Source organism: Paramormyrops kingsleyae, chromosome 1 (genome assembly GCF_048594095.1).
Source record: "Paramormyrops kingsleyae isolate MSU_618 chromosome 1, PKINGS_0.4, whole genome shotgun sequence".
NCBI classification, from domain to species: Eukaryota; Metazoa; Chordata; class Actinopteri; order Osteoglossiformes; family Mormyridae; genus Paramormyrops; species Paramormyrops kingsleyae.
This window is the reverse complement of record NC_132797.1, coordinates 45,762,550-45,834,638: the sequence shown is the minus strand read 5'-3', so window position 1 is coordinate 45,834,638 and position 72,089 is coordinate 45,762,550. Positions and strand designations below refer to the sequence as shown.

General features: G+C 42.0%; 2 long non-coding RNA genes and 1 pseudogene across 2 annotated transcripts; 2 read left to right on the top strand and 1 right to left on the bottom strand.

The window, feature by feature from the left end:
* Nucleotides 1-28,007: 28,007 nt before the first annotated feature.
* Nucleotides 28,008-61,285, top strand: LOC140591153 (uncharacterized; annotated as a pseudogene).
* LOC140578771 (uncharacterized) lies at nt 44,060-46,229 on the bottom strand. The gene is made up of 7 exons (XR_011983048.1): nt 46,060-46,229; nt 45,884-45,973; nt 45,730-45,804; nt 45,478-45,570; nt 44,839-44,967; nt 44,272-44,346; nt 44,060-44,185 (listed from the first exon to the last, which is right to left on the bottom strand). It is a non-coding gene; the product is annotated as an uncharacterized lncRNA (long non-coding RNA).
* LOC140592570 (uncharacterized) lies at nt 50,232-51,957 on the top strand. The gene is made up of 3 exons (XR_011992899.1): nt 50,232-50,441; nt 50,886-51,090; nt 51,679-51,957. It is a non-coding gene; the product is annotated as an uncharacterized lncRNA (long non-coding RNA).
* Nucleotides 61,286-72,089: the final 10,804 nt, after the last annotated feature.

Below are 72,089 nucleotides of genomic sequence, written 5' to 3'. Positions count from 1 at the left end.
ACTGACGGATATCACCGATGGTGAGCTTTACAAGAAGGTTAACAGAGATAGTGAAGGGCAATCTGAGCATTACGTCAATCTCACACTAACCTTTAGCTGTGACGGGGTACCTGTGTTTACAGTATTTGGCCACTTCTCTATACAGTCAATGAATTACCACCTGATTTGAGAGCAAAACAAGTCATGTTAGCCTCATGGTTTGGTTCATCAAAGCCAAACTGTAACACATACTTATCACAGTTTGTGAAAGAATGCAATCAATTGCTTACTCATGGGTTTGAGTGGATCAATGTAAATGGTATTCGTGGCCGGTCCAAAGTATTTCCTTTGGTTGCAGTATGTGATTCTGTTGCAAGACCGATGATTCAAAATTTTATGCAATTCAATGGAGAATTTGGATGTTCATACTGTTTACACAAAGGTACAGTGGTTGAGAAGGGTCAAGGTCATGCACAGGTCTACCCTTTCCAGTCTGATACTGAAAGCAGAAGTCATGGTAGCAGCCTAGATTTTGCTCAAGAGGCTATAAAAAATTGTACTGCTGTGAAAGTGTGAAAGGACCATATATTTTGTCCTTGATTCCATCATTTGACCTGATACAAGGTTGCGTACCTGACTACATGCACGCCTGTCTTCTTGGTGTTGCAAGGTCTATGACTTATATATGGGTTAGAAGTGAAAATCATGAAAACCCATGGTATGTGGGAAGGTGTATCCAAGTGATTGATCAAAAACTTCCTCTTATCCAACCACCCTCCTGTGTTTCCAGAGTGCCTAGATCACTGCAAGAGAGAAACTATTGGAAGGCGCATGAATGGTACATGTGGCTTTTCTACTATAGCATCCCTGTGCTTAAAGGGATCTTACCTGAGCGGTATCTAATGCACTGGGCACGATTTGTGAAGGCTTTGGCATTACTTTTAACTGAAAGTTAAAAGCAACAAATTCAGGAAGCTGATATACTGCTTAGGAGATTTGTGATTGAAATGGGCGATCTTTATGGTATACAGAACGTGTCCTATAATGTCCATCTCTCTCCTCACCCTGCACAAAGTGTGCGAAACTGGGGTCCTTTATGGGCTCATTCAGCTTTCATATTTTAGTCATATAATCACAACCTGCTCAAAATGATCAAGAGCACACAAGGGGTCCCTTTGCAGATTGCCAAAACATTTCAGTTACAGAATGGTCTGTCCTTGTATGCCAAAAAAGCACTGTCAAATGCATCCTCTGAATGCATTTCAGCTTTTGAGAACTTAATCAGTCCTACACACACCCAGAGTGCAATAAGGTGTGAAGAGGTCATTGCACTTGGAGGCAGACATGAGAAAGTAAGACTTGAGCAAGATGACTACCTGGCCCTCCACAATGTAGCTAATCACATAGACAGAGAACTTCTTGTCAGTTACCATGACAGGGCAATATGTAGGAATTATTAGCTCAGGTAATTTTTAATATCTCCACCAATATGTTTGAAATTAATTAAAGTTGGAGCCGACACCTTATCGTGGTGGAGGGGTTTGCGTGTTCCAGTGATCCCAGGAGCTAAGTTGCCCGGGGCTTTATGCCCCTGGTAGGGTCACCCAAGGCAAACAGGTCCTGGGTGAGGAACCAGACGAAGTGCGGCTCAAAAGACCCCTTATGATGAGAAAAATATTGGAAACACGTTTTCCCTTGCCCGGACGCGGGTCACCGCCCCCCCCCCCCCCCGGAGCCAGGCCTGGGGGTGGGGCTCGATGGCGAGCACCTGGTGGCCAGGCCTATACCCATGGGGCCTGGTCGGGCACAGAATAATAACGGAATGTAATTATGGAAATGCAATGACCGGATTTAAATGAGTAACCTTAAAAGGAAATACTGTTCTGCAAAGCAAGCCCCGTTTGTAGAAACACGACCCTAAAGTCATATAGCAGGTTAACAGAACAGCTTAGGTTGTTAGAATGAAAGGAAGTTGTTTTACTTGGTTGCAGAGTGGGGGGGGGGGGGTCTTTTGTAGTTGGTTGCAGAGGCTGATGAGCTGATGGGATGATGGCACTCAGGAAGGCGCGGCGTTTGGAGCAGTGGAGTGGAGCCCCTTGGATTCTCTCTCCTGGTGAAGCTTTGTCTTGGTTGCAGTTCTCTGTTCAGCTGGGCCTTCACCGGAGGGCTTCTTGTGGGCTTCTCTTCTCCTGGGCTGATGTTCTCTGTCTCTCTTCGGGCTGACGGGCTTTTCTCTGCTCCTGCATGATCTTTCTCCTCCTGATGATCGTTTCAGCTCTTTTGTTCTGAGGTGCCAGGTTTTTATGGTCTAAAGTTCATGAATAGGGATGACCAGGAATTTGACTCCTGGCCCAATGGCTGTCCATCCATTTGGCGGGCTTTCGGAAGGGGGTCCGTATCAGTCCTTTTGGGATTTATGACCCGACTGATTTTCCTTTTACTGATGATTTTCATTAAGCTAGTATAACTTTTGATGCATCCACTTTCATGGTTACCACTGACCAGATTTGGAATTGGGAGTGATTGTCCATCAGTTTGACACCAAACATGCCATACTAGCTTCACAGGTTCACAGCTCATACCATCTATATTAATTGATTAAACAATTAATTATTTTATGTATGTGGCTGATTCACATCACATCAGTTCAAGGCCAGTAAATCCAGAGGACTGGTGATCAAGAGAGGCAAGGTCACCAGCAAGTTTAGCCTCCGCATTCAAGGAGAGATTATTCCATCCATCTTGGACAACCCAGTGAAGTGCTTGGGGAAGTGGTACGATGCATCCCTGACCGACAGAACCAATATCTCCAATGCAGTGAAACAGAGTGAGGAATGGCTGAAGAAAATCGACAGGTCTGAACTACCTGGTAAATTCAAGACCTGGCTGTACCAACACGGACTTCTCCCCAGGTTGCTGTGGCTCTTTACAATCTATGAGTTCTCTATGACCGCTGTTGAAGGCATCAAGAGAAAAATCAATAAGCACCTGCGGAGATGGCTTGGAGTTCCACCTAGCTTTTCCTCAGTGGGTCTTTACATTCGGTCTGGGCAACTTCAGCTCCCACTGTCATCGGCTGTGGAGGAGTTTAAAGTGGCCAAATGCAGAGTTCAAATAAGCCTTAGCAATTCCTTTGATGACCTGGTGAGCCAAATAGGAGTCCAAACCAGATCTGGGCGTAAATGGGCAGCCAGAACAACGGTGGAGCAAGCAATCACCTCTTTGAAGCTGCGGGACATCATTGGTAACCAATGCTCCCAGAGGCAAGGCCTTGGCTCTGCGCACTTCCAGCAATAGGGGTAGCCAACGCAAGAACCAGGCGAGATATGGTCCAGGTAGAAGTTTGTACCCGAGAGGAAGAGAGGATGTCTAGAGCAATAGAACAAGGTTCCCAGGGCGCCTGGACAAAATGGGATCTGCCCAAGTGCAAGATCTCATGGACAGAGCTGTGGAGACTGGAGCCCTATGGCATTTCTTTCCTTTTGCGGTCTGTTTATGACACCCTTCCCACGCCATCTCACCTGCACACATGGGGGTTGAGAGAAGATCCGCTCTGTAAACTCTGTGGCCAGAGAGGGACGCTGGCGCACATACTATCTGGGTGTAAAACAGCTCTATCCCAAGGCCGGTATAGGTGGCACCACAATAAGGTTCTTTTGTCCCTCGCTGACATATTAGTGCGGGAAAGATACAAAAAGAGACCAGCTAGCACCACCATGAAGAGACCAATCCCTTTCATTAAGGAGGGTGCTAAGCCCTCCACAAGCAAGAAGACAAAGATCAGCCTGCTGCAATCCTCTAGTTCCTGGGAGATGGCGGTCGACGTGGGAAGCCGGCTGAAATTCCCAGCAGTGGTGGTTACGACGCTCCGGCCAGACCTTGTACTATGGTCAACTATAGACCAGAAGATGATCCTGGTCGAGTTAACAGTGCCATGGGAGGAAGGCTGTGAAGAGGTTCATGAGAGGAAGGCCCTATAGTATCAGTCCTTGGTCCAGGATTGTAGGGACAAGGGCTTGCAGGTGTGGCTCTACCCAGTTGAGGTTGGCTGCAGAGGTTTCCCGGCCAAGTCAGTGTGGCAGATGCTGTCAGCACTTGGCCTTAGCAGGAGCAGCAAGAAGCAAGCTGCACGCAGAATGGGGGAGGAGGCTGAGCGAGCATCCTGTTGGTTGTGGAGTAAAGGGAAGAGGAGAGCTGGAGACCAGGAGCAGATAGGCAGTGATCTGGCCAATCACAGCCGGCCCGCCAACAAGAGAGTGTAGTGGTTGAGGGCCGAAACACTCAATGAAAGTTGGACACCACCTGATGATATCTGCTCCTGGCCGAAAGCGATAGTTACCAATTTAGGTAACTGAAAAAGGCACTTAATGTACACTCACCTAAAGGATTATTAGGAACACGATACTAATACGGTGTTTGACCCCCTTTCGCCTTGAGAACTGCCTTAATTCTACGTGGCATTGATTCAACAAGGTGCTGAAAGCATTCTTTAGAAATGTTGGCCCATATTGATAGGATAGCATCTTGCAGTTGATGAAGATTTGTGGGATGCACATCCTGGGCACGAAGCTCCCATTCCACCACATCCCAAAGATGCCCTATTGGGTTGAGATCTGGTGACTGTGGGGGCCATTTTAGTACAGTGAACTCATTGTCATGTTCAAGAAACCAATTTGAAATGATTCGAGCTTTGTGACATTATCCTGCTGGAAGTAGCCATCAGAGGATGGGTACATGGTGGTCATAAAGGGATGGACATGGCCCAGGAGAAGAGAAGCCCACAAGAAGCCCTCCGGTGAAGGCCCAGCTGAACAGAGAAGGCCATGGCATTTAACCCTTTGGGGTCTAGGGGTAGGAAACACACTTTCACTAACTGGGGCATGATCACACATTTCTTCAAATATCATAAACTTAATTCATGGCAAATAAATTATTTCTTATATATTTGTTTTGCCATTACACTCATCTTTATTTTAATATATATTGTAAATATGTCAGATTTTTGTTAAGTTTGAAATTTGACATCAAAGTATAGACATTGCAAAATGCAGTTTGGAACACTTGCAGAAACATTATAAAAGTACATAGTAAGCAATGCTGGCAGTTTGTTTTGATCCCAGATATCTGATCACCAAAGTCTTGGCTACATGAAGATGACTAAATGGTGTAGATGCAACATTCATTTGGATAAATAAATAAGAAAAACCTAACTCATGTCACTATTTCTGGCTCCTTTCATTGAATATGTAGCAACTTTCATGTGTATGAATGAGCCATTAGAGAGGTTAGGTGGTACCTTGGGCGGGGCCTATTTTGTGGGCGGAGCTTAAAGCTCTGTCCCATCTGTGACGTCATAAGCGGGAGGTGGGCGTCTCCTCTCTTCTGATTGGTCGGGGGGAGGGGGTTTTGGCCAAATGGTATACATGCTTATGCCACGTGTTGCCGATAGGGGGTCGTATGGTTTGGGGGGTTGTTAAACTTTAATACAATAAAATACATTACATGTATTTTATTAATGTGTTATTTTTAACAACGTTTTTAAGGAATAATAAAACATATAGCAGGATGAACGTAAGCTAGGGCAAAACTTTAGTGATACATTTAAAAGAAAGAAAAGTAGGCGTATTTTAAACAAGTAGAGACATGCCCCAAGCGAAACACCGTATTTTTAAACAAACGACACGTCCCAAACTTTTAACTTTTAAACAAGCCCAAAAGAGCAAATGCGAAACAAGCACAAGCATTTTAAAACCCATTACATTTAACCAACGTATTTAAAGAAGAACAAGAAAACCTTTTAGCGATGTTTACCATTGTTAGGTTGAATAAAACATTTAACCAGCAAACATCTTAGCCCCACAGCTTGCCCGTGTGCGGCCGGCCAGTTCAAACTTCCGCGTCAAATGGCCGATCGCTGGGGGGAAGGGGAGGGGCGTAAACACACGTTCAAAATCGCCGGCGGAGGCGGGAATTGTAAACGCAAGCCCTTGTCCCTTAATTGTGTGAACACGCCACCATACTGACAGAATGCGCATTAACTCTATTTGTTAATCTGACTTATTTGTAAGCAGCATAAAATGATCTATTTCTAATTAAAATAAAAGTCGGACTCTAGCACCACAAGTCCCGACTGTTTAGCAACATTGAGCTAATTTCATCAACGGACGACTAATCACAAGGAATAATAGAATTATCCGCTCCCAGGCTATTAGACATATGGTGTAGTCATAAAAATCGCTGATGTTTACACGAATCCATGCATCAAACAAAGAATAATGGTTCGTAAGACAACCATTTCAAAATGGTAACAACAAACGGATCGAACGCTATTTCAAATATTTCAACGCACCTGTTGAAGCCTAGGTCGGAATAGACCGGTCATCCGTTCCCAGGCAATTATCCATTTGCCGTAATGTCATAAAACGTCGCTAATGTTTTTCCCGAAACCGCACAGCAAACAAAGAATATTGATTGGTAAACCAGATGCCAAGTATACCCCCACCAACCTGGGGGCTTATTAAGGGGGCGAGCACTAGGTTCACATTAACACTCACGTCAAGGACTCGAAGGAGAGAAAGAAGCGGACACTTCATTTTTCTGAGCTGCGACATATCAACGTTGGAAAATGGAACTCTCGAGGTAAGCTACATTTTCATTTAAATTTAGGCTATTTTACAATTGCTGATATAGATTTTTCTGCTGTGAAAACATATTATTGTTATTTTGACCAAGAATTTTCCATGCTGTAAAGATCCTGGCAACACGGTGATACAGAGGATTGGAATAGCGGTAAGTTTTCGAACATAACCATGGATTTTACTGATTAAATGTGACAAAAGACTGAAAGTGTTTTTGCTCACATTTTGCAGCTGACGACGACGACACTGAACTGCGTGAACTGCTATGCACGCCAACGGTTATTTTCAGAGATAATCGTGAAGGGTCCTGGCAAGTTAGCCATAAACGGAAAAGAGCGGATAGTTTTAACGGTACGTTGGCCTATATCGCTTACCCCGTATCATTGGTTTTTCTGTATGAAATGCTTAACAGTGGCTGTTCTTTAATAGACACGGCGGATGATGAATTGCTGGTCGCGGCGGCCGAAAAAATTGAAGCGGAGCTAGCAACGGAAAGCGGGCCGGGCCAGCCGCCTGGACAACTGGAATTTGAGCGACCTGGGGCTTCACAAAGTGCACCATCGGACCAAGGAGGATCTGCGTGCGGTGTTCCAGCATCCTCGCCCCGTGCGTTGCCGGAATCACCGCTGTGGTCGCAAGATACCTCACCCTTAACACCTTGGCAATTACCTGTTGTAAATTCCCCAGCCGGAGCAGATTTCCGGGAGGAGCGTTTGAAGGCGCTCAAGCTTGCGTTCTTCCTTTTTCAGGATCAGATGTGTGATTTTTTGGCGGATCTGTCTGACCAGATCTAAAGAATAAGCAGGGGAAATGTCTGAAAAACGGTGGATGTATAGTTTTGATGGGGCTGGGGGGTCTAGAAGGATGCATGTAAACGACGACGACGAAGACGGAGAAGCAACGATTAACCCTGATCTTCAACAGATGATTTATGAACTGAATCACGGACCCCAGGGTGAGGTTAACCCCCTTTTGCTTGCCATGATAAATGAATTAAACTCACCAAATGACCATGTGTCTATGGGTATGGAAATGGGGGACGGGGACGCGACCGAGCCTGGTGTTAGGTGCGACAACGGACTGGACACAGATATTGAAATGCCTGATGTAGATGACGGTTTGGCCATGCACTCTCAACTGCATCAGATGCTAACAGAGTTGAATGGCGAGAACCCGGGTGAATTTAACTTCATCTTGCAAAACTTATTAAATGACTTAAATGATGATGGGGCAGAGGAAGTGGATCCAGAAAATATGGATGTTGATAATGGGGTACAACAACAAGGTGGGGGTGTAGCTAATGGTGATGCAAATGTTAATGTGATACGCAGGCCGCAGTTTAACAACACTGAAATAAGGCAGCGTTTTCATTTTGATGGAATCCATCATGATGATATAGTAGACGTTTACAGGGCTGTGATACAGACATTCCAGAATTTGGTGGACAGAGTGAACAATTTAGCAGGGGATGGGGATATAATACAGGTGGAACTGCAAGGGGCGTCAGTAACCAATAACACAGCTATACATGTTCGAGGCGAGATTGATCTAAATGATCTGCTATCGATGATAGACAATCTTTCACAGAGCAACGCCGAGGTTTTCAGCGATGATACGCTGGAATTGGTCGTACAAATTATTCATAATCGAAATGGTGGTGCAGCCAAACGGCAGAAATTAACAAAGCTTTTAAAGTCTGACATTCTGCAAAAGAAGCTCAGATGGCTTATCGTTTCTGAAAACTCTGGCAATAATCTATGCTTTGCTTACTGTGTAGTCCGCCTGTTAAACCCCGACATGTCACATCAGGTTGCTGAGATCGAAGCTAAGCGTTTGCAGGAAGCAATAGGTCTAACTGAGGCAGACATGGTGTCATTCTCAAACATAGCAGAGTTTGAGCAAATGCTTGGGGTCAAAATTGTTGTGTGGTACCGCTGTGACAAGTCTGACATTTTTAAGAAATTTCAGACAAACCCCGAGCCTTGTGATAAAACAATCTTTCTGTACCTTCAAGATCAACATTTCGCAGTCGTACGTCTGTGATTATTGCTACGCTGCATTCAGTGTCAAAGCGCATCACAAATGCAAGTATTACTGTAACGTATGTCTGAGTCCCGAGTGCCATAAGCATACCACAACGCACATCCATTGTGAGGACTGTGGCTCTTTCTGTCGCTATGAGCAGCACAAAATCTCAAAGCAACAGCCAGACGGCAGTTTTTATATTTTGTGTGATTCGGTCAAGTATTGTGACAAGTGTTGCCGACGGTACGTCGTCACTAAAAAAAAAAACCCAAAGGCTCATAAATGTACACCTAATACAAGATGTGTTTTTTGTAAAGAGGACTTGACGCATGGGTGTGAACATCAGTGTTTTATCAAGCCAGTAGCACCTGAGAACCTCTCAGAGCGCTATGTGTTTTATGATTTTGAATGCAGACAAGATGTGGGGGTTCACATTGCAAATTACATCTGCTGCATTGACTATGCAGGCAATTGCTGGTCCGCTAAAGGGGACGGGTGTGTTGCGGCATTTTTTAAGAAGTACCGCAACTGTAAATACAAGGGGTATACATTCATAGCGCACAACTCTAAAGGCTATGACAGTTACCTGCTTATGAAATATTTAGTTGAAAATGGCGTCACCCCACACATTATCACGCAGGGCAGCAAACTGCCATGTGTGACAGACGAGGACTTTAACCAAAGATACATTGACTCACTTTGCTTTCTGCCCATGAAGCTGAGTGCATTCCCTGCAGCTCTGGGTTTTGAGAGCGAAAAGAAAGGCTATTTCCCTCATTTTTGGAACACTGTAGAAAATCAAAATTACATCGGACCCTACCCGCCACCTGAGGCATATGGTGTGCAAACCATGATGGAAAAGGAAAAGAGAGAGTTTATGGTTTGGTACGACACTGTTGTTGGGGGTGTGTTTGATTTTAGGAAAGAAATGGCAGAGTACTGTAAAAATGATGTTGTCATCTTAAGAGAGGGCTGTCTCAGATTCAGGGGTGAGATCATCAACAGTTGTAATCTAGACCCTTTTCAATGTGTGACCATAGCCTCAGTGTGCATGAAACAGTTTTGCATGAGCTTTCTGCCTGAAAATACGGTCGCGCTAACCACTCCGGACAATTATATCAAGCGCCAAAAGGCATACTCCACGCCATCTATTCAATGGCTGGAATACATAGCCCATCGCGAACAAATAGAGATTCAGCACGCGCTGTGTAGAGGGGAGGTGAAAATGGGTCCCTACTACCTCGATGGCTATGCCGAAACCGGTGGGGTTCGTACGGTGTACGAATTTGCTGGTTGTTTTTTTCACGGGTGCCCAGAATGCTTTGATTCACACGAAGTGAATCCTGTAACAAAACTGCGTTTTGGGGACATGCATCAACAGTTTCAGGACAAAATCTTTGCCCTTAAAAACACATACAACCTCAATGTATATGTTATTTGGGAGCACCAGTGGAATAAATTGAAGGCTGAAAAGGCTGATGTGCAGGCATTCTTGAGAGAATTTGACTTTCCAGACCGCATCGATCCTCGGGATGCTCTGTTTGGTGGCAGAACTAACGCTCTACAACTGCACTATAAAGCGCAGAGTGATGAGCGCATAGATTACTACGACTTTACTAGCCTTTACCCCTCAGTCAACAAGTTTAAGGAGTACCCTGTAGGCCACCCTGTAATCATTTACAATGATTTTGACAGCATTGAAAACTATTTTGGGGTGATCAAAGCCAAAGTTTACCCACCGAGAGGACTTTACCTACCGGTTCTGCCTTACAGATGCGGTGGTAAACTCATGTTCACACTTTGCAGAACATGCTGTGAAGCCGAGAGGCAGGGGGTCTGTAATCATTCAGATGAACAGAGAGCTCTGATCGGTACGTGGTGCAGTGTCGAAATCAACAAGGCTGTTGAAAAGGGCTACAAAGTCGTAAAGGTTTTTGAGGTCTGGCATTTCCCCGACCGGACAGACACACTTTTTGCTGGCTATATTAATAATCATTTAAAGGGAAAACAGGAGGCTTCCGGCTATCCCTCTTGGGCAAAGACTGCTGAGGATAAAGAGAGATACATTCAGACTTACTTTGAGAAGGAGGGCATCCGTTTGAACCCTGAGAACATCGGGGTTAACAAAGTGAAACGCCAAATTTCCAAATTGTTTCTAAACAGTCTTTGGGGAAAGTTTGGTCAGAGAATAAATCAGGCGAGCACGACTCTCATCAAAGATCCCGATGAGTTTCTCACCTTCCTTTTTTCAAAGCTGGTCAATGTGTCTCACTTTTCCTTCCTGAATGACAATGTGGCCATGGTCCAATGGCGTCACATAAAGATGGCCACTAGCATGCCGCGGCACATCAATGTTTTTATTGCCGCTTTCACTACAGCTTATGCCAGGCTTGAGCTGTACAATCTCATGGACCGCTTGGGACGGCGCACGCTGTATCATGATACAGACTCTGTCATTTTTGTCAGCAAACCGGGTGACTGGACGCCCCCTCTGGGCGATTTTCTCGGTGAACTAACAAGCGAGCTGGACCCAGATGATCACATTGTGGAATTTGTCTCAGGGGGACCCAAAACTTATGGGTACAGAACGGCAAAGGGCAAAACGAGCATGAAAGTGAAGGGGATCACGTTGCATAACACCAATTCAAAAGTTGTCAATATTGCATCTCTGACAGGATTGGTTCAGGACTATGTGAGTAACCCACGTGACACCCCTAGAGAGATCAGGACATCCACGCAGCAGATTGTGCGGGATAAAAGGGGTTTCCATTTAAAAAATAAGACAGTCAGCAAGTGTTTCAAGGTCGTGTACACTAAGCGGCAACTTCAGTCTGACTACACGACCTTACCTTATGGCTACTAGTGAAGGGTTCGACAATAGACTTCAGCATCCGTTCTCTTGTATTATATCGGGACCGAGTAACTCTGGCAAGTCATATTTCATTAAAAGACTTTTGGAAAATGTGGATTGTACATTATCCAGAGTTCCTGAAAATGTTGTATGGTGCTATTCTTGCTGGCAGCCGCTGTATGATGAATTGCTGTGCAAAATAAAGAACATTAAATTTGTGGAAGGAATTCCGGAGTCTCTGTGTGACGATGAACTTTTGCCTCCAAATAAAATCAACCTAATCATCATTGACGATCTAATGGAAAAAGCCTGCAACAATAACGAAGTCGAAAAAGCTTTCACCAAGTATACGCATCACAGAAATCTGAGTGTTATTTATCTGGTGCAGAATCTCTTCTTCCAAGGTAAGAAAAGTCGGACAATCAATCTGAACGCCAATTACATCGTATTATTTAAAAACCCCAGAGATAAATTACAGACGAGCGTACTTGCATGTCAGATGTACCCGCGGCATTCAAAGTTTTTTCTAGAAGCTTTCGAAGACGCCACAAAAGCCCCTTACGGGCACCTGCTCGTGGATTTAAAAGCTGTGACACCCGAGGACTACAGACTCAGATCTGGTTTACTTCGACCGGAGACGCCTGTTGCTTACGTTCTCAAGAAAAAATATTAACGATGTCGGCTCGTATAAAAAGAAACTGGAGTGCCCTGAAAGCTTTATTTGACAGTAACACCAGACAGAGAAAGAAAATTTTAAATACGGCCTCGCCGGGTTTGCTGAACACTCTTTGTGAAATAGCTTTGAACGTACTGTGCGGTAACATCCCGCTAACCAAATCACAGACTGCAAGACTTAAAAAGCAAAAAAGCGGTATTAAACTACTTGCGAGCAAACGGGCATCGTTAAAAAGAAAGAAGAAGGCTATTAACCAGACCGGTGGGGGGTTCATTCTCCCACTTTTAAGCATCGCCATACCGTTTCTCACCAGTCTTTTTCATCGGGGTTAAGAAAATGGATTACGCTAGGAAAATGTATCTGGTCCCGAAGTCACAACTTGAAAAACTGCATGATGCCACAGCTCCTAAAGATACAATAAGGCAGACTGCCGAAAGCGAGCTGGACATTGCAATACGCAACATTTTATCAAGAACTGATGTTGCTGATCACGAAAAGGTCCGCTTGTATACAGAGATATTTGAATCTGGCCAGGCAAGGTGATAATGAGCCGTTATCTTTGACACTTCCCACTGAAGCGACGGCACGCGACACTGAAGAAACAGCACGCGCCACTGTTGATGCTGGGGACACAGTCATAGATGATGTTATTAAAAATGCAGCACCGCGTAACAAGAAAAAGGTTGAATATATGATGGGTAAAATGCTTGAAAACTCTGCCGTCACCGCGTGGAACCCGCGTGGCGAGTTTGTTTTTAATGGAAAGACTATCGCGGGGTCGCACATGCTCGATTTGCTTAAAAACATTACCAACCCTCGTAATGTGGGCGATGAGAGAAGACCTGTGGGATGGGGCGAGTTTCTACAAGGACTGGCAAGGCTCAACATGCCTTGCTCCCTCATACCTAACCAAGATGTCTGCCGTCTCATAGAAGCGATCAAGAATCCCACCGATGTGTCGCGTGACAGTACCCCCAAACGTTTTTGTCATTCTCCACGGACCCGTAGCACCCCACGGAAATTCTTAAAACCAGACTGGCTTATGTTTTAAAAATGTTTTTGTGCTTACTTAATAAAAACACTGAAACGTGATATTTTGTCTTTGTGGTTTTTATTTAACATGCCGTCTTTTTCAAAGCCTTACAACAACATCTCACCGTTTGCATTCTGGTAAACACATTTTTCACACGATTGGTGTATTTAAATTTAGAAACAAAATGAGAAACCATGGCATCGTTTTTTTTTAAAATCATTGCTATAAAACGATAGAATTTTAGAAAAAGAATAGCCTCTACAGCGGTTAATTAAATAAAAAAGGCAATGTTGGCCGCACGTCACGCTGAGATCGTCTTGAAGCTGCTTTGCGTTGTAAACAAGCCGGTCACAGTTCCTCGTCATGAATGTCTTTATGATTCTCGGAAAGTTGGAGTGATCAGGTGGATTCCCGTACGAGTCGAAAAACTCTGCGGAGCTGTCATTGTTAATAAAGAGCGCCAGCCAGTGTTCTCCGGGGGCAGAACTAGGATGTGTATTGACGATGAAGATTGCGGGTAATTTATCAAGCTTTACTTTTTCCAGCTCATCACAAGCTAAAACACCATAAAAATGTCTCGCGGTCCATCGGTTTCTACTAAGGATATTAGATAGCTCCAGGGTATTCATGACTAGTAGTAATCGTACAGCACGTTTCTCCTTTGGTTAATCTCGATTATATTGTCGAAGGTCGCGTAAACTATCAGTGTGACAGTCCTGGCCAGAGGTTGACGGAATCTCATCTCTAGGCGCATGTTTCCGCTTTTAACCATAGAGAGGTGTTGATTGCATCCTTCGTCCGGTGACAAGTTAAAGGCGTACAAAGTGTAGCCGCTTATGTATTCGTTTCTGTCAACAGCTACAGGATCGTTTTTCAAATGCCTCCCCGTGGCCAGAACCAAGCTGTAATACTCACGGGCAATATTACCCCTGTTAAAATCAGGCTGAAACGGTTTTGCAGGGAATTGCTGACCGTCGACATAAAGCGCTACAAATTCAGCATCGTAATGTTGAAAATTGAAAGGGTTTCGATCGTACGCCCCCATAAAGCCCATGTTGTCCACTAGCCCGATGACAACGGTTTTAGGCAACTGGCCTAGAAACAGATTTTCTTGCGCGCAGACCCGGCTGCCTGCAGCAACGCTGAATGTTTTCATGCAGACTCTCTCGATCGGGTATTTCGCATTGGCTGACAGCAAGGCGCTGGCGTGCCCCAGTTTGACAGCCGTCGAAACAGAAACTTTCTTAACAAACAGGGAAGCCGATACGATTTTGAGCGAGTACTGTTCAGCATCTCCGCTCATGAGGCAAAACTCATCTTTGTTTCGAACCATTTTAATTTTGACATCGACCCCATTTAGCATTAACCTCTCTTGAAAAAATATGTCAGAGTGTAGGGGGCCAATCAAATCGAAAACGCCGCTTCTTGCTGAAAATGCTGCTCTTTTCTCTAAGCCCTTGTTATCGCCATCAGGGTCTGTATCTTCCATTGCACCAGAACTGTCTTTATAAAACAGCCCGCAGGTAAACTGCCTGGATAGCGTTCCGGCGATGTAATTAAGCAGGCACTCTATCATGGCTCTGTAAGGGTACGTATTGCTAGACTGGCTTACTAGCCTGTCACCCAAGGATACGTCCACCTGTGAGAAAATTGAGGCGATAGGGTAATTTATGACCCCCACCTTCGCGGCTGGGTCAATGTTTGTCCCATTAGCTTTTGTGATTCGGCACCGCAGGTGCAGTAGCGTGTTGTTGAGGTCTAGGTAATCTTCCCCATTACCGGCGATGAAAAACTCCAGGGGGCCATTATCTGTCAAGGCTGAGAGTGGCGGCACTTCCACGTATATGTTCTTATCGATGCTTGCTTGTGTGTATGGCACTGCAAAAATATCCAATTCTGATTTTATGCACTCCTCTGACAGGCTGTGTATGAGGGCCATAGTTTTAGAAAATGTATCTTCTTCTCTGTACTTTTGTGGACGCCTTCTTCTTCTCTCGCTTCTTTTTGCCTACTGAGCTTCTCTTGGTCGGCACCTTGCGTTTTTTAGACGCTGTAATTCGAGCCCCGGGGGGTCTTTGACGCTTACCACGCGCCAACACCATGAGCCCAGAGCCCTCTTGCTGTCGTGTTGTTAATTGCCCCGTAATCGCACCGGAAATTACATCCTTTGCAATATTTTGCGCCGCCGATTTTAAATGCGGCTTCGCCATATTGAAAGTCCTTTTCAGAAATGGTACGGCCATTCTCAGGAGCCCTCGAAAAAGGCCCCCCAGACCCCCTCCGTACATGACGGGTGCTCCGTTGTATCCGGGGAGTCCGTTACCAGCTTGGTTTCTGTAGTATTCCACATATCTATGTGGATCTGAAAAACCGTCAGCGCTGTACATTATTGGGGGTAGTGCTTAACCGGCCTGAAATGCAGCTTCACGATCGTTTTTCCGTACCGGAAGGGTATCGCCTTGTTCTGGTCAGACTTTAACTCGATGACTATATTATCAATGTGATTCTTGCAGAGCGACACGTAATGGATCCTGTCGTACGATATTGTGACCATCGAGTTGTGAGTCCCCGTAATATGTACCCCCCGTAATAGAGGCACGAAACTGTCACCCACTCTTTGGTGCTCGACAATGTCTGAATACACGTAAATTGTGTAAAATCCGGCGCATATGTCTGCTGGATTCGGAGCCGCTGATCTATCACCGATCTTTTGAAATACATCAGGAACAAAACCCAGCATCCTTGCAAGGTTACCTTTCGTTTTTAAAGCCATGTGTGGTGGTCCAACCATATACACTTTGTTTTTTATCGCTCCATAGTCAAGTTTTAGTTTTGACATTCCTAGAGCATCGTTAACTTCACTGATTAGGTTTTTAGTATCTCTGTAATGCCCCGCTTTTAGCTTGTATTGCAGGATTGGTGGTATTGACGCCCCTCCGGCCACGTAAAATAATGTGTCTTCTTCCACCAGCGTATCCCACGTTCGCGGGTAGTGGATTTCCGCTAATCCTACTTCCCATTTACCGTTCAGATCGATCGGCTTGGCTAGTTTTGTCGTGTAGCTTGATATGGCATTGTGTGGGAAAACATCCATAGATGCGTTGCTTGGGAGCGTAACATAAAAACCGCTTTCCTCCTCCATGACTGCTTTTGATGTTAATGCACGCCACAGGCACGTGCCACCCCAGTTATATGTCGACTACTTGGCTAGCGGGGACCCAGCTGTTAAATTTGTCGGGCCACCCCAGCCATTTCACTAAAAACATTTTTTTGCCCCTCTGCGTTTTTTCCGCGACGATTTTCTCAACTTTGAAGTTTTTGTCTTTGTCTATTCTGATCTTTTGTAGCTCTTCTGCATAAAATGTGCCGTCTATGATCTCCTCATCATAATCTTTTATCCTGTACACCGGTGGTGATCTAGGCAGACGTTCGGTGACTGTGAAATACTCGTCCGTAAAAGTTTGCTCATATCCTTTGGTAAATTTCCCCCGTGCTTTCGACACCCTGACCACATCACCGATATTAAACTTATAACGACGCTTTTCAGCTACACCAGGCGTCACGCCATATATGTTGTTGAAAACCTGTCCAGCATTCTCCGTATTCACCTCAACCGGCTTCATTTTAATGGTGCTATGGCAGGTGTTATTGTAAGCACTCGCCAGATCTTGTACAATGTCCACATACCTTCTTGTATTATAAGCCATAAAATAACGCCACATTCGTGTCTTTAAAGTGCGGTTAAATCTTTCTACTATGGATGCCTTAACATCATTACCGGTTGCAAAATGTATTATCCCGTGTTTCTCCGTAAGCTTATGAAACGATGTGTTAAAAAACTCTGTCCCTCGATCGGTTTGTAGCTTTTTGGGTATCCGGCCTTCAGAGAGAATGTTTTCAAACACTTTCTTTACCTCTGCACCTGTCTTGCTTTTAAGGCAGCGCACCCATGCGTATTTTGATAGAATATCTATACACGTCAACAGGTATTTAAAATCATCATTCTGGTCCGCGTAAGCCGACATATCCACCAAGTCAGCTTGCCATTGCGAATCGATATTAGTCACAAAGACTATTCCTTTTAAAGTTAAATCTGATCAGTTTATGTAATGTGTACGCATCTTCACCAGACAGCCATGTCGCAACTTGCTTCTTATCCACAGTATGTCCACTTTGGTCATTTATCTGTGACCTGTATAGTCTATCGACACCACCAAATGAACCAGGGTTTGATGGCGTATAATAGACACGTTTCAAGTGCTTGTTATCCATCTTGAACCTCTATCAATAATGACACAATGTTTTCATGACTCAACTCATTTTATTTAGAAAAGCATGTAAAAATTGCCATCCAATCACATTTTGACAGACGTTTACACACCAGCCAGAGTCTGCTCGAACTTGTGCATATCACAGAAATCGCTAATTGCCCCATCTACAGCACACTCATAATCTTTCCCTTCAACATCGCGTTTCAGCTCGCGTAATTTTTCCCGTACATTAATTTCGGTTTTAAGTTCAGAAATTACTGCCTCGACTGCACCTTGGACTTTGACAGGTGGGGGGTGAGGGTGAAACATGGCCACCGCTTTTGTTATAATATGTTTAAACCATGGTCTATACAGTTTTTTCATCAGCTTTTCAAAATTGTTACAGAAATAAAACGCTTCAGGTTCATAGAGGCACGTGTGCCTCCGCTGGCTCGGGTGATTCACAGAACAGCCGATACAGTTCGCCTTCAAGTCATCTTCGATGATCAGATCCAGAATACAGGCCAGTGACCCTTTGATTATCTTCATAGCAGCATCGGTGATGCTCCCATCCACAGCATCCTCAGATAATGACAGTCCCGCAAAACGAGCGCTGAGCTCATCCATCGTCGGCAAAGGGGGCCTCGATGTGTCCTTTAGGTTGGAGGTCTCCTGCGGAGGGTGCTGTTGTGCTCCCGGCCACACAGCCCAGGTCGGGCTAGAAGGCGGTGGTGGCGGCAGGGGCCACTGCTGCAAGATCTGAGGAAGCGGTGGCGGGGCCTCCAGTCGCAGCCCAAAACCTGATGCCATCGCCGGTAGTGTGGCATCAGAAGAAAGCTGAGCGCGGACTTGTTGAGAAAACTCTGGCGGGGTGTCCAGTCGTAGCCCAAAAGTTATCGGGCGTAAAAATGATGGGCTACGCTGAAGGTTCGTGGCGGTGCCACCCTGGCGCAGGCCAGAAGGCGGTGCAGGCTCCAGTAGGGCGGCTTCAGGAGATGTCAGTTCGCTCACCATTGCTAGCTGGGAGATGTGTCTTGTCGTGAGTGCTTGCTCACAGGATGGCGGGGTTTTAATACGTTTTCAACATAGTCTTCTCTCATCTCATTGGTCGTCATCACCAGAAGTGGGCCGCCCACACTTTTGTTCAAAATTTTTTCTCTAGTTTTATACAGATACATTCTTTATGCGAGAATATGCTGCTCAGTGCTCCGTGCTTGCGCTGTCTCGACGGCTTGCGTGGAGCCCAAGTCGGGTTTAGCAGTACCAAGTTACGGGTAGGTGTCGTCGTCAAAGTCATTGCAAGCTCTGTCTGTATGATATCGGAAACAAATTGTCCTTCAGGTCGCCATTTTTGCCACCGATTTGACAGCGATGCTGCTATTTAAGTGTCTCTACGTGAAGAGCGAGAGAGAGAGAGCCCAGAAAAGGGTTTACCTGGGTGGGGCTCGAACCCACGTGGACGTACGTCCATTGGTTCAACCGCCGCCATTTTGAACGTGTGTTTACGCCCCTCCCCTTCCCCCCAGCGATCGGCCATTTGACGCGGAAGTTTGAACTGGCCGGCCGCACACGGGCAAGCTGTGGGGCTAAGATGTTTGCTGGTTAAATGTTTTATTCAACCTAACAATGGTAAACATCGCTAAAAGGTTTTCTTGTTCTTCTTTAAATACGTTGGTTAAATGTAATGGGTTTTAAAATGCTTGTGCTTGTTTCGCATTTGCTCTTTTGGGCTTGTTTAAAAGTTAAAAGTTTGGGACGTGTCGTTTGTTTAAAAATACGGTGTTTCGCTTGGGGCATGTCTACTTGTTTAAAATACGCCTACTTTTCTTTCTTTTAAATGTCTATCTATCACTAAAGTTTTGCCCTAGCTTACATTCATCCTGCTATATGTTTTATTATTCCTTAAAAACGTTGTTAAAAATAACACATTAATAAAATACATGTAATGTATTTTATTGTATTAAAGTTTAACAACCCCCCAAACCATACGACCCCCTATCGGCAACACGTGGCATAAGCATGTATACCATTTGGCCAAAACCCCCTACCCCCGACCAATCAGAACAGAGGAGACGCCCACCTCCCGCTTATGACGTCACAGATGGGACAGAGCTTTAAGCTCCGCCCACAAAATAGGCCCCGCCCAAGGTACCACCTAACCTCTCTGCCATTGTCACCTGGCCACGTCCCCAACCCCCTTTTATGGCGCTGAAGGGGATGTATCTGGATCGTGTTTCACCGTTGCGCTGTTAATCAAATTACCATGCGAATGCGATTTGAATACGCGCTAATGTGGCTATTTAGAATGTGAATAGCGATCTTCAGGTGAGAGCGGCACTACACGCCCCCGATGCAGGTAAAACAAAGTAAGATGACATGGTTTACTTTTCTGCCGATTTAACCTAATTAAAAAAAATTTAATACTTCCGACAATGGACGTTTTGAAAAGAAGACAGATTACGGATTTAGCCAGCGTTTTTTTCATGATTCTACATTAAGATTTCAGCGAGATATAAACTGAAATAGACGCGAAAAGTACGCGATGTCACCGACGACATACTCGACCCCAGAGAGTTAAACGATGCCCAATTGGCACTAAGGGGCCTAAAGTGTGCCAAGAAAACATCCCCCACACCATTACACCGCCACCACCAGCCTGCACAGTGGTAACAAGGCATGATGGATCCATGTTCTCATTCTGTTTACGCCAAATTCTGACTCTACCATTTGACTGTCTCAACAGAAATCGAGACTCATCAGACCAGGCAACATTTTTCCAGTCTTCAACTGTCCAATTTTGGTGAGCTCGTGCAAATTGTAGCCTCTTTTTCCTATTTGTAGTGGAGATGAGTGGTACCCGGTGGGGTCTTCTGCTGTTGTAGCCCATCCGCCTCAAGGTTGTGCGTGTTGTGGCTTCACAAATGCTTTGCTGCATACCTCGGTTGTAACGAGTGGTTATTTCAGTCAAAGTTGCTCTTCTATCAGCTTGAATCAGTCGGCCCATTCTCCTCTGACCTCTAGCATCAACAAGGCATTTTCGCCCACAGGACTGCCGCATACTGGATGTTTTTCCCTTTGCACACCATTCTTTGTAAACCCTAGAAATGGTTGTGCGTGAAAATCCCAGTAATTGAGCAGATTGTGAAATACTCAGACCGGGCCGTCTGGCACCAACAAGCATGCCACGCTCAAAATTGCTTAAATCACCTTTCTTTCCCATTCTGACATTCAGTTTGGAGTTCAGGAGATTGTCTTGACCAGGACCACACCCCTAAATGCATTGAAGCAACTGCCATGTGATTGGTTGATTAGATAATTGCATTAATGAGAAATTGAACAGGTGTTCCTAATAATCCTTTAGGTAAGTGTATGTTTTAAGTGATACAGGTGTTTTGGGTTGCACCTCAACAGATGTTACACTTTGTGCAGACATTACATCAAATATTCATATTACAAACAGCACATCTTATCCATAGATAGGCGTGGCCGTTAGTTTGTGGTAATATCAATATAAGTTGCACATCTGGACACAACATATCTTGATTGGTGTGGCTTATCCCAATTGATCTTCTCCAGAATGGATAAGGTACACCTTAATTCACTTCTTTTAACATAGCATGTTAGAACAAAGAAACTTGGTAATGGTTCACCAAGATCAGATAAGGACCACAAAGGAATGTTGGAAGAGAAGGGGGGTTGTTAAACAAAGAAGACTCTCTAAAAGTTAGGACACATTGGTTACACTAATTTTCCAGATTCTTCTGGTATACCATGATAACATATATACAATGGTAGCTATACCTATCTATTTATTTAAATTTATATGTGTTCAAGTGCAAAGGGGTAAAATAGGTGATACTCCGTGAACATGGTTATAAGGGTGGCACACAAAACACTAAGATTGTCTAAGGACACATACAAACATAACCTATCTGCATATTAAGACTAGTAGTAGTGAGTAAATCAATATACAGGATATACAAAAGCCAAACTTAAATGAACTTCCTTTAGGGCGTTCGTCTGTTGGTTGAGTGATATGTAAGGCAGGATGTATGGGGAGGGGGTTGTGTGCCAAGTCGAGAGACCCCTGTCCTTGAGGTCCACTCTGCTTGTCTGTAGGTCCCTAAAGTGTTTATGTGTGTAACCCCCCTTTGGTGCCTCTCGTACCAGGCTTGGTCTTGTCTCAGGCCACCTGGAATTTAGGCCCTGTAATATGTGCATGTGTGATCCTACAAGTAATTAATGGTGAAGTTACGCACTCTAAAAGAGATTCAAGAGAGAGATTCAAGAGAGAGAAAGAGAAACATGTTGTAGTCCTCACAGATAACAGTATTTTCAGTGTTGATAAGTTTGTTGTTGCAGACTTGGGAAGTGGGGTACACTGCTATGCCATAGGACATTATTTTGAAACAAAGCAGCACAGTTTTTTTGCTTCATTGCAAACCCACACCACTTTGTTGCTGTTGGCAAAACGTTGGGCCATCTGACAGCTGTTCTGTTCCAGCTGCAGTTATTCAGAGAAAATGCCTCTTTATGAATCTTTCGAACCTGAATGTTAATTATGTCTTTATGTTTTTGAATCGTAATGAGTTGATGAATTGATAAAAAAAAAAATGAAAGGGGTCAAAGAATGGAAAACATTTTTTACCCGAGCAGACCAAATGGTGAAATCACATTAATCTTTTAGAGTTTTTTCAGTGAAATGTGAATTGATGGTTAAAGGAATATTTTGGAGTAAAATGCTTCATTTTTTGGATGGTTGGTGGTTCATACGTTGAGTTGGTACCACTCAAAAATTGACCAATGAAGCATTTTTCTCCGGATTATTCCTATAAAAAGAATGGTCTAACTCTGAATACCTTGAAATGAAATGTCAATAGGTTGAAGAAGAATAAGAGCATATGTCTGATATCTATAGTGGAGTCCTAAATAGTACATGTCTGAATGTGGAATGTCACTTAATAGTTAATAAGAATATTGTATGTCTGTATTGTGTGAATACAAAATATAGTATTTTTAATACAATAATGCAGTGTTTTATTTGTCAGTTTTGACAAATACATCCACAAAGTACCATAACCATATGCCACAGTTTTAAAAAATGAATCAGTATCACATGCATGTATGTTTACATACATGTATTAAATAAGTGGAAAGCAAGTATGTTACATATTTATACTTAAGGTTGTACATATTTGCGATAAACCAATACTATACTGTAATATGTGCAGATATATGGCTTCATATACGGATAACCTCAAATAATTTCTTCACGTGTTTGGACCCATAAATGTTCATATACTGTATGTTGCAGGCATATATTATATTCTCAGATAAGTCAAATATATGTATAGATATATGTCATACTATTTAAAATATAAGTACATATATGGCCATATATTACATTTTTGTATGGGACAAAGAATCTCATACGTTGTGAATTAGCTAAATTATCCTGTCATAAATTGTATGTGTAAGGCTGGAGGCCTTGCAGGCCCCGTCGGTCTGAGCTCTGGCAAGCCTGTGATGCTGCCATTGGGCCAGTGGACGGTTCCCCTACAATTTGGTGACCCCGACGTGATCTCGCAAGAGCCGATCCAGACCAGCGAGTAACGTCCATCCAGTGCCGATTTCGAACATCCTCAAGGAAGCGCCCAGCGTGCAGAAGATGAGGTTTGGTGCACCCCTTCTCTCTCTGCAGCTTTGGTAAGTATAAAGTTTAATTATTTCTAAGTGAAGTGTAGAGGGAAAGCAAACCGCATTCCATATAGACACATGGTGTAGAACGGGCCAACATACTCAGAGTCAGACCGGAGATCATAGAAATCCGGTGGAGAGAAGATTTAGAAAATAAGACATGGCTAATGAGTGGAGAGACTGACGAGGAGGTGATGGAATCCCTTGCCGTGTGCCTTAAGGGCACTCTGGTTCGCCTGCATGCCAAAAGTTTAGGGCTGAGTTTGGATAACAGCCAGATCCTCTACCGGTACACCATTGAAGGACGATGGATAGGGTCCAAAGCTAAATACCACAATTTCCCCGCAGCGAGAGTATACTTACTTCACCGCAATGATCTCGCAGACCTCACGGGGAAAAGAACGGACCTTAGATAATGTGCGAATGTAATGGAATGAAAACGATTATATTGTGAACTCACCAAAATTATAAAATTTTTCTTTGAGATTATTTTTATTTTTCTGTTAAAACTACATTTATAAGAAACACCTGCACTTCTGATGTAGCTGGCACGTAATTTCCGGCGAATCGTTTCCTTTTAAGTGTTGGTGCGGACTGTCCTCCAGCAGAAATAAAGGCTTGATGCTGGAGAAAGGAAAACGTGTGCAGTGTTGACAGACAGTGAACATTTATATGTGTGCAGAACACGAGACACGGACCGCAGAAGCTGTTAGAGGTGAATCCGTCACACAAAGCTTAGAAACAGCACAGTCAGTTGAGTTAACCCCCTGGGCCCTGAGGCCTTTTTTCCACTTTCGAGGTAGTCTGACATGCCTTCACATTTTAAAATATTTCACCTATCTAAAAAACATTTATCCCAAAGTGATACATTTGCTTTTATTCAGCACAAACTCAGCACCAATAATCTGAGACCTCTTAGAATGTTATTATTCTATTTTTTGTTAAAATCAACTTTAAACATATACTTTTCAAAAACCTATTTTCAGACATGCTGAGAAATTGTAAAAAATCACATTATAGACATTTCTAGGTAAGACTTTTGAGCTCTGAAGCTTATAGACACAGGGGTTGGCTACACATAGGTGAAAGTGACATTCAGAAATTTTATATGGTTTGATTACTAAAGTGTTAGAACTTTGGAGTGACACTCTTTTTCTCAAAGTCAGTGGTCTTCACAATGAATATTGATGAGATAGGTGTCCTCACACCTGTAGTAGTTTGCATACTGTCAATGGCCCATCAGTCTGGAATGTCACTGCACCCCACACCCATCACTTTGGAAAGGCAGTTTGAAACGCAAGAAAAGTAGCAACAATAAAATCCCTTTCACAGTTTATTGATAGATGGAATGAAAAATGAAAAACTGTGACTATATAAATATAGAAAGCGATAAATATGATGCAGTGACTATTATTGACGCTCTGGGGACGAGGGCATCATCGACTGCGTATCTTTCTCGTGTATTTCAGTTTATATCTCGCTGAAATCATTATGTAGAATCCTGAAAAAAACACTGACTAAATCCGTTATCTGTCTTCTTTTCAAAACTTCCATTGTCAGAAGTATTAAAGTTTTTAAAATTAGGTTAAATAGGCAAAAAAGCAAATCGTGTCACCTTTCTTGGTTTTACTTGCGTCGGGAGCGTTTAGGACCGCTCTCAGCGTAAGATCGCTATTCACGTTCTAAATACGCTGCGTTTGAATCGGCGACCACGTGATTGCAGGCACACAGGCTTAGCCCACTGAGCTATGAACACAGGTATGAGCTTCGCTGCTGAAAGTGGCAACACTGGCGCAAAGCTTCAGCGGCAGAGACGTATCCGTGTGCTATATTGTAGCCGATCAGTGTAAACACTACCCAGACATGTGCTCTTGTTTATTTCGGTCACAATGGGCGTATTCACATATTTCTTTACCCAATACTAACTGTCGGATTATCATGTTATTATCATGCGAATAGCGCGATTTGCAAGTGGGTGGGCGATCAGAGCCGCTTCGAGACGCAGACGCTTAAGTCAGTCACTCTTGTTCTTTCAATTCGTATCACGAAGCTGTAAAAATATATTTAGTTTCTACCTATATATATTTGAAAAGTAGACCGTCCAAGGTTTCTGAGAGTATTTTTAAAATGTGTATATGACAAAAACTCGCGGAGTTATTTAAACGGTTTTGCGAAATTTCTGTCAGATCCCGCCGGCGGGATCGCCGGTCCCAAGGGGTTAAAACGGCTCAGGGCACAAGTGGATAGTTTCGCATATGAAAAGCAGAGCTGGGGATGCCAAGGTGAGACCTTAGAAATAAATAAATAACTAAATAAAAATAAAATAATAATAATAACGAAGCTTAAGAAAGGGCTTGGACTGAAGCATAATTATACGTCAGCTTTAGAGGATTATTGCGGTGATGCCAGGTTCCCAGTGGCCGTCATCCAACAGGCAATAACTAATGCTGGGGACTCCAACCTACCAGGATATAGTGAGGATGAGGAGTTGGCTGCACTACCACACAGGACCCGGGAGATGTCTGTGGAAGAAGCTCGTATCCGAGCGTCTGTAGTTTTACCCAGACAGAAAGGGGAATCCGACCAGATCTCCGAGCCCCGCAAGCGATGCTCACTATCGCCCCCATAGACCAGGAGAACCTAAGCGCCGAAGTCCTATAATGACACGGGTACAATGCTCTGAAAATCCATCAGAGTAGCGGTTCTGAACACGATGACAGATGCAGACAATGATGTCATGGTGATTAGTCACCCTTTAACATGCGACGAGTGCGCGAGATACAGGGAGGTGGTCAGTATGCTGCCCAGATAAGGACCATTTCAGCCATACTGGGACAAGCTCATGCTACAGGCTTCGGTGTACAACTTCGAGCCCAGGAATATGTGGCAAATACCCTTGCTCACCATTCCTGAGGAGCTTCAGTCTAAAATGTCGGCAGAGCTAAAGTCCGGGTGTATTATAATTAAACAGAACAATGATGCAGATAAGGATGTGTGTAGCTAACTCAAAGAGGCCCTCCTTGAGCTGAGGGGGCCGACGCATGCAGCTTGGCATAAGATACTGGACATTAAGCAAACCAGCAAAGAGCCATTTGAAATGTATGCTGAGTGCATGTGGATATCTTTTAAAGAACATTCATGTATGGAGGAGGCCCACCGCGATCAAGAAGTTTTAATACAACTCTTGAAAAATAATGCGGACCATCACATCCTACAAGTGATGATCAATGGAGGGGATCTACCTGAGAACACCTATAAAGCATTAGTGGAATGGGCATCTAAAATAGGGGACAAGCTGAAACCAAGTAAAACGCGAACAATAGCTACAACCCAGTGGTTGGCAGAGGGTAATGGCCCAGAGGCACAGAGACCCCCAGTGCCATGTAAGATCTGTCAGAGGACAGGTCATAGCACCGAGGACTGCTTTAAAATTAAACGGAAGCGCCATTATCCAACAATAGGCCTCTGCAACAGAAACCTGGGCAGCCATACTGATAAACCCTTCTATGACCAGAAACACACTGAAGGGAAGCAGTCAGATTCAAATGCCGTATCTGGTTCACTGCAGTCTGAATTGGCAGCCCTGTTAGAAAAATACAAGCCACCGCAATAGGAGTGCGTGGCCTCCATCGTGCTGGGGAGTATTATGGTCAGCGGGAACTGGACCAAAGTAAAAGTTAATCTTGGATGTTGATTAGTGCGCGCTCTCATTGATACCGGGGCGGCTTGTTCTCGTACTGATATTCCCCTGCCATTGATAAGCGCAACCATACAAATTAAGGACATCAGTGGCTAGCAATGGCATCAGATGTAGAGGCATAGTGCAGAGCATGTTATGTGCGTGCCACCATCAATCAGGGCAAACTAGGCCACACTAAATTGCACAGACCAGATCCCCCGAAAGACCCGTGGGTGGATTTACAAATACATTTCATTGGTCCGCTACCCAGTGCCAAAAGGGGGATGTCTGTATTGCCGCATAATAATTGAGAAATTCTCAAAGTGGGTTGAAGCCATTCCCACATGCAACAATACTCCAAACACAGTGGCACGATTGTTAGCGAACCAAATCATCCCACTATGGGGCACTAAAGCAAATTGAATCTGATCAGGGCACTCATTTCACAGGGCAGGTAATGCGAGAGGTGTCTAATGAGACGTGCCTCAGGCTGGGGCAAAGAGAGAACTGAACTTAGAATATGGAAGATGGGGGTGGAGACACTTTAAGGGACCATTCACATTTCATGAGACACCATTAAAAGAAACTGTTATATGGCCCCCCCGGAGCAGCTCCGGAACCAAATTGTGCCACACGGATTTGTTTTAAGACAGGATCTCCCCATCTTCCCTATTGTAATATAACTGGACACATACATCTTCCATCAGAGTTTCACAATCTCACAGCCTGGTATAAACTCATGAACATCCTAGAGGTAATCCACGGAAAATTATATGCCATACACAAACAGAGAAACAATGGTCTAGCTCCAAGAAAATGTTACAACACTCGGGACCTAGAACCTGTAATGTACCAGTGCACCCACTCAGAAACCCATAACACCACTAGCATGTGATATACAGGGTTATTCTTTAATCTAATCTCCCCCTCAGAGAGCAACAACAGATCCAAGGCATTCATATGGACAAGCCGGAGAGAGGGGACATACTGTGTTGGACAATGTAAGATCAGCATGACCGACTACACCAGCCCCCAGAACTGTTCATGGACTGTGTTTCAACCTCACCACATGCGGATACCATAAGTCTACTCAGTATGCTAAGGTATATTCTGCTCCTTCTGGGGGACTCATCAAAGGAAATGTGAATAAAACCGTATTACACAATGTTAGTTTAAGTGATGGTACATGTAATGTATAATATTTCCTACCTGTTGCCCACATATTTAAAACATTGTAATGCTAAGGATAAAACGTATACCTGGTTACAGACACGCCTCAAGGATCTGATCTTACAAGAGCCAGCTTGCGATCCAAGTGCCACCTAGGTGGCCAAACGCGACTTATTTGCAGGCATAACTGGACTTTTTGAATCAGGAAATTCTACTGCAAATAGCTATAGAATAACGGGACAATCCCAGTATACAGCATGGTTGGCTACTCAGATAGCCACCAGCGTCCAACATATCACCAATAGCAATGAGAACCTCATTGAAGCAGTAAAGTCACAAACACTCTTAGCACTTAGCAAAGTGCTCTTAAATCAGATGCAACTCCTCGAGTCTGATGTAACCTGCCGAGCATATGCACAAGATTTGTTTGAACAATGAAATATTCAGAATTACTAACCACCCTAATCATGTACACTGGAAACGAATGTATTGGTTGTATAGGATTCTTTGTAACTTTTCCTCTAAGTAATCCAGACCAAGCGTATCCAAATTATACCACTTTATGCTCCCTTGGAGTCGTGATGAAGGACCAGGTGATTATCTTATGGGATACATGATGCTGAAAGGGACTGAGAGCCTATTACCACTCGTACCTGTGGCCATGAGAGCTTTCATTACATCATTTGCACCTGTAACACTGTCGGAGAGAGTGATCAGCCCCCCCCCCGGCCGCTGGCCCACAGAGTATGAGACACGCGCTGTTTTACTTGCAAGGGTGCACACTGCAGTGTAGCTACAAGGGTGTGGCACCACGAGAGGGTTTATTTATACTTTAAGGTGATCAGGTTACATTGTGGGTGTGAACAACATTTCGAGTGGGATAGAATGGGATGTGGAAGTGGGAGTGGAAATAGGAACAACAGAACGTACAGCAGAGGTGCCGTGGTAAAAAAAAAATGTATTTTAATGTACTAAATACGTACTTTAAGTTTATCAAGTACATTTGCAGTACATTACTTTTTTGTGTGCTAAATATTCGAGTGAAAAAATGTATTACAAATGCACTAATTGCAAGTAAATTTCTCTCGCAGTAATACTTAAGTTTATTAAATGTAAGTACACTAATTTATACTAATGCTTAAATAGACTTAAAGTGTACTAAAATGAAGTATGCTACCCAAAAATATACCAAAGTGTTTTATTAACACTAGAAAGACTGACTGGGTCAATTGACCCAAATCAAACAAAATCACTGCTATTTCTCATTGAAGTTCCTGCTACAAAAATCTGAAAAAAGTTAGCTTCAGTTAGCTTTCGTTTGACAGCTCATGCATATTTTGGCCAAGCATTTGCCGCAAACAGGACGCTTGCACGTGTCACAGGTAGTGACAGTTTTGTTGCGTTTACAAGCGACCGTGACTTGACAGCTGACTCTTCTCTCAAGTTGCCCTGTCGGTGATGGTGTTATGACTATTATGTTATTGTTATTATGACTTGGTTATCTAATTCATTTGCATGACATTACGTCAATTGACCCAGTCAGTCTTTCTAGGTGTATACTGCTGTAAAATACTAATTTCACCTGTATCATTGTTTACAGTTGAAGATTTCAGAATTAGAAGTATTTGAAGGTTAATCAATAGTTTTGAAATCATACATAGTACACATATCAATATGCAATTATTTTCAAGTTCTTCAGTTACTAATCTCTCTCAATATTATTTGGGAGTGGAATGACGTACTCTTTGTGTCTTGATTGGATCAAAACACATTTCCTGTAGAACTGGTCAGTAGGCACTGCATAGATTTGCTTGGATTCCAACACCTCAGACACAAAAGTGGAATCAATGTTCAGCTGACCATCCCTGCAGAGCTGTCTATCGGACTTTGTGAGCTCCTTCACCAGTACACAGTGCATTGATAAATACTCTGTTAATACTACCATGCTAAGAATTCTGCATATTCTTCCATCCAGCAATTCCACAACTGAGTTTATTTTTTGTAGACTTCTGTTGCTACTTGAATGATAGAGTATGCCTTTTACAATGAAACGGTGAAAACAAACACAGTAACTGACTGTAATACCCAGTAAGTCTTTGATAGCAAGTATTTGTAATGCTGAGAGTTTGCTATGGCATGGATTGCCAAAAACCCTTACATTTTCATTTAGGTTTCTTGAATTTGAAGTTGACACATTGCTTTTCAGAAGATCATAAAAAATGTTTTTAACCCCGTCATTAGCATCTGACATTACATTTTCTGCTTTTTGTCTTAGACTCCACCAGGAAAGAAATCTTTTTACTATCTGCTCAGGAACATGGGTGGTTCCATGGAAGTAACGTAACAATGTGCCATTAAATGATTCGAAGGAAAAGGTTGATGTGGCCCACAGAGGCCCCCAGTTCCTAACACTTGTTGCAATGTGTGTCAGTAGATGAACATTAAATGTCATATTAGCAGTGCCATATAACTTTTCAAACTGCACATTGAACTTTTTGAGAGCTCTTTCAGCTGCTGCAATATCACAGTGTTTCACCTTTTCTCCCAAAAGAATGTGCATAGCAAACACTAACAGAAAAAGGTGGTTCCAGAATTTCTTCAGTAGAACCCCATTCAGTATAGGCAGAGCATAGAACAAAAGGAATGACCTCCACTCTGATGCCTTCCAAAATTTCCTGTCAGCCACAGATCGTGGGACTCTAGTTGTCTCAACTGGGGGTTGGATTGCAATGAGCTCTTTGTCAATGTGGTCTGACCTTGTTCCTATATACCATTCTTTTTTGTGGTGTCTTAAGAACATAAGAACATAAGAACATAAGAAATATACAAACGAGAGGAGGCCATTCGGCCCATCGAGCTCGCTTGGGGAGAACTTAACTAATAGCTCAGAGTTGTTAAAATCTTATCTAGCTCTGATTTAAAGGAACCCAAGGATTCAGCTTGCACTACGTTATCAGGAAGACTATTCCATACTCTGACTACACGCTGTGTAAAGAAGTGCTTCCTTAACCCCTTGGGACCGGCGATCCCGCCGGCGGGATCTGACAGAAATTTCGCAAAACCGTTTAAATAACTCCGCGAGTTTTTGTCATATACACATTTTAAAAATACTCTCAGAAACCTTGGACGGTCTACTTTTCAAATATATATAGGTAGAAACTAAATATATTTTTACAGCTTCGTGATACGAATTGAAAGAACAAGAGTGACTGACTTAAGCGTCTGCGTCTCGAAGCGGCTCTGATCGCCCACCCACTTGCAAATCGCGCTATTCGCATGATAATAACATGATAATCCGACAGTTAGTATTGGGTAAAGAAATATGTGAATACGCCCATTGTGACCAAAATAAACAAGAGCACATGTCTGGGTAGTGTTTACACTGATCGGCTACAATATAGCACACGGATACGTCTCTGCCGCTGAAGCTTTGCGCCAGTGTTGCCACTTTCAGCAGCGAAGCTCATACCTGTGTTCATAGCTCAGTGGGCTAAGCCTGTGTGCCTGCAATCACGTGGTCGCCGATTCAAACGCAGCGTATTTAGAACGTGAATAGCGATCTTCCGCTGAGAGCGGTCCTACACGCTCCCGACGCAAGTAAAACAAAGAAAGATGACACGATTTGCTTTTTTGCCTATTTAACCTAATTTTAAAAACGTTAATACTTCTGACAATGGAAGTTTTGAAAAGAAGACAGATAACGGATTTAGTCAGTGTTTTTTTCATGATTCTACATAATGATTTCAGCGAGATATAAACTGAAATACACGAGAAAGATACGCGGTCGATGATGCCCTCGTCCCCAGAGCGTCAATAATAGTCACTGCATCATATTTATCGCTTTCTATATTTATATAGTCACAGTTTTTTCATTCCATCTATCAATAAACTGTGAAAGGGATTTTATTGTTGCTACTTTTCTTGCGTTTCAAACTGCCTTTCCAAAGTGATGGGTGTGGGGTGCAGTGACATTCCAGACTGATGGGCCATTGACAGTATGCAAACTACTACAGGTGTGAGGACACCTATCTCATCAATATTCATTGTGAAGACCACTGACTTTGAGAAAAAGAGTGTCACTCCAAAGTTCTAACACTTTAGTAATCAAACTACATAAAATTTCAGAATGTCACTTTCACCTATGTGTAGCCAACCCCTGTGTCTATAAGCTTCAGAGCTCAAAAGTCTTACCTAGAAATGTCTATAATGTGATTTTTTACAATTTCTCAGCATGTCTGAAAATAAGTTTTTGAAAAGTATATGTTTAAAGTTGATTTTAACAAAAAATAGAATAATAACATTCTAAGAGGTCTCAGATTATTGGTGCTGAGTTTGTGCTGAATAAAAGCAAATGTATCACTTTGGGATAAATGTTTTTTAGATAGGTGAAATATTTTAAAATGTCAAGGCATGTCAGACTACCTCGAAAGTGGAAAAAAGGCCTCAGGCCCCAGGGGGTTAAATCCAGTTTGAAATGTTCTCCCGCTAATTTCCACCTATGGCCACGAGTTCTTGTATTTGAACTAATGCTGAAGTAACTATTCGGTTGAACAGCATCCAAACCTGTTAGAATCTTATAGACCTGGATCATGTCCCCCCTCAGTCTCCTTTGCTTGAGGCTGAACAGATTTAGCTCAAATAACCTTTCCTCGTATGACATTCCTCTAAGACCAGGAATCATTCTTGTGGCCCTACGCTGCACCTTTTCTAAGGCCGCTATGTCCTTTTTAAGATATGGTGACCAAACCTGTACACAATATTCTAGGTGAGGTCTCACCAAGGAATTGTATAATCTTAGCATTACCTCCCTTGACTTAAACTCCACACACCTGGAGATATACCCCAACATCCTATTGGCCTCTTTTATTGCTTCCCCGCACTGGCGAGAATGAGACATGGAAGCATCAACATACACACCAAGGTCTTTCTCATAATCAGCTACCTTTATTTCAGTAGGTCCCATAAAATACCTGTACTTTATATTTCTGCTCCCTACATGGAGTACCTTACATTTGTCTATGTTAAATTTCATCTGCCAGGTGTCAGCCCAGTCACTAATTAAATTAAGATCCCGCTGTAGCTGCTGAGCCGCTAGTTCAGTATCTGCTACACCACCCACCTTGGTGTCATCTGCAAATTTCACCAGTTTACTGTATATATTGGTGTCTATATCATTTATGTAAATAAGGAACAAAAGTGGTCCTAAAATTGAACCCTGCGGTACCCCACTATGAACGCAGGCCCACTGTGACATCGAGCCTCTTATAACTACTCGCTGCTTCCTATCCGTTAACCAGTTATCAATCCAAGACGCTACAGTTCCTAAAATACCTGTCGCTTTGAGTTTAAGTGAGAGCCTCTTGTGGGGAACAACATCAAAAGCCTTTTGGAAATCTAAATACTGTAGATGACATCATAGGCCTTCTTATCATCAACTTCCTGAGTAGCTTCCTCAAAAAACTCCAACAGATTTGTTAAACAGGATCTACCTCTCCTAAATCCATGCTGGCTATCCCTCAAAATGTTATTTGAGTCCAGGTAATCTACCATTTTCTCTTTGATTATAGCCTCCATAACTTTACCAGTTATACAAGTTAGACTGATTGGCCTATAGTTTGACAAATTACTTCTATCCCCTTTTTTGAAAATGGGCGTTATGTTGGCATGCTTCCAATCAGAAGGTACCACACCTTCAGATAAGGATTTTTGAAACAGTAATGTTAAGGGTCGGCAAATAATATCCCTCATCTCTTTTAACACTATAGGTAAGATGCCATCAGGGCCCTGTGATTTATTTATTTTGAGCTTAGCTAGGCTTTGCAAAACATCAGCTTCAGTTATATATATATTAGTTATAGACGATGTTGGATTAGTAATAAGAACTGGTAAGTTACTAGTGTCCTCAACAGTGAATACCCGTGCAAAACTATCATTGAACTCATTTACTATGTCAATGTCGTTTTCAATTTTAAGACCCTTACTATCCTGCAGATTAGTGATTTCAGCTTTTAGAGCTCTTTTAGAGTTAAAATACTGGAAGAAACTTTTAACGTCATCCTTAGCCTCCAATGCGATCTTCCTTTCGACATTCCTTTTAGCTCGTCTAATGTCATTTTTTAATTCAGCCTGTAGATTTAGATACTCTTGCTTTATTATGTCATCATCAGTTATTTTCCATCTCTGGAACAAAGCCCTTTTCCTCCTTACTTTATACTTTATGTCCCTATTAAACCACCTAGGTTGCAATTTCCTAGATTTATTCTTGCTAGAAACAGGTATGAAGTCCTCTTGTACTTGCAATAATGTGCTTTTAAAAAATTCCCATGCCTCTTCAACAGTTTTGTTAATTAACTCCATCCAGTTCACAGTTTCTAGTTTTAATCTCATACAATTGAAGTTAGCCTTCCTAACATTATATATTTTTGATTTGGACTTTGCTCTTCGGGCACTAAACTTAACCTCAAATTTAACCATGTTATGATCGCTACTGTCAAGTGGTTCTAAAACATCTAATTTACCAATCCTGTCCTGGTTATTAGACAAAACAAGATCAAGAATGGCATCTCCCCTGGTAGGGGTGTTAACAAACTGAGTAAAAAAATAATCCTGTACTAATTCCACCATGTCAAGTCCATTTTCAGAAGAGCCAGCAACAATGTCCCACTGCATCCCCGGTAGATTAAAATCACCCATAACTACCACATCATTTTTATTGCTCATAATCCTAATATCACTGTATAACAATCTGCTTTCCTCAGCAGCTACATTGGGTGCTCTGTAACAAACACCGACAATTAGGCTATTTGAGTTTGTAGCATCTAATTTTACCCATATAGCTTCCGTACTTTTACTTATATCAGTAAGCTCCCTTGCCTGCAAGTTTTCCTTTACATATACTGCAACACCACCTCCCTTCTTACCTATACGGTCTTTACGGAACAATGTGTAACCATCCATATTATATTCTTGTCCATCCTTATCACTCAACCACGTTTCAGTTATTGCTATAATATCATAAGAGTCCGATGAGATAAGAGCCTCTAAATCAGGGGTGCCCAAAGTGGGGCCCGCGGGCCAAGGTTGGCCCGCCGTACTATTTAGATTGGCCCGCCAATGAATATCTAAAATTTTAAATTATACTGTACTAAAATTTGTTTCAAAAATTCTTAAAGCAAGAATCCCAATGTAGCTATCCGTGCGTTTACTTTTTAGTGTACGTTGGCCTAACTAATATACAGTCGAACCCGGTTATGTCGCCGGACTAGGGGGTTGCCAAAAAGCGTCGAGATATGTATGATCGAGATAACCGAAAACCAATATGGCGGCAATATACTGTATTAAGATATGCTTGAAATGTATTTATGTGCGTTAATAAATTAGAATGTACATGCACGGGTTTTTGGCGTTGCCGTGATTTGTTTGATGACGCGATCGGCATGCTATAAAAATGCACATACATGTCGGCTAACAACAAAAGGCATATGTGCACCAACTAAAAGCGGAGCTTTACCAGTATACAATAAAAACCACCGTCGATTCTCGATACAAACCTTTAATTATATTATCCAACACCGCAAACACAAAGATCGCTCACAAAATCACAAAAAAACCTGCGGGGTGTAATTCGTTGTTACAAAAAGCAAATCTGCAGTGTCAAAATTACATTCACAAGTCATTTCGCTCTGACAGCTCTGAAATGTATCGTACACGCAGTTAATATGGTTTCTTTACAAAGTCTAAAATGCTTAGTTGCTTTTTGCCTTTAACAGTCTGCTTGAAAACAAATGCTTCGATATTATTTATGCTGTCTAAAACAGTCCATCCCCTACAAAAGAACCATACTGTCAAATTTTTTGTAGCATTTCTATCACCTCACCGGCAGAGGGAATTGGTTCCAAATCTTCGTCCGCATCTTCTTCATCTTCGTTGTCATTGCCGCATGCAGATATGCTTGGCTTTGGTTTTGATGGGGATTTACCTAGATCGCGTTTCACCTGCGTTGTTCAGCGAATTACCATGCGAATGCGATTTGAATACGCGCTGTTTAGCACTTGTGATACATTTTAAAAAGCCGGCGATTAGTTACGGGGATCGAGATAACCGATGTTAAGTGGCGATTTTGGCCCTCTTTCGTGCTCGAGATATTAGGGTTCGGCGACATAAAAGAATCGACATAACCGATGAGAAATGCTATTGCAATAAGGGAATTTGGCGGTTCCACTTCAAAAACGTCGACTTAATAGGGTTGGCGAGTTAGCTGAGGTCGAGATAAGTGGGTTCGACTGTATATTATACAGTCCTCACTCATGGTGCTTTGATTACATTTGAAATATCTAAGACTAAAATTGAAATACAAGCAACTATAAGGGTAATGTAGAGTATATCTGTGCACATATGTACATTTCCACACTTCATAAATAGTCATATTTTAACAATTTACAAAAAGTCCCATGAGTCTTTGCTTATATTGTTGCTACTGTTGTTGTGTTGCTGTTGGACATGCACTCTTTGACATTTTGCACTACATGTGATTACAAAAGTTTAGACATGCTCTAAATATGGGGCGCCGTTTGTAAAGTTACGAAACATTTTTGTACTTGCCACTTTTTCAACATTTAGTGCAATTTTCTGACATTTAGCTAGAAGTCAATGGTGTTGTGGATCATCATATTTTTTGCTGTGTAGATTATTTGCACAATTGTTCATCATATGTAAATGGTATGTCTATATATAAATATTAAATGTAAATGTCAAATATAAATGTTAAATGTAAACGTAAATATAAAAGTTAAATGTAAATATAAATGTTAAATATAAATGTTAAATGTTAACTTATATCTAAATGTTAAATGTAAAAGTTAAATGTAAATATAAATCTAAATGTTAAATGTAAAAGTTCAATGCAAATATAAATCTAAATGTTAAATGTAAATGTTAAATATAAATATAAATGTTAAATATAAATGTTAACATATCTAAATGTTAAATATAAATGTAAATCTAAATGTTAAATGTAAATGTTAAATATAAATGTTAAATGTAGACTCTAAATGTTGAGAACATATGCAAATTCGCCACGCCCATCTGCATAGAAATGGGCGGTAACGACGAAATTAGCCCGCTAAGTGGTTGCAGGTTAGGGGCGATTGAGGACAATATGGCGAATTCGGCTCACTTAGATGCTATAGAACGCTGCATTACATGGTGTTGCTTCACAGCCGGGAGCAACATCATCTGCACTTTCCACTGTAACATCGATAAATTATGAATGTTTGATGGGCCGAGAAGGGGATCAGTAGTATCGTATAAATTGGCCTTAAATATTTCCCACCATGCTTTAGCTGATGGCGGCAGTTCGTAAGATGCTGCTGCTGAACATTTTGTTCGGAAATGGCAAGAAATCGCTTGCAAAACGGCAGGTCCAATCGCGAGGACCGTAATCCATTGAGATTATCGTCACTGCTACGCGTCGCTCGTTCGCATGTCGGTAAATAATGATGGGCGAACGTGCGATATGTTTCATGTGATGTGTTTAATGATGTTCATCTGGCAAACAGAAAACGGAAGTAAGCAGCAAGGAAATATACTGTTTTTTGTTCTACCCGTTCAGTTAATAACCCAACAAGCTATAACGGGGCTGGTTTGGCACATTCTGCTGAGCTGCTCAGTGATTTTTAGCTCTTGCTAGCTGAGTTCTGGTTATATGCTGAAGACCTTGCAAGTGTTGCCTGTGATGATACACTGTGGGTTTATACAGACCATAAGAAATGTGTGAAAGACGTGTTACCCCATCTGGCCTGCTGTATGTGTAACCATGACCCCCTTCCTCTCTGAGCTGGACAAGAATTCAAATTCATTTGTGAGGGTCAGATTTCTTTTAAGTATGATCCCTCATTTAGGGTGTCCAGCTGCATACCTGTCTGGACACCATATGTAATGAAGAAGCATCCCCCACCCTGGAAAAGTCATTCGAGGGGGGGGACACACCTTACAGTTTCACTGTCCTTAAAAGTGATAACACAGCACATGAAACATATTGCACGTTCGCGCGTCAGTATTTACCGACATGCGAACGAGCGACGCGTAGCAGTGACGAGAATCTCAATGGATTACGGTCCTCGCGATTGGACCTGCCGTTTTGCAAGCGAACCACTTAGCGAGCTAATTCGTCGTTACCGCCCATTTCTATGCAGATGGGCGTGGTGAATTTGCATATGTTCTCAACATTTAGAGTCTACATTTAACATTTATATTTAACATTTAACATTTACATTTAACATTTAGATTTACATTTACATTTAACATTTAAATATGTTAACATTTATATTTAACATTTATATTTATATTTAACATTTAGATTTATATTTGCATTGAACTTTTACATTTAACATTTAGATTTATATTTACATTTAACTTTTACATTTAACATTTAGATTTATATTTACATTTAACTTTTACATTTAACATTTAGATATAAGTTAACATTTAACATTTATATTTAACATTTATATTTACATTTAACTTTTATATTTACGTTTACATTTAACATTTATATTTGACATTTACATTTAATATTTATATATAGACATACCATTTATATTTACATATGATGAACAATTGTGCAAATAATCTACACAGCAAAAAATATGATGATCCACAACACCATTGACTTCTAGCTAAATGTCAGAAAATTGCACTAAATGTTGAAAAAGTGGCAAGTACAAAAATGTTTCGTAACTTTACAAACGGCGCCCCATATCTAAATGCCTATATATGACTTATTTGTCATATTTTGTTTAATGTTATTTACACAGAAAGGAAGGTTAGATAACTGTTTGATAAATAAAAGTAGCCTACTTTACTTTACTATTAGTGTTTGTATTTTGTGTAAAATATTACATTTGGCCCGCGGTCCTCCGATAGATTTTCATTTTGGCCCACTAAGGGAAAATGTTTGGGCACCCCTGCTCTAGGACATTGTAAGTGCACCAGTTTTACATACGGTCATGCAGAAAATGATAGAAAAAGTGTTGACGTCAATTATCGCTGGCATACTTTCTTCGGGGGTGCAAAATGCACCCCAAAAAAAACTTAATTTATGACAGATGTCTGTGGAGATTCTCAGTTATCCAGGTCATGGTTATCCTAAAAAAGGGTTATGCAATAGCAACTGGACTTTGTTTTTCATAGAAGAAGTGTTGCACTCCATCCAGAGTGCTTTCTCAATTCTGACTGACTGGTTGGCATAGCAGGTTGATGAACCCTGTAGAATCCTCAAGTCGTTAGCACTAGATGGTCACCTGTGGGTTGTTGTTGTTCCCCCTGGCTTTCATGTGTTTCACTGATACCACCTGAGGCTGAGCGTGAACGACTGTGGAAGCGTCTGGGCAAAGTTGAAAGAACTGCATTGTAGGTAGGTGATAGACGTCTTAGGCCACCTCCTCTGTTCAACGACGGTCGTTCATTTACATTTAACGGTCCACCTACAATGCAGTTCTTTCAACTTAAACCCCTCTTTCCTACACCATTCTTTTAGCCACGCATTTAATCTCCTTATCTCAGTTAACTTAGCCTGACTTGCGCGTGGCACGGGGAGTATTTCAGAAAATACCACCATGGACGTTCTGCTTCTAAGCTTATTGGCGACTTCTATAAATTTATCCTGCAGAACAGCCCTTCTACCCTTGCCTATGTCGTTGGTGCCAACATGCACCACGACAACTGGATCCACCCCAGCTGGGGCCAAAAGCTTGTCCACACGATCTGGAAGGTCTCCTACCTGGGCACCAGGCAGGCAAGACACCGTACGGGACCCTCTATCACACGTGCACACATAACTGTCTACTCCCCTAATAATTGAATCCCCCACTACCACAACCTCCCTTTTTCTGGGGGGAGGGGGCTCCTCAGTGCCCAAGGGCCCACCTGCTTCCCCAGTCCCTTCCGGCTCTAAAGCTGGAAGCACCTGAAACCTGTTAGACACAGACACCTCAGGTGATGCCGCCTCTGTAACATGTGTACGCCTTTTCCTGCGTCTACGACCTACGGTCACCCAGCTCTCTCGACCTCTCTGCTCTTCATTCTCCCTCCCCCCCGCTAGTGGCGTACACACCATCTCCCTAAACGGCGTATCAACTAGCTCATCTAACTCACTGTTGCACTGGATGCGAGCCAGTTGCTCCTCAAGGTCGCGAACCTTGACCATGAGTGAGTCCACTAGCTTACATCGCTCGCAGATGAAGTCCGACTGGACACTAACGTCCAGAAGGGCAAACATCTTGCAAACGCAACACTGAGCCGGCCCCATAATTAACTAACTCACTATGACCCCGTACTCCCAGCCCAGTAAATTTATATAGTGTATTTAACTATAAAGATTAATTTGCGTAACAATAAATGCAGTAACGTGCGGAGTACACTAAAATAAGTTATTACTTGTGTTAAAACGGAACTTAATTATTATTTTATTTAAAATTTTAAACCTGATAAATTTACTACTACTGTACTTACCAGAAGAACTTCTGCCTGAACCAAGTATGAACTAAAAACAAGGCAAAATCGAAGTTGCTCTTGGGAGGTCGAAAAACCACAAAAACCCCCTCACAGCAGGCTACTGCCGGAGCGGGAAAAAAGTGGAAAATGTCCTCCCGGCCCCGACTGGCGACCGAGCAAAGCTCAGGAGCAACTGTCCTTTTCCGACGCTGGGTAGCGATACCGATGTTAGATATTATTAGCTATTATCGCCCCGCGGGTGTTTGTTACGGAGTTTAAACGCGGACAGAAAAACGCCGCTCAGAAAAATCGCGCTGTTAATTAACAGACAGAACAGACAAGCACTCACGCTGACCGAAATAAGAACAATAAATATAAATAAACAGCCACCTACGTAAACAGGTAAAGCACACAAACACTCAAAACACTCCAAAAAACAATCCCAAACAATCGCTGCAGCTCAACACCACTCTCTCGCAGCAATCCCAGCAATCCTCGCAGCAATCCCAGCAATCCCTGCGCCTCAAACACACACGTATGTCAGTCTGTCTGAGAGGGACCAGTCAAACCACAAATTGGCTAATTGTCTTGTCACACCAAGGCAGACACAATGCTGATACTCTGGAACAAATCAATTTATCATTTGAAACTTCTTGAGTTTCATTAATGGGGAAGGCCCTTTTACCCCCATTACAGGATTCTCAGGTGTTGCAGACAAAGCATGATCAAAGTGCTCAGGTTCAGTTCTGAGATGTGGCTCTGGGTTTTTGGTTGTGTAAGGACCACCTCCAAGATGGTAACAGAAATCACATCCGTAAAACCCATTAAACTGCTTGGTGTTTCTTAGAAGTGGGCGAGCAACTGAATCTGAACTGCATATTAGAGCATACACCTTGGAGAGATGCTCTGCATTTGCAGAATCTGTCCATTTGATGCCATCCTTTTCTAGAATTAACAGCTCCTCTACAAATGGCTTCATAAATGTTAAGATGTTTGGCTTCTTCTCCCCGAACCAGACACATGGAAGACAAATATTTGCCTTGCGTTCTTTTGGTTTAAATTCTATAACCTGGCACTGTATGGGCCATATTTGATAATTAGAGCTCCTGAACACTGGAATTCCATCACAGTTCCAAATTAACGATATATCATCCTTTCCTAATTCACCTGATTCTTTTAATTTACGGTACTGTTCTCCACACTCTATATCTGAAATGTCATCTCCAGATGCCCAATCCTTTTTTAAACTTGACTCTTTTTGTTCAAGTGTAGGATCACGCAGGCCCCGCAGCCAGTATTTTATGGCCGCTGAGGGAGTGAGTCGGCCATGCTAAGATCTCCCTCCGTACCTCTTTCACCCAGGGCCCCTCTCCAGGGAAGCCGAAGCCCGCATTCCAATGTTTATGGCCCTCAAACGGAGGACCCAGATAGTGGAAAGGGGGGGGAGATCCTGCATCTCTCTGGAGTGGGACAAAGCTAAAATCATATGCCATCTATTGTGTATTTGATTGTGTGTTATCCTCACTATTATTTGGCATCATTACTGTAAACTTGGTGGATGTGTATGTGTCAGTCACCATTGTCTTCTATTCCTCTTATGAATGTCCCATTGTATCTTCACCACTTGGACAATTATATACATATATATATATTAATATGCACAGATAGGTAAACACTGGGGTTATCCAACCATGTGCTCACACCTCTCTCAGAGAATAGGGGAAATGAGTTTAAGTGGTGTAACCAAGTAGGTAGAAATGTTTGAGCACATAGTTATTTAGTTAACAGAACTAAGGAAGGCCCCCACCCCTCACCAAAAGGGGGGGGGGAAAGGGGTAGAAATGCGGTTGCTTATCTATGCCTTACAGTCGTAAATCAGAGATTCGCGCTCTTTTTCTGCCTCCCTTTGTCTGAAAGAGACTATGCAATGTATGTGAAAACTTGTGTACTGAACCCTTTTTTTTAATAGCCCGATTTGCTACATTTTATAATTTGGCAATGTATAATCAACACTGTTCTTTTACTGAAGTAAAGAAAGTTACCCAAGCCATCCTTAATTAGGACACACTGTATGCAATAGGGTACAGCTTCAGTAAAATATACCTGAACTTGTCACAGCTGTGAGATATGCCACCTAACCAGGTATTCTGTACATTGATGGCAATAATAAGCATGCACCGCATAAGAGGAATTATAAATTAATCAATGAAAATTAGCAAAGGTTTGGATCGAAGGTGGAATATCATGTTTGGTATCGATGTCATCCTAAATTATGTCCGAATGTGAATCCGGGGACGGATTATTACACAATTGAACCTATCCAAAGCTAAATTACTTAATTAAAATCAGCACAAAAGTTGGCCAAAGACCACCATAAATCTATGGGGACATTCGGGGAGCCTGCAACCGGCCCCTCGGATCCAGGTACCAATTCTCATTGGGTATGAGTTGGACCCTGGGTCATGAATATTCATGGGACCCATGGGGCATAAAAACCTCACACCCAGAGAATCAAAGAAAAGGAGGAGAAAACATCAAAAGAAAAGAAGAAGAAAACGTGAAGCCTCCAATCCAAGACTGCGGGAGAAACTACGTGCGGAGAAGATTAAATCTACCATCGAAACTACGAAGCCTCTTCGCCGCGAGTTTCAACAAAAGACAAAGCTGATCCCCGCTGCAATCACGTAAACTCACCGTCATCTCTCTCATAGGCAACTAGTACCGGCTGATTTACACTGAAATCTGGGTTGCCTGATTAGATCCTAGGCTTGCCGTTGCAGAACAGTATTTAATCAAAGCTGATCACTGTTTCCTACTGTAAATCCATTTTCCGTAATTTCGTTATTGTGTTTGTATGTATTATGTTATGTGTAATGTTTGTCCTGTTTTAGTGTAGTATTAGAATAAACGCATGCTGTTCACATTTTAAATCTCCCTCTCTGTGCTTACAATAAGTCACTTTATTGGTCTGAATCCCGTTACTGAGCTTTGAAGTCCCACTCGCGTCCTCAAGTATCGCGAGACTCTCTCTTTGGCCAAGAGCTGAGTCGCTAGGTTACAGAGAGAAGCTGACCCGGTGGACGGGCAGCTATCTTAGACTGAGTAGTGATACCAACGAATGAATTCCATTCACATTCTGGGCTTAAATCATCCAGCTCTTTACCAAGTGGGACTAATATAAAAACTGTGATATCGGAACAACAACTCAAACCTAATATTCCCTATTTAATTGTGTATGAATTAATCATTAATTAATTCATAATCAATTCCCCTGAACATTGGTGGAAAACCACCCCCATTTGAGCTGTTAAATTCCTACACAAGCAATGATTTGATCTGAGAAGCCAAACTAAGAACTAGGAAAAAACTGCCATTTTTAAGGCAACTCTCTGAATCTGTTACTGTGTTACAAGCACCACACTGTAGCTGACTTGCATTGTTTCTCCCCAAGTAATATTCACACTCTGAACAGTAGAAATGGGGTTCATAATTTCCACAATTTCCATAAGCTTTCCGAAAAAGATATGTAGTTGCCGGTACCATGCCTGGGAAATGCTCATTGAAAGATGTTCCAGTGACACTCCTGTCAGATTGTGCCTTAGTACATAAGACATCAGCAAGAGTAAGCTTTGTCCCTTTGTCAGAGGTGCTCCAGGGTACACAGGATCATCTCCATCCATTAACAAAGGGTGTACCTGTGAAGACATTGTTTTTTAAATACTACACTTAAACAATTCAGTATGTGTAATTTAAATAAATCACAAAATAAAGTACTACTAACCTTTTGGTTTTGCACATCTTGCTGTCCAACTGTTATTTTGGGTTCTGGTAGCTTCTCAGACACTTCCTGAAAAATCTGTAAATTAAAGCATTAATAACTGCATTTACTTTGCAGTTGTTCTTTTATAGTCACAATGTATATTGTCCTACTGCTTACTGCTAAGGTTAATGATAACTGCTAAAATGTATCTAGCAATGCTTGCATCTATACAGTCTAGCACAGTGCATTGTGGGATTGTTAGCAGAAAGTAATGAACGTGCCATGTACAATATTTTTGCTTCATTGTACTTACATTTGAAGATAAATGCAGTGCAATACCTCATGCTGATCTAAGCAGGCTTGAATCTTTTCGAAAAATTAATTACTAAAATTTATTTTTAATTCTATAACCAAATTATAAATGGCTGTGGTTGACATTTAAATAAATCATTATGATGATTTTAAACAAATATGTTTAAAAATATAATCTGTTTAATATATTAAGAAATAAGTTCAAAATATTACTTCAATATTATTTGGAAATTTTGTCTTTGCAAGAAAAAAAAATCTTCAAAGGGTAACTATTACCTGTTCTCCTGTTTGGATTTGCATGTGCTGTTGATTGCCAATTGTGTGAATAACAGTGTCATCTTGGTATTGCGTGGGTGACAGTCCCAACAGTGTCTGTGACTCTGTACAGGCTCCTTCTCTAGCAGGCTGCATAAAGTGAGCAATAAAGGTATAAAATATAGTCAAGAGAAATAGTAAAAACAATTTTGCATGTTTATATAGCATTTTAGCTATATACAATTTAGGGTCAATTTGAACCCATCTAAAAAAAAACTAACATATTTCTTTTAAAGTTTCTTATTACTATCTAGCACTCTATGATCCTTTCCTGCCATGGCCAAATGTGGTATTATCATGTCTGGCAAGAATGATTTCAAAATTAATTTGGTCTGGAGTCTGGGGTCATTTTTCACCCCCAATATAAAAGCAGATAAGATTACACGTGTTTGTAAGGGTCAGGGATGGGGCTAGAACAGTCCATATCATTGCATATAGATACATAGCAGGCATGACACAACAGGAAAGTGAAGTGCAATTGATTGTATAACACGAAAAACTAATTTAGAATTATTTTAGTTTTATGTAATCCTAATGAAAATGCAGTACAGAACCAAACTACATGAATTTACACATTAAAAAACAATAACATTGAAGTACCTCAGATGTATGGGCAATATGTCTTCTTATTGTGTTTCCTACAGATGACTGACTGCTTGTTCCTTCTGTAACATGTTCTTCATATTGAGTATTCTGGTCATGGGATGATATGGGATCATATTAATGATGACAATCATATTAATGGTAATTGACACAATTCTAAGTTCATCAAAACCTAAGAGGAATATAAATGTGTACAATAAGTACACAGGGACTGACACCTCCCATATAAAGTCATCCTTTTGATTTTACCTGTATGCTGCTGGGTATTAATCTTCCTGAATATTGCTCCAAATCATTTTCCTCTCCATTACATGCATGGGGAATCTACAGAATACAGTAATATGTCAACTTGTATAATAAAACATTCATAAATCAAACTGAGGCAAATGGAAAAATAACATACCTCTTTTAAGATGACTCTTCTTACTTTGTTTGTCTTATAGGATACATCAGTGAGGTGTTTTTTGTAATTTTCTCTACTGTTTGCAGTAGTCTGGGAAGAACAACCATGTTATATAATAAATTATATATTGGTGTATATATTAATTAAAAGTAGAACAAATATGAAAGGTGAAATACCTGCAATTGTTTCGATAGTCGTCTATATTTGGTTGCCTTTGAAGGCTGGCAGGACTCATCCAGTAGGTATTCCTTGTAATGTCTTTTAGGTGCCATGTTCGCTGTGAGGCAGAATATTTGCTTTGAAATACGCGGGATATTTTCGAAACGTCATCATGTCATTTAAACCAATCACGTTTTAAAACAGGAAAATCAAATCACAGAAGAGTATATGCGCAAATTCACGCATCTTAAAAATTATTTAATGCTTTAGTTTGTATTTTCCATTTGTTATTTCCTGCGAAAGAAAAATATATGCTGCATACTTGACCATTAAAATTGTTTTGTGAATTTCATGTCAACTGTTCAACGCTCATTGGTCAGGTGTAACGGAAAAGTTCTACGATCATTCGGGTAGACATCAAACTCAAATGGCTCCGTTTAAGTTCGGGATATTTAATTTCAGAGACAGCTCTATTCATGTCGAAAGTACTGACATCGTAACACCTCAGTACAGAACGAAGCTTTTCCAGGTGTTAACACGGCCGGACCTCTCAAGTGAAGACGGATGGATCGAAGTAAGGAAAGGACCACAAAAAAAGGTCGCCGCAAAACTGCTCTTACTAGGAGGTTTGTATTCTTCTAATTGCATATGAATTGTAAATGTTGTGTTGTGCTTGAAATTCAGTTTTGGTTGCGGGTATCCTGCACAATTTTATTAACATTTCCTGCCCTATAACCGCGAAATGCGTACGGTATCAACGGTACAAGTACCGTGAAAACATGGCAAGAAACTGAACTTGACGGCACTAACAGTGAAATTAGTGTGTAAATAAGTGCCTGCACGTATTTTTGAGAGTAAAACACGTCCGTAATAGTACAGCAATGTTAGGAAAAGGAATGGCTAATGCAATTGAATTCGTGCTGTTTACATTTAGTTTAAATTTGGAATTCTCAGGCCTGCTTTGACTGACATGAAATGGCAGTAAAGCTGCAAAATGCTGTAACAATTGTATAAATGGCATTTTGTTTTCCACAGACAGCTATAAGGAGTTGCTAGAGAGAAAAAAAGCCTTCCTCAGGAATGAGGACATCTGGCCCATGGCAGTTGAGAGGAGAAGAGCTGCAGTGTGTGATACCTCTCATGATGGAACCCAGGCAAAGGTTGTTCTCAATTCTTTTGAGTAATTTTATAATGCCAATATTTTATAGTCAGTTGTGATGCAATTAATATGACAGAAATAGTTTTAAATACTTTTTTAAAGTCCTTTTAATCCTTATTCTTCTATTAGCATTTGACATTAGACTGTAGCACCTTTTAGCTGTTCCATCTAAAGAACACCTATGAAATTTAACAAAAACCACGATTGGTTCTTATAATATCGCTAGTAATATCTTTACTGTGTATCTTTTGCTTACTTTTCTTGCTGACTGGAAAGAGAAAGGGATGAAGACTGTCATATCCACATACAAAATGGATAATAGATCTATTGCTCTGTAATATTTTGATGTTTCTTGTGCAGAAAAAGAAAAATAATAAAACAGCAGATACCAGTGTCACCTCGGACGATGATGAGACAGACATTGAAACACTACAAGTCTCTGGGACAAATGTATGTTTATAGAAATAAGACAGTAGAAAGACATGACATTTCTAAATTTAATCACCATGAAGTTTAATGTTAGTAAAGGATAATTGAACTCCATCTGATTTTGTTCTGTTTTTTGGGCTGGGTTTCTCAGTTTTAATGTGGGTCTGTAAGAATATTTTACTGACTTCATTTTGACACCTGACACAGGTAGTGGTGTAAATATTGTAAACCTACAGATAGCTACATCTGGACTGTTGACACTTTCCTACTTTTTCAAATTCAACACTACTTGTTATATTTTTCAAATAACTAAGCCCTTTTCATTCTTGTGCATTCTGTTCAGAAAATGAAAATGACAAAGTCAGCCAGAGACAAAGTCCTTTCTGATCTCAAATATTCATTGCTAAAAAGAAATGCAAGGACCTCCACCCAGTCACCAAGTGAGGAAGATGAACCAGACTTAGACACAAATATGGATTTATTTGATCGCCCACAGACTGCTGGAACAACTGTAAGTATTTTCAAAGGAAAAAAAACATACAGACCACTTAACATTCTTCAGTATAATGTCTTCTGGTACTAATGAGCAACACAACTAAAGTGATGCAACAGACCTATTATTGAATTTGACAACAGATAACATCACCTCATTCATTAAAGTGAATGAGAAGTGTCTCCAGTGATTGCTATGGCGATAATATCAACTCCGAACCAACTGGAGTAACTGCACTGTATGCGACCTGAGAGAATCCTGCACTTTTTGTCTTTAACAAGTAATTAAAAATAACAACTCATACCACATGAAAAGTATGATGGACAAAATTTCAGTGGTTTTGAAACCTTGACTTTTTAAAATCACAGTAAAAACTGAAACGGAAAACTGACCATAATAAATTATTTAAAAATGGATTTCATATATGAATTGCCGCACAGAAGAATCACGATATGTGACTGAATCAGTTTTCCTCATCTCTAATTGCTTTACTTTTAATTTGTGCAGGAACTCTGCCATGGGGCAAGTGAAGAGCAGAGTGTCCAGTTGGATCAGCCATTAAGAAATGTAGAAATGCATCAGGAAGTCATGGAGGCTCTGAAAGGTATCTATATAAAAGACTTACATTCATTGTATCTGTAAGAGTATTTTCTAGGGCTGCAACAACTAATCGATTTAATCGATTAAAATCGATTATTAAAATAGTTGGCAACTAATTTAATAATCGATTAGTTGGGTCTACGTTATTATACACATAAGTACAGTGGCGACCTCCTAATTTGGGAGCAGTAAGCTAACCAAAGCCGCGGTGGCAGTAAAGCACCATTTAGCTGGATGCCGACCGCCATAAAAGAAAAAAGTAAATGCACATAAACGCACCCCATTTACGCACCTTTTAAATTTACAAAACAGCTTTTACTCACCTTTTTTAAGATCACTAATGTTAATGATATAGTTACCCACAGTTTTTACTGCTGTGCATATAGTTTACCCACCTTAAATTTCTTGTTACCACTACACCACTGCTTCATTTCTTCACGATAGAAATTTATAGTAATATCAAATGTAGTACTCAAGACCAGTTTTTGAAGGTCTCGATCTTGTCTTTGAATCAGCCGTATTTGTACTCGTTCTTGTCATGGACTCAGGATTTTATTTCGAGACCATAACTCTGAGAATATTCTTATTAATGAGCCGTTTACTGTCAGATTGGATAACTAATACAGTAACTGCAACCAATGGCGTTACTGCCGGCCGCGTTACCCGCCCCGTCCCTTCACACACGCACATGTGTTTAAATGAACGCAGGGGAAGTCGTGGTTGTCAACACAATCAGCTATTATGGGGCTAGAAATGCGGCTACATATACCACAACGTGTTTACCCTACCATTCTATTAGGTGGGCGCCCCAAGTTAATTTTATTTAATTTCATTTTCTATATAGCTCCAGATCGCAACAGAAGTCATTTAAGGCTACCTTTCCGATAGAACAGGTTTATATCTTGTCCTTTTATTAAACAAACTAAATAGCCTTATGTTATTTATCTTATTTACAGTTCATCACTGTAGTATGCTGAAACAACCGGACACGTTTTAAAACAAAATTTGCCGCCTGCCGTTCACGGGTTTTTCGTCACCAATCGTCTTATTTGCGTTGCTCAGTAATTTTTAGTGTAGGATGCGGAAAAGGCTTTTTCTTCGCAATAAATGTTTACTTTATTTGTCCGTAATAAGTGCAGACAGACTCGCTGGCGTGCTCTCTCCCCCTGTCATATATGTGTATCAACATTAAATAACATTAGACAATTATTTAATAATATTCTTAGTAGCAGCAGCGGTAGTCTGTGCTTTTACATTAAAAAAAATACTGAATACATTATCTAAAGCACCATGCTGGTTGCACTTTATAAAACAAGATTTTGTGTATTTCATTACGTTGATTCAGCTGCTACAAATTATTAATTTTTTTTGTATACTCTTAATGTAGCATACATTTGCTTTTTATGTGAGTTGCTGGAAACAACTTTTGTGCAAAGACAGACTGGGTTATTAAAAATTGCTGGAAATCAAATTGTTTTTTGCCCCCCCCCTCCGATTAATCGAAAAAGTAATCGACAGATTAATCGATTATCAAAATAATCGTTAGTTGCAGCCCTAGTATTTTCTGTTATATATCTGTGACTAAATTGTCATTTTCCCCAGAAATACCAACCTTGGTCAAGAGTGTGAAAGATCTTATTGCAACCATGAACAGAATGCCACCTGGCATTGACAGTGGTAGCACAAGCTCGGATTCCTCTAGTCCTGCCTCAGAAATGGTATGTTTTATGTGTGTGCTTTGTAAAATACTAAACAATATTTCAGTTAATATTTGACTTTGTAGTCTACAAAATAATATATTTTCTGCTTTCCCAACCAACAGATGACTATTTCACTAATAATTTACTTTCAGTCTTTAGTTCATGCATGATTTTCATATGTGGAAATTTTCCCAATGATTATCAATATATTTTGATGTATTTCAGAGTTTGTATATTCATTATGTTTTAGTTGCAAAGGCTTATTGGTATCAAAAGAATCACCAATATTTTGTCTATATGTGTTGATCACCAATCAATATATTTTATTGCATCTTTGAATTTGATTTGGGAAGAAACCAATAGAATGTTATGTAAACTCATCCCAGTTGTAAGTTTTATAACAAAAATTGTCATCCTACTGTTTGAAAATCTAGAAGTGTCACAACACTATTTTTTGCACAGATTTTCTTGAGCAACACAAGGGTGCAGGTCAGCAAAAGCTGTTTCCGAAGACTCAACCGGACAAGAATGTCCCTTTTTGCTCAGGAATTAGCTGTGCTCATCTTTGGCCGGGATGTGTTGGCTTCTTCAAGTCTAACGGGGAAGTCAGTGGCTGGTGGAACACCGAAGGATCAGCTAGATCCAGATAAATTCTGTGCCCTTGTGGGTATGTATCAATTACATTTATTTATTTATCTGTACATTTATGAGCTATTAGTTAAGTTCTCCCCAAGCGAGCTTGATGGGCCGAATGGCCTCCTCTCGTTTGTAAATTTCTTATGTTCTTATGTTCATTAATGTTCTTTGTATTCTTTATTTCGGTATTTTTAAAAGGTGCTATGAGTAGTTTAAATCAGTAAAATAATTCATATTTATCAACAAAAGGAAAAGTTTTTATATTTAAGACATTATAGCAGAGATATTTATTTACTCTTAGCATGCTAACCAGCTAACAGCAGCCCGTCACCACCCCACCATTTTGTACGTCAGGAGGCAATAGCGAGTTACTGTATGTTCAAGAAATAATGCTACCCTGAAATCGTGTTTTAACCTCCTGTCACTCATGTTGATGGAACATGAAATTGAATTAAGTTAACTTTACAACCATGCCCAGTACATGATTTACTGTTGTAGTAATAATTGTCTAATTGATCATAAGTTATTTTACCTATTTATTAAAGCATAAAAAATGTAATATCTCTTGTAGATGGCATACTTTACAATCATTTTAATGTTTTTTATTGTTTTTTTACAGATACAGTCATTGCTGAGTTTCCAGGAACAAATGTGTCTGATGTGAGAGCAGTGATTAGACGAAAATGCAACAATGAGAGTTTTGTGTTCAAAAAGAAACATTAAGCAACAACAAGTGCTGGCACTTTTCAGTTTTTGGTTATTTGTATGTACATTTTTCATGCACATTTTAGTGCACAGTTTTCAATAGCAACATTCAACAGGGCATTGCATATACGTGTTCTGTGTATGAATAAGTTTGGTGTGCTTTCAGTAAATAAAGTTTCATGCTGAAGAGAAACTGTTTGAATGGACCATCTGTAGCAAACATAAACTAGTGTTCTTTGCTGTACTTTGCTGTGCTATGTTGTAATATAATATATTTAGGTCACTGATAAATACAGTAATTGTCCTTTGTAAGAAAGGTATGGTAAAAAACAAGAAAAATTGCACTTTCAGTCACATATAAAATGTTTGGAAGTATAAATTTTCAATTTAGCATCAAGTTGATGCTAATAGTACAAGAAGTACTTTTATACTATACTGATCAAACTATACTGAAGAACACTTAATTCAAGTATATTTGGAATATACTACACACACACACATATATATATATAATTATTTCTAAATACTTTTTAAAATGCACAGTCTGCACATTTTTATTAAGTTTTAAGTGTCTTGACTTTTATCTGAAAGGTGGATTCAAATATATTTCAAGTGTTCTTTCAGTAATAATTATGTAATAAATAAGTACTTTTTCATTGTATTATTTGCACATTTTGATTGAATAATAAGTGTATTTACAGATATCTGAAAGGTGGATATAAATATATTCTAAGTTAATACCAAATATAATTTTAGAGTATTTTGAAAAGTTGCACTTAAATATATTTAAGTGAAACTTAATGGTGTCTCAAAATAGTACAGTCAAGTACATTTAGTTGTAATTAAATACATCTTTAGTTGAACTAATCATATATCACCAGCACACTAAGTACAATAAAAGTGTGCGAAAATAGCACACTTTTAGTATAATCATCATGAGTACATTGAAGTATACTAAGTACATTTAAATGAAGTATATTTAAGCATACTTTTTTTTTACTTGGGTGGGCTCGTCTGCTGCACGTGATAGAAAATTATTGTTAAGCACTTACACAGTTGCCATATAAAACAAGTTATACATTCATAAGAATACACATGAGTGATAATATATACACAATCTCAACCCAACAGTCCCTCCTGTTTATCATGAACCGTGTATTCTACATCCACCATCCACATCTTGTCAACATTTTCTGTGGGCGGCATCACTAAATAACGGCGTCATCATGTTCTTCGTCAGCGAGGAACTCTTGTTGGCTCAGGTTAGTGTATGCTACAACAAAAGAATTAACAACCATTCTGCTAATCACAGCTTTACAACATGGTACAATACAAATGGAAAAAACACAAAGAAAAATCAAACATATAATAACCATTATTGCAAGAAATTTGAGTAGTCCGAGCCAGCCCCCTTGAAATAGCCAATCAAACCAGGATGTGCTAGGGTGAAAGTCCGCGGCTAGGACTCTCCGCAGATCCCTGAGATAGTTCATGGCTTCAGTCATATTAGGGGAATGGACATTGTCTGGAATGTATGTACAACAAGTATTGTTCAATAAAACACAAACACCTCCTTGGGCCGCTGTTAACATATCGAGCACCAAACGGTTTTTAACCACCATTTGCCTCGTGACATCCAATTGTGCATTTTGTTGTTCATTAATTACAATAGAATTATTAATAAAGAGCCCTAAGCGATACTCTATGGTTTCCAGTCATAAAGTGTTCTTTGCTACTCCGACCCAGGGGAACAGTGCTAATAAAACCTTCTGGTCTGTGGACCATGACGCTGTCATGTGGCTGTAGTGCTGGTGCAGTAGAACGTCGTCTGCGAGTGGAACCTGAAACAGCGATTTGGTCACAGTTCGTGGTGTTACCTAAAGGACGTGTACCATACATCTGGTCATAACACATTGTATGGTTAAATGTTCCTGGGTCCTTGTTCATGAAAACAGAGAATGGAAATGAGGAAGTGGATTTAGTGACATTGAAGTCGATCCAGAACAGGAGATTGCAAGTACCATTAATAAGCCCTGGGGCATAGGGATTCGTATCATTAATGGTGATACCAAAATGCTGATATCCAACCCCTCCAAACGAAGAAGCACATTTAGCCTGGGATTTATTCATGGGCTTAGCAAATATTGCGGGACCTTCCGCATGTGTGGGCATATGTGAGCATATGTAACAGTTAGAAACATTGGACTTCATAACTGTGTCGTGTACGTAGCGATACCAGTAATTTTGCATATAGGGATGTGAGTGGTCAGTTGTAAGAGGTCTCAGGTGGGAGCCATCGTGCGTCCACCTGGGGACGCGGCGAGTGTTATCTGATGCGGACCTCATCCACAAAAGCAACCCGCCGACTACAGTCAGGAGGATCAGAAGCCATTGTATAAGAAACCGCTTACAGTCAGCCATTCTAAAAGTGAGTGCAGATCAGTTGGTTTCTTCAACGGGTTGAGACGTCGGCACCCTATTGGTTACCGCGCCTTTGTAGCGGACTTCCACTGCTACTCCGTCGGTTGTACTGGCTCCTGTAGGGGTTTAATGAGCTTGCAGTGACTCCTGTGAATCCACGATGGTCGCTCCGCTATCTTCACGGCTGTCAGGGTCGTGAGGAGCACTTGATATGGGCCGTCCCACCTGGGAGAGCTCCAGTCCTTCCGAAGGAGGACCTTGACGAGAACCCAATCTCCAGGTTTGAGGTTGTCCTGTAATACAGAAGCAGAATTTACTGGCAGACTACTGGGCCTTTGTACTTCTTGAGTGCGCAGCAGTTTGCTCATCCAGTCTGCGAGCGTTGTTTCCCTGTGCGCCTTTGTTATATCACTCATTTCTGTAGCTAGGGGAAAAGGCCTACCATGCACTATTTCAAACGTTGGGGTTGGGGTTGGCGTAATTCTCATCCACAGTTTTACCAGAGATAAGCATTCCGGCCATGGTCTCCCTGTCTCTTCCACTATTTTTCTTAGCCTAGTTTTTATGGTACCGTTGGTTCTTTCCACTAGTCCTGCACTCTGAGGATGGTATGCGCAATGATTCTTTAGTTTAAACCCTAGTGCTTGTGAGCACAGGTCCATTGTTCGATTTACAAAATGGGTACCGTTATCCGATCTGATGGTTTGAGGAATGCCATATGTGGGGAAATAACTGCCTACCAGACATTTTGCCACCGTCATCGCATCACAGTGTTTAACTGGATATATTTCAACCCACTTCGAGAACGTATCAATTATTACCAAACAGTCCTTTTTTCCCTGTGACCATGACAGCTCAATAAAGTCCATGTGAATAATTTGAAACGGGTGCTCTGCTACCGGAAACTGTCCTCTCTTTGGTCTCAGGTTACCCTGGGAATTATGCTTACAACAGATAAGGCATGATCTACAAAAGTTCTTTGCATAATCAGAAAAATTTATAGTATAGAATTGTTGATGTATTATATGTACCATCCCTCCTGTTGAGACATGGGTATTCCCGTGGCTCACCAATGCCGCTGTTTTGTATAAATTTTTTGGAAGTACGGGCTTATCGTCAATGTAGTAGATATCATTAATCTGAATTGCTCCTCTTTTGATCCAGGCTTTTACTTCTCAGAGCGGCGCATGTTTTTGAGAATCACATAGTATATCTGTGTCAATGAATTGAGTAGGAGATGGGGATTTGGGACATCTGGTGCTGCATATTGCACGATGTCATTGATTGGTCTCAGATCCTGTACCATTCTCCATTTACCCGTATTCGCTTTTTGCACTGGGAAAATAGGGGTATTACACGTGGACTCTGGCGCCCCCCTCAGTATCCCCGATGCCAGCATATCTTGCACTACTGGGGCTATGCCTTGTTCAGCCTCAGGCTTTAATGGGTACTGTCGTACCACTGGGCGGTGATCTGACCTCAGGGTCACTTCGTAAGGAGGGAACCCTTTAATCAATCCTACATCCGTAGGGGAGTTGGACCACAATCCCTCAGGAATGTGGCTCAATTTTGGGTCCTCCGTTGCCTCGGCTGATAATAAATCTTGTCATTCAGGTTCGTCTAAATGTGTTACAGATGTGACTTTAATTCTCCATCCGAGGGGGAACCTCCAAACCCCTGTGCTTTTATCATGTTTCCAATCTGAATTTGGGTCAGGCTGCTAATATGTAGATCTATAAGAGGCATCTTCCACAAAATACCCAAGACCTTGCCATCTACCCTGGAGTGACTTTGATAGTGACACATGAGGCACCTTTTCCCTGAATAAATTTTGTTGTTTGGGACCCAATAACACTGAGGCTGCAGCGTAGCCAGTTGTGGGATTAACATACAAATACTGCAATGTGACCTGGGGTGGTCCCATAGCGTGAAACTGCCGATCATATCGGTAGTCAGGGCCAGGTGTGGGTTTGTACCACATGGTCACATGGAGGCCATCGTCGGGCATAAATTGAACCTTATCTGCTTCCTGCTTTACTCTAGTTTTCCTTAGTAATTCCCAAGCTTGTAGTGTTTGGCCTAGGTCTAGAGACCAGTAATACTGCGGAACTGACGATCCATGGACCACTAAAGCATGCCTGTCTATTATTGCTTTCATGCCTATGGGTGTGGCAACAACGCTTATGCCCATCTGGACCATAAGGTCTCTTCCTAATAGGTTTACTGGGCATGACGGGCTCACCAGAACTTGAACCTCACACTCTGTCCCTGTCTCTTCATCTTTTATTGTTATGGGATTAGTTAATATATGGGTCTCAGATTGCCCTCCGGCCGTTCTCACATATACTGTTGAGGTAGAGAACGTTGCTTTTGGCGGAGTTGTAGTTAATACTGTTCTACAGGCTCCCGTGTCACATAAACAATCATATGTCTTTCCATTTATAATAAACCGCCGCCTAGGCAGTTCTGCAGGCTGTTTAAGCGCTATCAGCTGACATACTGCTTGAAGGTCAACCTCCTCCTCCTCCCTATCTAGTGAGGGCCCTAGCGGGGGTGGAGAAAGTGGTGCCTGCAACTTCTCAGCTTGGCATCACTGATCATTCTCTGTGGAATTTGGATTATCTATGCGCTTAGTTTTACAATGCCTGGCTATATGTCCTGGTCTCCCACACCTCCAGCAGTTGTTATCATACTGAGGCGAGTTTCCTGACCTACCACCTCTTCCTCGACCTCTTTAACCGCCCCTGCCCTGGGGGTTTGAATAAACTACTGCGATTGTATCGCCAGAGGCTGCGAAGGTCGCTTCTCCTTTTTGTTTCTGTGCCTTTTGTGCATGCTGGGCGTACTCTATAGCTTGCTGCACTGAGCCTGTATTCTGATGGACCCAATATTTATCTATATACTGTTTAAGTTCAGGCCTTAGACCGGCAAGAAATGCCCTTTTTAATTGTTGTTGGTATACTCCGGCCTCATCATTATCTGGGGGAATGCCTGAATTACTTCTGAAAACTGGTCTCAATCTGTCCAGGAAGTCTTCTGGTTCTTCCCCTTCTTTCTGTCTGCATTGTGAGATTTTACCATAATCTGCTCTCCTCGTAAATCTTTCTCTGACTCTTTCTTCTAGCTGCCTTAGGCTGTGTCTCAGGGCAGTTGAATCATGCGGGAGGGGTGTTCCGTCGTACGCATGCCCTGTGAAATCTCCTGCAACTCTGACCAATTTGTGAGTAAACAGTTGCCTCAGGCACTGGAACATTTCTCTCCCATTTAAACGGAAGCTGCTTTGAAGTTCTAACACCGCTTCCCAAAATTCTCCTACACCTTCTTCTACAGGGGGTATCCCTTTCAAAGCAGCTGTCCTATCCTCTGCTGTCCAGGGTCTGTACACTAACATTGTTTCGGGACCTGTTCCGTCCTGCCCCCTATCAGGATTCGCAACTTCCACCATGGGGCATTGAAACTCTGGGGTTAATGCCCCGTCTTCACTACTGGGGTGAAATTTAGTTTTATATGACTCTAAGCCTTTCACTGGATACAGTGAAGAATCCTTGCTCCGGGTCACCATTGGATGGAAAGGAGATTCTGGTGCCAATGACGCTAATGGAGCAGAATGTGTTATCAGTGTTTTAGGTGCTGCTATCTGCTTATCTTTTAGTGCTACTCCCGGTGTCTGCTGCGACAGCGGGGGAGCGGCAGATGTTTCTTGTCTATGTGGGGCCTTTGCTACACTTTCCTCATCAGGAGTAACTAGTACTGCGGCCGCAAGCTTTTGTTTCCTTTTACCTTTCTTTTCCTGTCTAGTTGCGTCTCTTAACCTACTTTGTTCCAACCATTTTTCTGACATTCTATACTCCTTCTTCCGTCTGTCCAACTTTCCGCTATTCTTAGTGCACAACATTTCTAGTTTTAAATCACTCTGTAGCTTAAGAATGTCTGGCGTATGGAGGCTTCCTCCAAACCCATGTTTTCTTTTCCACCTTTTGTTACTTATAGTCCCTGCTCCTTCCACATATCCTTCCATAAACTTTTCATCTCCCTCTAAGGATGGCTGTTTACTTTGCCCCTTCCCCATCCTTTTACTTGTCGATTGTTATTACTACAAGGGTCCTGAGCAGAAATTCTCTGGCACGAGATTAGGGAGAGGACACTAACATGGCCTTCTACTGCACACTATCTGTGCAGCGGTGTCAGTTTTCAGGGATGAAACCCGTCCTTGATCTCCCAATCGCCAGTACGTCTTTCTTCCCAGGCAAAGAAACAAAGGACTAGTAGAATCAGCCTACGATTCTATAAATCACTTAGTCCTCTACATTCACACAAACATTCATATCCAGTTGATTATGGCCAACTCTAGCCTTTGTCAATTAACAGGTCAATTAAATTCTAATTCAACTATTTCCTTACGGCGAAATATAACCAATTTAGACTATTTCCTTACGGCGAAATATAACCAATTTAGACTATTTCCTTACAGCGAAATATAACCAATTGTCTCACCTCTGGGGTCAGTCACGACGGCCGGGGTCCGTCAGGCATCACCAGGCGTCGAGCGCAGTTCTAACCACCGGCCTGGTCACGAATTGTCACGTTCCAGGACTTTCTCGACCCGTCTTAGACGAGCGGCTGTCGAAAGACTTCGGTGTCGCTCCTCTCGGCGCCCCGGTGATGTCCTCAGGATTCCCGATCCTCACGGATCACTGGTTTATGGATCCGGCTCGAAGGACCAAGTTTTATGTCGGAGAGAGTGATCAGCCCCCCGGCCGCTGGCCCACAGAGTATGAGACATGTGCTGTTTTACTTGCAAGGGTGCACACCGCAGTGTAGCTACAAGGGTGTGGCACCACGAGAGGGTTTATTTATACTTTAAGGTGATCAGGTTACATTGTGGGTGTGAACAACATTTCGAGTGGGATAGAATGGGATGTGGAAGTGGGAGTGGAAATAGGAACAACAGAACGTACAGCAGAGGTGGGCTTGTCTGCTGCACGTGATAGAAAATTACTGTTAAGCACTTACACAGTTGCCATATAAAACAAGTTATACATTCATAAGAATTCATAAGAATTCATGAGTGATAATATATACACAATCTCAACTAGGGCTGCAACAACTAATCGATTTAATCGATTAAAATCGATTATTAAAATAGTTGCCAACTAATTTAATAATCGATTAGTTGGGTCTACGTTATTATACACATAAGTACAGTGGCGACCTCCTAATTTGGGAGCAGTAAGCTAACCAAAGCCGCGGTGGCAGTAAAGCACCATTTAGCTGGATGCCGACCGCCATAAAAGAAAAAAGTAAATGCACATAAACGCACCCCATTTACGCACCTTTTAAATTTACAAAACAGCTTTTACTCACCTTTTTTAAGATCACTAATGTTAATGATATAGTTACCCACAGTTTTTACTGCTGTGCATATAGTTTACCCACCTTAAATTTCTTGTTACCACTACACCACTGCTTCATTTCTTCACGATAGAAATTTATAGTAATATCAAATGTAGTACTCAAGACCAGTTTTTGAAGGTCTCGATCTTGTCTTTGAATCAGCCGTATTTGTACTCGTTCTTGTCATGGACTCAGGATTTTATTTCGAGACCATAACTCTGAGAATATTCTTATTAATGAGCCGTTTACTGTCAGATTGGATAACTAATACAGTAACTGCAACCAATGGCGTTACTGCCGGCCGCGTTACCCGCCCCGTCCCTTCACACACGCACATGTGTTTAAATGAACGCAGGGGAAGTCATGGTTGTCAACACAATCAGCTATTATGGGGCTAGAAATGCGGCTACATATACCACAACGTGTTTACCCTACCATTCTATTAGGTGGGCGCCCCAAGTTAATTTTATTTAATTTCATTTTCTATATAGCTCCAGATCGCAACAGAAGTCATTTAAGGCTACCTTTCCGATAGAACAGGTTTATATCTTGTCCTTTTATTAAACAAACTAAATAGCCTTATGTTATTTATCTTATTTACAGTTCATCACTGTAGTATGCTGAAACAACCGGACACGTTTTAAAACAAAATTTGCCGCCTGCCGTTCACGGGTTTTTCGTCACCAATCGTCTTATTTGCGTTGCTCAGTAATTTTTAGTGTAGGATGCGGAAAAGGCTTTTTCTTCGCAATAAATGTTTACTTTATTTGTCCGTAATAAGTGCAGACAGACTCGCTGGCGTGCTCTCTCCCCCTGTCATATATGTGTATCAACATTAAATAACATTAGACAATTATTTAATAATATTCTTAGTAGCAGCAGCGGTAGTCTGTGCTTTTACATTAAAAAAAATACTGAATACATTATCTAAAACACCATGCTGGTTGCACTTTATAAAACAAGATTTTGTGTATTTCATTACGTTGATTCAGCTGCTACAAATTATTAATTTTTTTTGTATACTCTTAATGTAGCATACATTTGTTTTTTATGTGAGTTGCTGGAAACAACTTTTGTGCAAAGACAGACTGGGTTATTAAAAATTGCTGGAAATCAAATTGCTTTTTGCCCCCCCCCCCTCCGATTAATCGAAAAAGTAATCGACAGATTAATCGATTATCAAAATAATCGTTAGTTGCAGCCCTAATCTCAACCCAACAAACACAATACAGGTCTTCTCAAATAATGACACCAAACTCATCAACCCCCTACATGGTCATGCTGATGCAGTTAAGGTCACATACACACAATGGTGTATCATCAGTGAGATGAACTCGGTCACATACGGAGGACTAGCCAATCATACCTTCTGCCTGGAGGTAACCAAGGACTTCACCATGGGTCACATCAGCATCCCAGGGAGAGTGTAACTAGAGACTGACGTCTCCCCATGGTGGGACGACACCTTCCATGAAGAGGGCACCCGAGCCATGACCAAAATCTTAAAGATTGAAAATCACCTCCATCAGGCACAAGTGGAGTCTAACGTAGCAAAAAGGACTGCAGAGATTCTGACCAAAGCCCCCACTCGCTCAGCCCAGCATGTGTACACATGGTAGGACTGGGTGCTTCAAGCTTGTGTCAACACAAGTGGTCTCATTTGCATCATTTTGCGGGCGCAAACATTACAGAAGTTGGATCCTTAGAAGATTATCCGGGGCCCAGGCAGTGACCCTTTGTGGGACAAAGGTCTGTCCCAAGGGGCCAAGGGGGGAACTGTAAGGCTGGAGGCCTTGCAGGCCCCGTCGGTCTGAGCTCTGGCAAGCCTGTGATGCTCCACCCAGAGTCCTGTGCAAAGGTCCATCGGCTCCGACAAGACTGGACCCAAATCACCTGATCACCACATCAAAAGGGACACCTCACCCCACTGGCCAGCCAGAACCCTCCAGCCAAATTCCAGCGACAAGGCCTGGCTGCGTCAAGACACAGATATATCCTACACTCGCTAACTCACATCAACACAGGAGGTATTACCCCAGACTAACATTAGGGACACATACACCCATGTTTGGTCTCATTTGAATGGTCACAGTATGACGGGCACAGTATTCTCAAGCTTAAAGCGGTATGTTTTCACATAAGAGAAATATAGAATGTAAGATTAAACCCACCAAAGAGGAGGATCTTATCACCTGGTAAAACAAAGGAATTGTCACATTAAAGCAATTTGATTTTCTGAGGGTCTGAAAATTGATAAGATCAACAGTTCTCCAGGACACACACTCAAGATCAGAGAAGTCCCTAAAATAATCAGTCACAATATTTGGTACAGTCTGTCACTTGGTTTGGAATACTTAAGGAAGAGCTCCAGAGTAGCACAGGGAGACTCTCTGTAATCAGTGCTGTATGAATCTACATCTGTATTCAGATATTTTCTGCAGTTACTATGTGTCCACTCAGCTGAGGTATGGAATTGTTGTATACTTTTGATTGGATTATATAGTTTAGGACTTGTGGCCACATGTTAAAATTACCTTAAAGTTATATTTAGTTAAATTGATGTGTTATATATTAAGTAAGGAATAATTGACGACGGGCCGTTGAATTATTAGAAAAATAATGCACACCCGAGGTGGTGATGCGGCCACGACGCGGGTGTGCATTATTTTTCTAATAATTCAACGGTCCGGAGTCAATTATTCCGCTTATACTATGGTTGCCACACCTCAAGACAGCGATCAGATGATATATTTCAAGGGATTCGTCCGGTTTTTCTACTTAAATCGCTATTGTGAGTAGGATTATTTCTTCCGCATCTCATCCAACGACTCTTTTGCTAGTTCCAAAACGTCATTTTAAAGCTGGCAATGGAGGCTTGAGCCGTTGATAGCAGACTAATGCAGTTAATAATGAAGTTATTAGAAAGAGAGCGAGAGAGACAGAGACACAGAGAAAGAGAAACAGAGAGAGAGAGAGAGAGCTTGTATGAATTAGGCTACCTCTGTGTGTCCCTCAACAGTGTTCTGAAGCACCGTCTCTAAACTGTAAGTCTGCTTTAAGATGCAGCGCTGTTATTACCTCGCTAGTGAGAAATGTCATGTGTAGCCTTTAAGTTGCTACACTAGGCTAACTGATAAAATCGTCAGGGCAGCGCTGACAACACGTTTTTGTGTGAGTGTGTAACCGTAGTGTGCGTGTGCAAGGACGTGTGGAAAATCGTCTGTCATGTTGTTGTTTTTGTTAGTCCTGTGTGCTGTATAGGTACTGTATGCTCATTTCCGTTATTACAGTTAACTATGCGAAGTGATATGGAACTGTAATGCGGTCAAGAGAGCTGCCTGGAACTACGTTCGCCGTGCGTTTCCCTGAAAATAATTGCACACCTCAGAACGTTCGTCAGCCAATCAGATTCAAGCATTCAACAGTCCCGTAGTATAATTATGAATAAACTGTGTTTTGATTACTTCTTGGCTGTCTGACTTTCTTAACCTCTGCATGTTTCTCAGAGACTGGGGTTATTCTAACACTCTCTTGCAGCCTCTGACTCGACCCCATTTCTCCGAGACCCGATGCAACTGCCCAAGTTACGGCATAAAGTCTGGCTCAGTCTCTGAGGTGCGCACACGCTGGGTTACGGTAACATCCGGCCCAGCCTCTGAGGTGTGCACACGCTGAGTTACAGCAAACACCGGCTTAACCTCTGTGGCCCTCACTAGCTCAGATTCGACAAGTGTCAGCTGAGCCTCTGAGGCATTATGGGTCGCCGGGTCCTGACAGGTATCTAGGCTGGCACTGTATTACATTGTAGTGATTTCCCAACTTCTAAACCTACATAGCAGATCCACGGATCGCCTTATCGGCCGAGGTGAATCCGGTGTTCCCCACTGTCCGGGATTAGTGGGAGTTCAGCAATAGAAGGTACAGCCCAGGAATAATCTAAATAACAGAAATGTCATGACTAAAATTGCCATAAAGATCTTTAATTAAATTGCAGTCAGATATAATTCGGTCCACACGCATTTCAAGTCTTCGGCTGTCCAATTGGATTAAGCCATTGGGCCAGTGGACGGTTCCCCTACATATGTTTTTCCATTACACAAATCTGGAAAATATATTCATATATATTCAGCTATATAAATGTGCTTTATTTCATGTAAAAATTCATTTAATCTGTTCCTCTCACTCATGATTAATTCTTGGCTTGTACTTCTGTCATACTGAAAATATCCTATCACACCACATTCAAAAGCCTTGAAAACTACAAGATGTGCAATATTGCTAAGGTATTCTAGCATGATACTGAGTCTGTGTGAACGCAGTAAATTGCCTCCTTGCCTAAGATGCATTGGAATGAGCCAGAAATAAAATGGCAGGAACAGAAAACTCAAGCAGAATTCATACAGTTGAGGCCAAAATTATTAGCCCCTCAGGAATTATGGAACATTTTCCTAAACTTCTTCCCAATGTTTGCAGCATTGATGAAACTTCATTTAAGGAAAAAAGTGTCCTTCAGTTTTAGGTTAATTGTGATTTTCTATGTCTTTGGAGGAAATTTTTCAAATTTATTTTTATTTTTAATTTCACAGCATGTTCTCTTTAGTGTACAACAGGAATAAATGTGTTTCTTTACATCCGTGAAAAGATATATGCAAAAACAAAATGTCCACTGCAATGGACATAAATGAATGGGTGGGGTCTCAGGAAGATAATCAAATATTCACCAGTGCTATTTAGTAGCTTTTGGTACATTTTGTAATATAAAATACATTTTAAGGTTTGCTTTATATCAAATATAGTAAAAAATGAGGTGGTCAAAAATATTACCTCCATGTGAATGTTTGCTTTCAAAACACAGCTACAGTAATTAACCAATCAGCTTTGAAACCAATGTGCAGTCAATTGGCTTCCTAACAACACCTGCAGTCAATTGGCTTCCTAACAATGTACAATCGGCATAAAAAGACTTCAAGGAACAGGACATTTGAACACATGAGAGGGACTACTGTTACTCACCATGCCAAAGACAAAGGAAATCTGTCTGGAGCTCAGAAAGAAGATAGTAGATGCTCATGATAAGGGGGAAGGCTACACTGCCATTTCCAAGTGATTCACAGTGTCTAGAACTGCTGTACATTGCATCATTGCCAAGTACAAGGAGACAAATTCTGTAAGAAACAAACCTGGCCGTGGCCGTAAACGCAAGATTCCAAGAACTCTGGAGAGGAAAATAATCAGAGATGTCAGCAAGGAGCCCCGGATATCTGCCAAGATGATTGTTGCTGACCTGGCCTCTTCTGGAGTTGATGTTTCAAGGAACACAGTTGTGAGGGCTCTTCATCATGGTGGGCTTCAGGGCCATCGTCCCAGAAGAACCCCTTTACTCAAAGAGCGGCACATCACAACCCGAGTGGTGTTTGGGAGGAACGGTTCGATTTGAACCCGAGTGGTGTTTTGTTGTTGGACTTCTGTGCTCGTCATGGATTGTCCATAATGAACACCATGTTCAAACATAAGGGTGTTCATATGTGCACCTGGCACCAGGACACCCTAGGCCGCAGTTCGATGATCGACTTTGTAGTTGTGTCATCGGACTTGCGGCCGCATGTCTTGGACACTTAGGTGAAGAGAGGGGCGGAGCTGTCAACTGATCACTACCTGGTGGTGGGTTGGCTCCGCTGGTGGGGGAGGAAGCCGGCCAGGACAAGGAGCTTGGTCATTCGGGAGGGACTCAGAATAGAGCCGCTGCTCCTCCGCATTGAGAGGAGCCAGATGAGGTGGCTCGAGCATCTGACTAGGATGCCTCCTGGACGTCTCCCTGGTGAGGTGTTCTGGGCATGTCCCACTGGGAGGAGGCCCCGTGGAAGACCCAGGACACACTGGAGGGACTATGTCTCTCGGCTGGCCTGGGAACGCCTCGGGATTCCCCCAGTGGAGCTGGATGAAGTGGCCGGGGAGAGGGAAGTCTGGGGTTCCCTGCTGAGACTGCTGCCCCCGCGACCCGACCTCGGATAAGCGGGAGATAATGGATGGATGGATGGATTTCTCTCACACACTTTGCTGGGACATGAGCTCCAAATAAGAAGCTCATTAGGTAGCAACAAAGGGAACTAAATGGTGTTTAATACACCCATGCCTCCATTAGCAATTTCTTGGGGAGGCTACCAGTTGTTCCATGTTGTTTTATTTTCCTCCATATGCTGTGAAGTTTTAGAGTTTCAGTGATGTCTCTTGCCTGGATTTTAAGTGACTTCCTCCTGCTGGGTAGCTGATGTCATGGCCAGCAGGATTTACTGGCAACGCTTAGTAAATCCATGTTGCTTTATTGATTATTTTTCTGTATTTGTTTGTTTATTGGTTTATTCTATGCATAGCTGTCATATCTGACCCATTAATACCCATGCACTGTCCAAATATGTACATAAAAACATAATGTGTTGTTAAGGTACAGCGAATACTTGCCTTATTCAACAGTGTAAACGTGGGTGATCATTGCAAGTTACTACAGCATCAATATAAATTGCTTATTACTGCATATGCCGAACGTGACAGAATGACTGATCTCCCGAGCACACCTCCGCAGCTTGAGGACAGCTGCCTCAAGCTGCTGGACGAGGTGCTATACTGGCTGTCTCAACCCGAGGTCCGTGAGGACCCTGGGCTATGGCAGCTAGCCTGCAAGAGCGGCTGCCTCCTTCAGGAGATGACTCCGCTCACGGGCATGCACGTAATCGCCAACATGCGCGAAAACCTCCAGCAGCTGGTCGAGGGATTCATGGAGAGGTAACTCCAACCGCTCACCTTCTCGGAGGCAACCCCACCTCCAGCGACCTGTCCAGGGCGGCGAAAGAAGAAGAAGCGGGAAAGCGGAGTGCAGCAGGAAGAAGCCCCGACGCTCTTCCTGGGAGCCTGCTCTCTGTTCATCCAGTGGGCAAGGGAGCTCCCCGCTCATCTGGACACCGCTGCTGCCCACCTGCTCAGCCGAAGTGATGTGCCGCATCCCCTAGAGGCTTATCACTACCGACCTATGCGCCTGGCCGGTAAGGGGATCAGCGCCATATGGGACGCTATTCCACGGGTCCCTAAAGCCCTTAAAGGGGCTGTTCCAGACCTGCCCGTTCCAGACCTGCATGTTCCAGGTCTGCCTGCGGCACCGCCTGCTGCTGCTGCCGCGGCACCTCCTGCTGCTGCTGCCGCCGCTCTGCACATGGTACCGTCTGAGGTGCCCACTGCGGCGCCCCCAGCTGGCCACGTGTCAGCGGCACCCGCTGAGGCGCCCCCTGCTGGCCACGTGTCAGAGGTGCCCGCTGAGGTGGCCCCTGCTGGCCGCACGCCCGAGGTGCCCGCTGTGGCGCCCCCTGCTGGCCGCACGCCCGAGGTGCCCCCTGCTGGCCGCACGCCCGAGGTGCCCGCTGAGGCGCCCCCTGCTGGCCGCACGCCCGAGGTGCCTGCTGAGGCGCCCCCTACTGCCGCTGCTCTGCCCGCGGCCCTGCCTGACGCCGCCGCTCTGCCCACGGCCCTGCCTGTCCAGCCCGGCTCGCCTGTGCAGCCCGGCTCGCCTGTCCTGCCCGTCCAGCCCGGCTCGCCTGTCCAGCTCTGGCTACACCGCCTGCTACCTCACTGGAGGCCCTGACTCCAGTCCCTCCCGCCCTGCCCCCTGGCTCGCCTGTGCATCCCCCGGCTCCGGCTGCGCTGTCGCCTGCCGCGGCTTCCCCCTCCTGCCTGCCTGCGCCAGTGTCTCCTCCTGCTCCCTCCTTGTCTCCTCTGTCGGTCCCTCCATCCGTCTCCTTGCCCCCTGCGTGGTCCCCTCCTGCTCCTGCCTCCCTGTCGCCTGCGGCCCCTTCGGCCGCCGCCCCTCGCCCGCCTTGACTCCTTCGGGCTCCCCTGGTTCCTCCTCCCTTTGCCTTTCTCCCTCCTGTTTCTGCTCCTCCTCCTCCTGTGGGTCGTTTGTTCACTCCTGGCCCTTTTGTTCCGCTTGTGGGTGTTCCCCCTGTGTCTCCCTTCCTGGTCTGTCTGTCCGTGTTCCCCGTCCTTTGTCAGGTTTTGTCTTGGTTTCTGCCCCTCTGCTTGTTCTGCGTGTCTGTTCTGTTTCCGGTTCCCCGTTGATGTCTTGAATTTTTGTCTTTCAGGCCCTGTTCCCTTGTCTCGTCCGTCGCCTCCCCTCGGGCGTGCCCGGTGTGCGCAAGTTTTGGGAGGGGGGTTCAGTCACGCCCAGCTCCATCCGATCCTCCTGTGTGCCACGGCCACCTCATTACCTCGTGTTAATCCCTGATTGCCATCACCTGTTTCCTGTTCCATTTGACTTCTCTGGTGTATATTAGTCCGCGTCTCCAACTGTCTCGCAGATCTGTCATTGTATTGTCCGGATGTTCGTGCCTGTCAGTCCTTTCGTGACCATTAAACCCCGTTTACTCGTCTATCCGGCTGATCTCGCCTGCTTCCCCGCTCGCCTGCTTGCCGAACGTGACAAGATCTGCATGTCATCAGAATGTGCTCTGTGAAACTGGTGACTCTCCATTCTATGATGGAGGAATCAGTCAGAACTCCCAGGTGACTGACCAGGTTAAGCTGTTAGAAGATGATAGATATTAGAACATAGATGATGATGATGATAACCATGGTTGTGTGTTGCCTTGCTGACATTTTTGTTTAGAGCAGATAAAAAATGACTATCTATATTACTGGTGTTATTTTCCAAGTGACATGTCTTGCTCAAGTGCAGAACAGCAGGCTGCACTGAAAAAAGTGTCACAAGAGTGTAGCTGGTTTGACCTAAAATTTTCATGTAGGGTTGATGTATTATTTTCTGTCGTGTTCAACTTAAGTTTTTTAGCTGAAAAAGACTCAATTAGACAAACTGCACCACTAAAGCAGAATGATCCATTGGGTCAAAGCTTAAAACTGCTCGTGTGCTAGGGTCGCGCTTGCGCAAGTCCTGTGCACGTCTCTGAGAAGAACCTCCACAAAGCCTGCCATTACTGCTGTCCTCAGGTAAGAATGAAAAATGGAACCTGTAAATGTAAATATTTGTCCTTATATCTAAGTCAAGAACATGATTGCATGTTAACGTTTTAAAGTTAGTATTGGGTAGAACATAGTTATGTAGAACATCTAGCTAGCAAATAAGTTTATTTTACATAGATTGGTCGTCATTAGCCGTTAATTGGGAAATGCTGCATGTGAATATTAATATTAATATATAGATATTGTTTTGTGTTAGCTAGCCATATTAAGCTATTTTTTTCATACTAGTTCCTTTTGAATTAATGTCAAGAACCACAGCAAGGGTACGAGGTGCGATTTTTGAGTTAGCTGTTCAGAAAACAGTTCTGTGTCGCGTGTAGAGAAATGGGGAAAAGTATTTCTCAACATGTACACGGGTGTTTTAAAAACGTTGCTTTTTCTCAACCTGTTGGTCTTTCATCCACACATAAAGTGAGTTTCAGTTCATTGAAAACGGAATGTTTTAAAAACTCCATGGTGAACATTATCAGAAGCTGGTTTAACATGCTGTGGAGAGCCATTTTTTGCGTTTTATGTGGGCACAAATGTTTTAAAGTAGTGCTTGTGTGGACGACATTATATTATAATTAGGTGATTGTTTTTCGCAGAGGGCAGAAAGGTGTCGTAATTACCCACAAAAACAACAGATCTTCCGCACAAGTAGCTGTTAGTGGCTGCAACTTCACTCGCTCACCGCTAATATCCAACTTTTTTCCCCTCCCGTTGTGCCGCCCTAGAATGGCCACTTCTTCACCCCAATACACAAAATCCTGATGGAGCTTGATGCAAAGAAGATGTCAAGCAAAGTACATGCTCTGAACATCAAGCTACAAATGATTAAATAAATCCCAGTCACTTTGTTGACAGCCATTTGATATTTGTTTTTTCTTTCACATCTCAGTTGTTCATTTAATTACTTAAGAATATAGCAAGCACTTTTAAAATGTTAAAAAAATGTTTACAAAATGTTCCAGGACCCGGTTTAGTTGCACGTTTATTTGTGCTGTATTAGTAAAAAAAAAATTGATCTGACATGTTTTCTGTGAAACGTTTAAAATTGTCCACTGTTCCTGGCCACTGTATTCCTGTTCATAGCTATACATCAATACGTTGTAATAAAGTGGACTGTTGCAGTAAACTGGCTTGGGTGTTTTAGTTGTTTCAAATTATATTCATTAGTTGAGCATGATTGGTTTTAAGTGCAAAAATCTAATGTATTAGATTGAGTATTTTAAGTTGAACTGACTTGAAAAAATTACATTAACCAAACTTGAAAAAAATTAAGCGTGAAAAAATGAAGTGATCCATTGTTTCATTTTTTACAGTGTGGTCCTGGGAACTGGAAGACCCAATGTTCCAGCCTCTAAACCTACCACACTGCCTCCAGTTCTAGCAATGCAAATGTGACAGACGTGTTCTCACAGAGCATTGCAGAGATATCACTTGGGGTACAAGTGGCAAGGGGTGCCAAAACATCAGTATATATATATTTGGGAAAAGGTATTTCTCTGTCATTAATTCCACTGTGGCTGAAGTTATCCAATGACATAACTATTACATGAGACTTGGAGTATGTTATGTATTACTCAATGTGTTAGCATAGGAGATTTTACACTCAAAGTGAATTCATAAATTTCATAAGTATTTTTGGTCATATTTTTAGATGTCACAGAATAAAAAAAATATGGGCTGACATTTTTATAAGCAAATGTTGTTTGCTTGTATAACAATCTATATTTCTAACAATAACTGCAATAAATGCAATATTTGAGTCAGCATGTCAGATTTTAATTTGACACTGTGACTTAAAAATGCCTGTACTTCATACGAAGGTAAATGGATTCTTGTTTCTCTCTTTGACCTAAAAGTGTTCATGATGTAACAGTAATATTGAGGTGAGAGATGCAACACTCAATTGTCTAAAACAAACAAATAAATAAGAAACTTAAAGGTAAGTGCAAATATCTAGCTTGTGATCATAGTTGGTCACAATTTTGAATTCATGTTCCAAACTTTCTGCTTTGTAGACACAGTATATTAGTCTGATAGTGTTGTATTTATGCTTTGTTCACGCTTCTTACAGATCCCCTAGACCAAAGAGCAGATGGGGAAAAAGCTGAGCAGTTATGAATATGGCTCTGGTGTTTCAGGCTGAGCACAGCAGGGCCACTGTCTCCAGTGCTGAAGTTGCTTCTGTGAAACCCCCCATGCCCTACACCCTAGTCTGATTCTTTGATGGCAAATACCCCTCAAAGCATCCAGCAGGAGGCTCACACAGTCCCAGATAATTCCTGCCATGAACTAGTAAAATGTGTTTTCATCTGCAGCAAAGGACAAAGAAATCCAAGTCTAGTTCCTTAAATGCATACAATATGCATTCCATTTGAGACAGTTTGAGACAAAACATTTTACTGTGCAATTAAATCACTGTCTGTTGTTTCAACTTTTTTGTTTATGCTGTTTCTGTTGTTTATTCAGCAATCATCATTTAGTGCCATAGACTGTTCATAATACATAATAATATTAAGGTTGTTAGTGACCTTTACTACACAGGATATATAATTGATACTTTATTGTTCCCCATAGGGGAAATTCTCTTTATGCCTCACCCAACTTTCTCTCTGTAGGTGAGAGCAAACTGGCTGTAAAGGGCACCCACCTGTTGTGGCACCAGGGGAGCTGGGGGTTAAGGGCCTTGCTGAAGAACCTGCAAACGTGCAGAAACCAGGCTTGAACCAGTGACCTTCTGATATACTATGTAGAGATTAATATTTTTTTCAATCCTTACAGTTTACTACGTTTTTCGCAGACACAATAAAATAATCCAGCAAGTCAATAAATCATTGTAGCTTTAAAACTAATTTTACTTATAGCTGTAAGCATTTGCTTAAAATCATATTTTGTTCAGTAGAACAAAGTAGAATTGTAATTATCCATATTCATCTAACACTAATCATTAGATATTCATCCATGCTCCTTAAATGCTTACCGTCACAGCATTAAACATAAGGTATGACACAATGGCAGGCTGTTATGCAGAACCCCTTCATTGGGGACTTTATTAGGGAACACAGGATGGGATTCACAAATGCGGAGATTTGACAATGGCTTAACAGGGAGCACAGGACTGAGAGATGATAACATAGGTCTACAAAAAAAAAAAAATTCAGGTGCCAAGGTTTTTTAAATGGATTTAGGGTATTTTGAGGGTGCTGAATTCAAAAATCCCATTACTTTTGAATTGGTTCTAGTTTTAGTTTTTGAGATAATGGACATCCATGAAAATAATCCATTCCCCCAATGCGACTTGTGTGTGAAAACAAATGCAATAGCTTTTGGTCTGTCTTTTGACTCTTTAACAGTGTCTTAGATAATGAAATGAATGATGAAGCGTTGAAGGAGAGTCTGAAAATAAAATTATAGTTAAGTTCACATGTGCATGTTTGCATGTTCATTTATTGCTATTGTTACTGTGGTGGTGAATATTTACCCAGATCAAATCTGCCAAGT